Below are 61,559 nucleotides of genomic sequence, written 5' to 3'. Positions count from 1 at the left end.
TACACATTTTCAGCGATACCAGAAAATAAAAGTATGCCATAATTACGCTAGGATACTACTATCTACACATCGTTATCTAAGCAGTTTGGGGTTGGGCAGAAAATTAATTCCCAGATTGACATTGACGGAACAGAGCCACGATCTGCTGACCTTGTTTCAACTGGGAAGGCGGAAAAACATGTTATGGACGGTTCACACCACGATCCGTATCGCCGGCTGAGGAGGTCGGGGAAATTTGCATGTTTCGTCACAAGGGAGGGTGGGGGCAGGTACGTCGCGTGCGCCCAGCACTTCCGGAGGGAAGGCGGCACGACCTCGATTGCCACCGGCATCAGATACCGGCTTGACCAGCTACTGTAATTTTTCATCTACAAACAAGTGCACTGAATGCAGCCGTGAAGTCATCGGCATAAATAGCAGGTGTGTATGTAGATTTGATTTAGTATTTTCTTTTTTTTATGTGATTATAATGGATAATGTTGCGCAAAATTTGGTCGATATTGTAAATGATTTAATTTATAATTTACGCTTAACAATCTTTTTTTAATATTTGGAATATGTAATTATTATATTCCTTTGATTTTTTTTACATGTAACATTTTGTTGATACTATTGTTTCACTAGTGTTTGCTATAAAATTTAGGGTTCGCCATTCATGAACAGAGGGCGCTTATTACAGTAATGGCAAATAGTCGTTGTAAATTAATACCAATTGGTAATAAGGTGTGGATGAGTGATAGTTTTTTGTCAGGTCTGATTGTATTATTGTGTTGTTACTATATTATTAAAGCTGACCCGATAAACTTTGTACCGCCTCAAAATCTATTTATCAATATATAATTCATATAAAATATAGCCTATGTAACTCGTGGATAATGTAACTTTCGAATGACGAAAGAATTTTTAAAATCGGTCCAGTAGTTTTTGAGCCTATTCATTACAATCAAACAAACAAACAAAGTTTTCCTCTTTATAATATTACTGTAGATGTATTTGTATTACTCCCGATAGTACTTATAGATAGTATGAATGATTAAAAAAATATCCAATATCGATATTTTAGAAATCTAAGCTTTGCTACACTAATTTCTAAAACACCTAGCTTTGTATTTGTGTAGCTATTGTATTAGCAAACTTACCAAATTCATTTTTATTCTTATAAATATTAAACAGAATTTAGCTGTATGCAAATTCGCGATTCTTACGTCAACGTTATGTTAATCTCACGCTATAAAGAAAGTCTGAAAAAGGGGTAAAGGGAAACCAATAGGAAATAAATGCGAAAATTTAGTACAGGTATGTTGTTTCAATAAAGAACAAAATGTTACGTATCCCTTGTTCTCGAAAATGTGTAAACGAGACACACTATAAAAGCCGCAATTTGTATAACAATATTTAAAGAAACAAGTTATATTTGTATAAATTATGAATGCATTTTATTATGGCCCATTCTTATCTCATTTCCTTTGTAATAATGGCACTAAAATTTTTATAATTACAAAGATGTAGCAAATAAATGTGCCATATTCTTGCTGGCTAGTCCAATCCTGAATAGACTCGTCTGATTAAGGGGCCTTACTAAAGTTAAACTTGCTCTCATGAGAAGTCATCTACTCCAAGTTACCTTAGCACTATTATCATATTTTCGGTCAATTACGGACGTCCAAATGCGAAAGTGACCACTTATATAGTGGTTTTACCTACTCATTCGATACTACTGTGTTATAAATATAGTAGTCATAGCGTAGTAATAGGTTTGTTACTCAGAAATAGGCATCACTCATAAATGACTTTTTTGGTTAACTAAATTCTTGGAAATAATGTCTCATGTAAGTAACTATTATACTCATAGTACCTAAGTTATACTTTTGTAAGTCTACTACTTTTGTAAGTATACTTTTGTACTACAAGTGCGTGTGCATTTGTGCGTAAAAATATAGCCTATATCACTTCCACAATTAAGACGAATCCGACAACACCACATATATTAAAATTCGTCAAGTCGTTTGTGCTGCAGGGTGTGCCAAAGATTTTTTTTATAATATAAGAGTAGCAGACGAGCATACAGTCCACCTGATATTAAGTGCATACTGCCGCCCATGGACTTGGATAATCAACCCCAGATAGAATTAGATATTCCCACCTAAGGTCAGCCACAGATGCGCCGCCGCAGAACTAAGCTGGAACGCCTCTGATATGTATGTGTCCATTACCACACCCTTCAAACCAGAGCACAGCAGCGCTTACCACTGCTATAACAGCGCTGTTATACCGCAAGGTATAACAGCGCTGGAACTAGAAGTAGGTGTGGCGGTGGTGCCGCTGGAGTCAAACCAAAAAGGGTTCTACCACCGTCAAAGGGTGTCTGGATAATCGTAGATAGTCTTTCTTAAAATAAAAAACATACATATGTTCTTATCTACATAGTTACATACTTACACTAGTCGAGTGTACGTTACCCTCAGCATTGGGTAAGAATAGGCATCCCGTCCTTCATAAATTACCTTTTTGGGTAACAAAGTTCTTCGCATACTTAAATCCGTTAGAAAAGTAGAGCGGTAATAAAAAAGCCATAATTTTTTCTTGTGTCGAATTATGGTAGTGTGATTGACATCATTTTGTGCTGGAACGGGCGCTTGGTTGAATTAATTAACCATTGTTATGTATGTTACTCGGGTTAAATAATGTTACATATCATCTTTATATATATATATTTCTTATGTGCGTGTGTATGTCACTGAACTCCTCCTAAACGACTGGACTGATTTTGATTAAATTTGTTGTGTGTGTTCAAGGGGACTTGAGAATGGTTTAGATTCACAATTTAGTCCGTGGGAAAAGATTTTTTTAATTAATTTTTATTTCGTAAGTAGTTGTTGATTTTGGAATGTTTCACATTGGATTCGACAGACTTCGCTACCATCGCAGTTTCAAATATTCTATCTATTTTTCAAACCCGTAAGTGATAAGGGTTGTTCAACCTTAACATTTTTTTTATTTATATGGCAACACAACGTTTACCGGGTCAGCTAGTTTTCATATAAGTTTGAATTGTTTGAGCAAAAAGGTAAGTGGTTACGGCCGTTCATGAAGGCGATGTCCACTAAGATCCATTGCAAAAATCCATTGATGGATCTTTTCACTTTTTTGTCCACTTTAATCCATGATACAGGATTTTATTCAAAGTGGATCTTTTAGGACTAACGGGTGTCGGAAGATCCATTATGAATAAAAACATACGAAGAAACATAACTTTTTTATGACTCAAAAACACACAAAAGAAAAAATAAATTAAAATACATGAAAAGATCCCTATTTAAGTTTATTTTGTGTGTTATTGAGCCATAAAAAAGTTATGTTTCTTCGTATGTTTTTATTCATAATGGATCTTCCGACACCCGTTAGTCCTAAAAGATCCACTTTGAATAAAATCCTGTATCATGGATTAAAGTGGACAAAAAAGTGCAAAAAGATCCATCAATGGATTTTTGCAATGGATCTTAGTGGACATCGCCTTCATGAACATCATATAGAGCAGGAATACTACCGAATCCGATGATAGATGCGTTGTAACTCCTGAAGACTAAAATGGTCGCCTCATTTGCAAGTCAGCCGGCATTCATAGCCTTCCACGAAAACGTAAGGACTGCTTGAAATAGTAGTGACTTCTATTTTTTTACTTATATATAAAATTCTCGTGTCACAATGTTAGTTACCGTACTCCTCCGAAACGGCTTTACCGATTTTCACCAAATTTTATTCATAATCAGTAGGTCTGAGAATCGGCTACTATCTATTTTTCATACCCCTAAGTGAAGGGCGGTTCACCCTTAACATTTTTTTATTTATATGGCAACACGTTTGCCGTGTCAGCTAGTAATAATATAGAAATCGCAGACGATGGCAGTCCACCTGATGATATTATATATTATTACACCTTGAATAAGATTAGATACCTACCTGAAGTCGGTCACAGATGCGCCGCTACCCCTGAGAATTAAGTTGGAATGCCTGGGAAGCAGTGATAGATAGATAGTGGTTAAGACACTCGGCCTCTCGATCCAGGGGTCCGAGGTTCAAATCCCAGGAATGCGTATAAAGTAGAAATTAATTATCACTTGCTAAACGGTGAAGGAAAATACATTGTGAGGAAACCTGTATACCTGAGAGATTTATAAAAAAAAAAACTCAAAGGTATACGAAGTCTACCAATACGGACTTGGCTAGCGCGGTGGACTATGGCCTATTCCTCTCATTACGAGAGGTGACCCGTGCCCAGCAGTGGGACAGTAATGGGTTGTTGATGATGATGCCTGGGGAAGGTAACAGTATGTCTCCCTTTCTGCAACTTTCAAACCTGAACTTAACGGTGCTGTTATTATGCAGAAATAGGTATAGCGATGGTGCCAACGGAGTCGAACAACAGAGGGTTCTGCCATCTTTACTATCTGGAAATTCTAAAAATTGGCCTCCAATATTGATCGCATAGGAATTCAATATAGTTTAATACGTGAGATAATTATAATCTTTATCTAAACAGGCGAGATAATATACATAGGCATTATCATACAATTATATTATTATGTAATAATCATATACATAAGATGGATTAATGAAGGTAAAAGTGATGATTTAACTGCATTAAATAAACTAAATAATTTTATGAACGTCTCGTACACATAATACTGATAAAACTGTATAAATAGCTTATGGCATTGTAAATTAAGATAAAAATGTCTTTTCGTTTGCATTCAAATCGGATCCGTTGCCATCATCATTTCATGAGGCGCTTTTGTTTACAATACAGAAATTGAACATTAACATGAACATGTGAAGTGGATCTGGCCGATGACCTTAAGAAGGCTGGTGTACCATACTGGTTGGATGAGAGTAGCGGAGGATCGAGTGTTGTGGCACCTTAGAGGAGACCTATGTCCAGCCATGGAATGACAATGGCTATTGTGATGTTGAAATGAGTACGCAGTCCAACTGATGGTTATTGTATACTTCCATGGGTCTCCTCTCAGAATGAGAAGGATTAGGCCATAGTCCACCGCGCTGGTCAAGTGCGTATTGGTAGACTTCACATACCTTTAAGATTTTTTATAAATCTCTCAGGTATGCAGGTTTCCTCACGATGTTTTCCTTCACCGTTTAAGCAAGTGATAATTAATTTCTAATACGCACATAAATTTGAAAATCAGAGGTGCGTGCCTGGGATTTGAACCTCGGACCCCTCGATCGAGAGGCCGCGTTTCTTAACCACTAGGCTATCACTGCTGCACTACTACTTCCATGGATAACTGTAATCAAACCCAAGTAAGATTAGATCCAGATTAATAGATACCTCAGGTCACAGATGAGTTGCTACTCCTCAGAACTAATAGTTCGAGGGATGTGGTAAGCGACATACCACATTCTTCACAATAGAACACAGCAGCACTTAACATTGCTGTTATTACGCAGTATTTTTTGTATCGTCCTAAATTGTATGTTTTTATTTTTGTTTACTATATTGGGTACAATAAAGAATATTATTATTATTATTATTTCGTGTAGGGTGTAGATGGCGATGGTAACTCCAGAGTGTTACCACAAAGGGTCCTGCCACTTTTAAACTTATATAAAGCTGATATTTCCCACCATTCCAATCCCACCGCTGGGATAGAAATGTGTCATTGTTGATGACGAGCATCTCACAATATTTTCATAAAGAGCGTTCATCAACTATAGACTATTTTAATACACTTTTTATAGATGTTTACAAATTAATTAACTTGGCGCACATGGCTCCATTGAACTTCAGTGAAATTAACTATTTATATTAGAATGCCTATAAAATACGAACATTATAATTTATTGCATAGTTACGGAAATACGAATAAATATAGTATCACTATGAAAGTTTTATGACGGGTAAACATCATGTCGCTAATCCGTTGCTGTCCCACTGCTGGGCGCGGGTCTCCTCTCAGAGAGAAAGAGGTTTAAGCCATAGTGGACCACACTGGTCAAATGCGAATTGGTAGAACACACACCGTTAAGTTTTTTTTAAGAAACACTCAGGCGTGAAACATAACAATGCGAGGAAACTTCCTCGCATTGTTTTCCTTCACCGTTAAAACAAGTGATAAGTATCTAACACACATTTTTTTACTGGCTGAGTCTGTAACCACTAAGCTATCACTGCTAATCATCATGAATAAAACATAAATCGCATCATTTAGGAGTTTTTGAAGGTGGTAGAAAGAACCCTTTGTGGCTCGACTCCGGCGGCATCACCGCCACACCTATTTCTACCTAATAACAGCAGTGTTAGGCGCTGCTGTGTTCCGGTTTGAAGGGTGTGGTAAGGGAGACAGACTTTTCCGAGGCGTTCCAGCTTAGTCCTCAGGGGTAGCAGCGCATCTGTGGCTGACCTCAGGTAGGAATATCTAATCCTATCTGGGGTTGATTAAAGATGTCCATGGGCGGCAGTAGCCGCTTACCATCAGGTGGACTGCATGCTCGTCTGCTACTCCTACAAAATTAAAAAAAAAAAAAAAAGTTCCCTTTCCAATTTTTAACTATAAGTAGAGACCAAATAAAGTCAAACCATGTGCACAAAGTCAGAATTCTAGTTAAATTTACATTATAGTTTTATGGGCGCGCCGGTAGATAGTTCTACAATGGTACTTCGATTTAATTAATTTAACCAATATTTATAAAAATCTAGTTAAATGAAATAAATGAATAAGCGTTAATGCCACCATAGTAATAACACCCAAGCAAAATACCAAACAGTTCAGAGCACCACCGTGCCGTGCCCACTATTGGACAACGTCTGATCTGTTGACAGTTGCGCGCCCCTTTTTTTAAAACGTTTTTATTAGCTTGGGTTGTATGTATGTATGTATGTATGTATGTCACTATGTAACGGAATCTTTGAACCTAATTTCTATCCACTTTGAACGTTCAGTTTAATTCTAAATTTTAAAGAATTATCAAAAACCGATGACAATACACGATTTTAATAAATTTGTACCATTGTCTTTATCAACATCCTCAGGATTAACGATTTTCGAGACGAGATTGTTTAAGCGCCTTAGAGAAAGTTCATCGCAAAGTTACTAGATTGCAACAATTATTGCTTTTTAGTTTCAATAACTGTTAGAGCGTGGTTTTTAGTATTGAAAATAATAATGTTATTTCTTATAACTCAAATGTTCTGAAACATATCTATAATGCCCTCTTGTAGAATGATTTTTAGGATTCCGTACTCAAAGTGTAAACCGAAACCCTCCGCTATCTGTTCGTGTGTCACAGGTCTTTATCTCTTAAACCGTAATAGATAGACACTTGATTTTTTTACAGACGATGCATAATGGTGGTCGCTATAACAACAAATACTAAAAATTAATAAAATAAATATAGTTTAAAAAACTAAAAAACAGGCTTTTATTCAAGTTCAAGCGATAGTTACCAATGGACATTGCCTTAATGTTATCAATAATTTTTGGAAAAGTTATTTTTTAAATTATGGTTATTATAATAATCCTAGTTCATATTCATAACATTTACATACATACTATAAACCAGCGCACTCTGTGCTTCTATGCTTTCTACTTGCTCCTTCTTGGTATGACATATAAGCCCTTCAGTTTGCTCAGGTTTAGTTTATAACTTGTTCAACCGGTGCGATAATTACCCATAGCAATTTACCTCCTCGCACATTCATGTAAGAACCAGCGATTAAAACTGATTTTTCTGACGCTTTTAAAAACCTTTAACAACCGTTGTCATACGTAGTTATTATATAACTAGATCTATTTTATATTGGACTAAGAAATAGAGCATGTCGTCCACTTATTCATAAGTGGTCGCTGCCGCCAATGGAGATTTATTAGTGACTCAAGCCAGATAGCTATTCTACTTGTGATCGATCCCAGGTACATAAGGACTAAATTGACGTCTCTTATGCCATACCAGGTGATAGAAATACCATTGCTATTATATTCAACAATCTAATCTTATATATAAAATTCTCGTGTCACAATATTAGTTACCGTACTCCTCCGAGACGGCTTTACCGATTTTCATCAAATTTTATATGTACCTATATTCAGTAGGTCTGAGAATCGGCTACTATCTATTTTTCATACCCCTAAGTGATAAGGGTTGTTCACCCTTAACTTTTTTTATTTATATGGCAACACAACGTTTGCCGGGTCAGCTAGTATTGTATAAATAAATCCTTAAATACCTAATGTCGTTAAGTAATTTTGTTCCAACAAATTAAAAGTGTCACTAGCTTTTAAGTCCGTTCAAATTTTAATAATATAAACGCTGCGTTTAATATCCCTACCACACATTGGTAGTTTAAATGTCCGTGTACACATTACCTTAGTAAATTACTCAAGTGGGATTCGAACTCGCACAAGGAGGTTTTTGTATCTTAAAATTATCATATGTTTTTATTTTTAGAATTTGTTGTCGCAGGAGCTACTCGTATAGAAGTGAATGCATTGTGAAAATGTCTGTCCGTCTGACTGTCTATCTATTGCAGTTCAATAGATAAAGCGAAACACTACGAACTATATTGGTTTCTTGTATAGCGACCCCGATTTATTGTGATTTTTTTTGTTATGTTTAGTATTTGTTGTCATAGGGGCTATCATTGTACATATTCTGTGAAAATTGTTAAGTGTCTATCTATTATGGTCCCAAAGATAGAGCCACGTATCAGAAGGACAGACGGCAAGAGCTTGTAATAATTTTTATCATTTAGTTACGGAACCCTAAAAAGATACCAAAGGTGCAACTATTAAACAGTTTTCTTTAGTTTATATGTTTTGAGAAGTAGAATTAGTAAAAGTAAAAGTGGAAAGAAAAAGTTACCCTCTTTTCATTCCGGGATAACTTCTACTCGTATAGGTACTTACTTATTTTCTTGATACCAAAAACCTTTTCTTAACAGTCCCTACATTGAGTTTTGTTACTTCTTAGCTCTATTCGTCTGTCTTTCAGTCGATGTTTAAAAGGTATTCATGCAAAAATAAAAATCCGTGTTTATGTGTAAAATAATATTATGTAAAGCAGTTTGCGTTCGATTTCGCACGCATGCAATTCTTATGCTAATATATTATTTACAATTTATAAATGTAAACATCTTGCATGCATACATAATATAATTATCATCATAATGTTTAATTCATTACAGCATCGGCAAACGTAAAGACCGAACGACTTTATTCGTCGTCCACTGTTCATAATAAACGCCCGTGTGTTTTTGTGTGTTTGTGTTTAAGTATTAATAGAATATTTTGTTCTATATCGCCTGTTATTAATAAGCAATCTATCCAATGTTTAAAGATTAAGTTTTTGTAAGTGGTAGAACCCTTTGTGGTTCGACTCCGGCGCCACCACCGCCACACCTACTGCTACCTAATAACAGCAGTGTTAAGCGCTGCTGTGTTCCAGTTTGAAGGGTGTGGTAAAGGAGACATACTTTTCCGAAGCGTTCTAGCTTAGTCCTCCGAGGTAGTGGTGCATCTGTGGCCGACCTCAGATAGGAATATCTAATCCTATCTGGGGTTGATTACAGATGTCCATGGGCGGCAGTGGCCACTTACCATCAGGTGGACTGCATGCCCGTCTGCTACTCCTATATTAAAAAAAAAACGACATTTGACAATTTTCGATCTCTGGTAAAACAATGGATAGATCGTTTATTAATAACACGCGTATTTGTATAAAGAGTCGACTGTTTTGTATAATTTATTGGGCTGCTTAATAGTCAATACAAGGATAGATGATAATAATGTTTGTATAACAGCCATTCGCTCAGTTTGACCTTATCTATGGACGCGTGGAGTGTGTGTCGTGTTAAATTTGTTCTTATTTAAAACATGAATAAAAATATAGTGTCAGTGGCCAGAAGGATAGCGGGATGTCCCGGTATTATGTACGTACTTTGTGTTTGATCATTAATAGAAATAATCGAAGCAATTTCGTGTTAAAAACAAGTTATTATGAGCGTAGAATACTTAATTATGAGTGTGAAATATTTAGAATAATGTACTTTATAGGTGATATGGAGCTAAGACTAAAATAATACGTATTAGCAATTTAAAAGTCAATGTTAAATAGTGAATTTATTATTTACTTAAAAGTTTTAGAGAACATTGATTTTTAATAAAAGCAAAAAAAATTGCAATTAAAAATATTCCGTTTTGGAAATATTTCCAACTCGTCATACCTTATCAAAGTCAAATTAATTTCGAAATTAACATCATATTTTAAAAAGTTGTTTAAAAACACATATTTATACAAACACATATATTAACAGCCACGTTTGAAAGAACATTTATGTAATCTTCTAAAGGTGGTAGAACTCTTTGTGGTCACCGACACACCGCTACTCCTGAGGACTGAGCTGGAATGCCTCAAAAGTATTCCTTACCACACTCTTCAAACCAGAGCACAGCAGTGCTTAATACTGCTGTTATTAGACAGAAATAGGTGTGGTTGTGGTGCTGCCATCGAAGTAGAACACAACGGGTTCTAGCACCTTTACCATAAGACATTGTCAATTTTCTATCTTAAGTAGGCAAATCACTCGACGGGTGTAGAAAGAATATAAAATATCTTAGTAACTTCCAAATCCATTATCTTTCTATCATCAGATCTTTATACCTAAGTCAAATTATATCAGAAGAAATAATTTTACAGAGTTTTTTCATTAAAAAGAAAAGTTATAAATATTTTCTAAAGTATTACAATAGAGTAACTAGATGCATGATCCTAAGTCAAATTAAGTATACTAGATTTTGTCACACTAAATGTAAACTGCGCATAATCCACTGACTCGTCAAATGATAATCGCGGTCGATGTGAACCGCGCGACTGCAGCTGAGTGAACATTGTTTTGCATTGCGTCCGTAATACTTTTCGATAATTCGGTTGTTTAACGTAATTTTATAACATGTGTTATACACTATTCTAAACCTTAATGTACGACTATTATTTTAGTGCAAAAATATAAAAAAACTCTAGCCACTGTTAAAGGAACATTAAGAAATTTAATTGCGAATAGTGGTGCAGGTGATTAGAATCCGGTTCGTGACGTCAAATACGAGTATACTCGTCCTGTATCACTATAATGGAAAAGATAACTTGCGTTGGTTGCAAATCATCGATAGCGAACAAGGAATTTATGGTATGTCAAGACTGCAAAAATAAATATGACTTACCTTGTGCTAATCTGTCGCCTAAATGTTTCAAGAAGTTAAACCAGGATGCTAAGTCTAAATGGAAGTGTGTTGAGTGTAAAAGCAGGCTACCTAAAAAAGATAACACCAACACGCCGGTTCGACAAGCAGTTTATTCCAAATTGGATGACGAATTTGAAGTGGAGAATCAGCCTGAAGATGGTAATGTGACGTTTCGAAGAACTCGAACCGACCAAATCACAGAGGACAAATTCAGAGAAATTTGGAAGAGTGAAATGAAGACGGATATACGCACAATATGAGGACCTCAAACAGCTTTTAAATACAACTTCTTTGGAACTGAAGAGCGTTAAGGACGAGAACAAGACTCTCAGAGACAATTTATGTGCCTTAGATGCGAGAGTAAAAATTCTGGAGGATGAAAACGTCAAGCAGCAACAATGGGTTAGACTTCAAAATGTTGAGATTATCGGTGTTCCCGAAAATAAGGACGAAGACACCGTTGCTATTGTTAAAAAAATATCAGAGAAAATTGGAGTCCGTATGGAACCTTCGGACTTGGAATTTGCGCATCGAGTACAACCGCGGCGAGCAGTCAGCGCCGTGCGTGCGCGCCCTATTATCGTTCGCCTGCGACAGCGTGCGCTTAAAGATCAATTCATCGCTGCAGCGCGTAAACATCGTTTTGAAGGTGGTAGAACCCGTTGTGGTTCGACTCCGGCGGCACCACCGCCACACCTATTTCTACCTAATAACAGCAGTGTTAGGCGCTGCTGTGTTCCGGTTTGAAGGGTGTGGTAAAGGAGACTTTTCCGAGGCGTTCCAGCTTAGTCCTCAGGGGTAGCGGCGCATCTGTGGCCGACCTCAGGTAGGAATATTTAATCCTATCTGGGGTTGATTACAGATGTCCATGGGCGGCAGTAGCCACTTACCATCAGGTGGACTGCATGCTCGTCTGCTACTCCTAAATTAAAAAAAAAAAAAAAAAAAAAAAAAACTCAAGTAACCATGATGTGGGTATCGGAGGCGAAAGTAACAAAATATTTATTAATGAGCATTTAACTAAAGATAATAAGATGTTGTTTACTAATTGTAAGCAAAAGGCAAAAGAGTTCCATTATAAGTTTATCTGGACAAAAAGTTGTCGAATTTTTGTGAGAAAAAACGAATCTTCGCCTCCGATTCCTATACTTTCAATGCAAGACATTGCAAAAATTGTATGAAGTGTTACTTTGTGTTATATTCTTCGATTCCATACTCATTTAAATATAAAATGTGTAATAGTGCGTGCAACAATTCTTATAACATACACAATACAATAAAATTGGATACAAAATTAACGTATTTGCATACGTGTATATGTGATAAATTAGAAATAAAATATAGTATGTATCAATATGTATATATGTGTGTAAAATTTTATAAAAAAATAGTATTGTGTAATTGAGTATATGTAAAATTTGATAAAAATCTAATAATATGTCTGTATGTAAAATGTATACGTGTAAAAGTTAATAAAAAATTAATAAAATGCAAGTATTCATTATGTATTTTACCTATTTCTATACGTGCAAAAGTATATTTATATTGTATTTCATTGTATTTTATTTGTATAGTATTACAGCTTAATCGAAACAAGATAATTGCTCACAAACAAACTTTAACACTTTGCATACTTCTCTGTCACATAACTTATAATTCTAGTACACAAACAGATAAACAAAATTCTAGTCTCTGGTTAAATTTATATTATACACTCACAAAAGTAAATATTATTAAATACTTCTTATTATTGTATACAAGTCACGGTAAATGTCTTACTATTAATAATGGATGATGAATTTGATAAATTAAAATTTTATTATTAAAACACTCGTGGATTGAGGACGAAAACCAACGAATTCAGCAATAATTTGTTAGTGTTGGAGGCCGATGTAGTTTTAATAACAGAAACCTGGCTCTGTGATGGTATATTAGATGCTGAAATAAGCGACAACAGGTTTGTTGTGTTCCGTAAAGATCGGCGATCGTTGGGAGGTGGTGTAATGATATTATGTGCTCAGCGCCTGCAGGCTCAATTTAAACCAGAGTGGGAAATTAATGACGTAGAATGCATATCGGTAACAATTCCTGCTCAATCACTTGACTCGGTACATAAGTTGCATATTGCTGTTGTTTACATACCGCCCGATACTCTTCTTCCGTCGCGAATTCAAAGGTTTACAGACTCGATGTGTCAAATACGGGATAAACATCACAACGATCGTTTCATAATTGTTGGCGATTTCAATTTACCCTGTATAGATTGGAGCTCAGATGAGCCGCTGGTAAGGAGAAAAGGATCAGTTGAAATTCAAAACTCGGCATCAACTTTAATTTCTCAGACTTCATTTATTGGTGTTACACAATTTAATACAGTACTTAATAAAACGAATTATATGTTGGATTTAATATTCGCTGATTCCTCGATTGTGATAAATAAATGTTCATTCACATTGGTTGAGGAGGATATGTATCATCCGTCCCTCTTCTTTACGGCTACTGATATATTGATTCCTCATCTTAAGCCTCAAATTCGTCGAAAATATTTATTTAAACGTGCTGATTATGATAATATAATAAAAACATTAAACAACAGGACTGGACATTCATTACGGATATTACTCAGAGTGATGAAGATATAATAAACATATTCTACTCAATCCTTAATTGCTGTATACAAAACTACGTTCCTTTAGTCCTTAGTTCTAACGCTCATAGTTACCCTATTTGGTATAGTAAACCCTTGGTAAAATTAATTAAAGAGAAATTCAAAACACATAAAAACTGGAAAAAGTTCCGCAATCCTATTGATAACGTACAATTTTCTGAACTGCGATTAAGAATAAAGGTAATGCAATCACTATGTTACAATTTGTATGTGGCTTTTACACAACAGACAATTAAATCTAACCCTAAATTCTTTTGGTCCTATATAAAAAATAAAAGGCAAAATAAAAGTAACTACCCGCAACAAATGTCATATGATAACACGATCCTCAAAACACAGTCTAACATATGCACGGCATTTAATAATTTTTTCCAAAAAAATTTTAGCAATCCGGCTGTTTCGTAACTTTTTGATTCCGTTCCTGATGATAGCAATTTATTTAATATACACGATATTAACGTAACTAGTGAATATGTACTCAAAGTAATGCAGAATGCAGACGTATCAAAAGGCCCTGGTAGTGATAATATTCCTCCTGTATTTTTTGTAAAATGCGCAGAAGTGTTGTGTGACCCGATTTCATCTATTTTTAACAGATTATTCAAAAATGGCTATTTCCCCAGTGTCTGGAAGGAAGCACACATAGTACCAATACATAAAAATGGTCTAAAGTCATCGGTAGAAAATTATCGACCAATCTCTATTTTAAATTTTCTTAGCAAGCTTTGTGAAAGGGTAGTGCATTATCATATTTATCCTATTATTGCCAAATCTATCCCGACGGAACAGCATGGATTCATAGAGGGTCGATCATCAGTTACAAACCTGGGTGTTTTTATCGACAACGTATCGAATGGAATGGATGGTGGATCGCAGGTGGATGTGATCTACACGGACTTTGAAAAAGCGTTTGACCGTGTGGATCACATCATACTTTTGCGGAAGCTATACGAACTTGGAATACGTGGCAATCTATTGAGATGGATAGAATCGTATCTCAGCAAACGCTCTCAGGCTGTAGTAGTGGGGGGTTCTTGTTCAGACTTTGTCGATGTTTCTTCTGGAGTTCCCCAGGGCTCCATTTTGGGTCCCCTTCTCTATGCATCTTATTTGTATGACATAACTAATTACATTAATAACGCAAGTCTACTCATGTACGCGGATGATACTAAAATTTTTATGAAGATAAATAGTATCACAGACTGTATGTTACTGCAGGAAGATATTGATAGATTGGGTTGTTATTATGCTAAGAATAGAATTGGTATAAATTTAACTAAATGTTCAATTGTAACTTTTACCCGAAAAAAACTACCTATAAATTATTATTATAAAATTAATAATATCGTATTAAATAAAATTAACACTGTTAAGGATCTTGGAGTGTTGATAGATTCTAAATTAAGTTTTTCCGATCATATTGATGCAATAACAAACAAAGCTTTCAAAAGCCTTGGCTTCATAATGAGAGTGACTCGACCATTTTCGGACTTAAGTTGCTTAAAGATTTTATATTACTCCTACGTTAGAAGTATTCTGGAATACTGTAGCCCTATCTGGAACCCACATTATATTACATACATTCAAAAATTAGAAAACATACAGAGCAGGTTTGTAAAATATCTAAATGACCGATATTCTCGTAATTTTCTAGATTATTCTGACTCTTGTTCTCATTACAAATTCATGTCACTTGAAGACAGACGGAACTTGTCTGATATCTTTTCTTCATGGTTTATGTAATGGGTATATAGATTGTACGGAGCTGGCAGGTAAATTCTTACGACTTTATGTGCCAAAAAAGCGCACTAGGCACGCATCAAAATCGTTGTTCGCAGTTACAAAAGCAAAATGTAATGATGCGCAGAATTCTGTGGTTAGCAGACTACAAATAAGCTATAATAAAAAATTTAATACTTTAGATATTTTTCATACTAGCAAGTACAGTTTTAAAAAATATGTATGCAAAGTCATAAATGACAGTGACCACATAAATAAAAGTTGATTAACTAATACACTTTATAATATTACCGTTTCATATTTACATATATTATAATAACTATATATTTATATGAGATATATATATAATATTTATGGAACTATTTATATTTAAATTATGTATACTACAATACATAAAATAATAAAATAAAATAAAATGATAAAAATTTCCTATATATTTAATTATGTAAATGAAGAGTATCTGCAAAACACACACATTAACACACACACACACACACACACACACACACACACACACACACACACACACATAAACACACAAAGACGCACACACACGCACACGCACGCTTGCAATGTTAATGTTTTATTGTAAACATCAGTGGCAGTTTAACAGTGCTTACTTAAAAATGTTAATCCGTAATTGGCTATAAGTTTTAAACATAAGCTATGTAATCTTTACTACTAAGAGCTGTGGATTTTGTTAAAATAAATAAATAAATAAATAAATAAAATTCGTGTTACATAGTGATACTGTGTTCCTATTCATTTCGGCATTAGACCTTGAACATAAAACAGAAGAATATTTATTACCTATTTATCTTATATATAAAATTCTCGTGTCACAACATTAGTTACCGTACTCCTCCGAAACGGCTGTACCGATTTTCACCAACTTTTATATGCATATTCAGTAGGTCTGAGAATCGGCTACTATTTATTTTTCATACCCCTAAGTGATAAGGGTTGTTCACCCTTAACATTTTTTATCTATATGGCATCACAACGTCTGCCGGGTCAGCTAGTTATAAATAATTACTTTCCTACAATACAGATAAAAATATTGTTCATTTATTTGTACAATAAAATAAAAATCCTGTTTTACGTTATGTAAGCACTTAAGAAGGATTACGTTCTTAGACCAACTTAAGAAAAAAACGCATGTAGCAATCTGTACAATCACTAGATATGAATCTATTACAAAACCACACTTAAAAATTTTTGATTACATTGAAAAATTTAAAAATATACATTGTTATACATCAAACAACAGAACGATACAAGCACTCGCCCATAATTTTGTGGCAGATTTTTTTATCTGTGGTGCGGTGAGGCGCGGTGCGGCGTGGCGGGAGAAATTTAGTTTTTGGCGGGAAACTAATTGTCATAATCGTCATAGTTATAAAGTATTTAAGAAAATATATCATCTTCCTCCAAATGTTTCTTTTATTGTGATACACTCAAGAAATATAGCTTTATAATTTGTTTGCACTTCCGTCGCTCGTTATTACTACGCAATCTATCCAAACTATACTACTTTTTTTACCACCAACGATCGAAATTTGATAGACAAAACATTGGATAGACAGATAGATTAACAATAACGGACGTAATTCTACACGCAGCAACAGTCCCTAATCCATATGATAGATTATCTTTTTATGCATAAAACATTAGCAAATAAACATTTTGGCCCCATTGACGATAATCTCTAATTTTATTAATAATAAAATTTCGCATATCAGATAAGATTAACTCCGTACCGTAAAAATACTTTTAGAAGCCATTTTTTAGAAATCTCCAGAACGTACCAAAGTCATATTTAGTGTGCAAACCAAATTTTTCTAGACAGTATTTTTTTCAAGTGCTTATTCTAGACTTTTTAACGAGGACGCAACTAACGTTATCACTGTGTAGAAAATAAATAGATTTTAAGATTAGTAGCTACGGATGAAAAAAATAAATAAGATATTTTTTTCATGTTTTACTAACATGCAATTATACAAGTGGAATAGCGTCCAATTGCAATAATTAGGCAATTTATTCTCAAGCCTTTATTATTGTTGTTGTAACACATTAATAAATAGAATTAAAACGTTATAATACTTAATTAAAATAATATAAAAAAGGACATCAAATAATATTACCATATTTTAAATTAAATATAAAAAGCTACATCTAAATTGCTGTCCCTGGGGTGAGTTCCCAGAATGCTGGCATCATTCCCTCGTTGGATAGCGAGGCTAATTCGCTGTCCGAGGTATGTGCCAGCTCTCTGGTCATTCGTCGACACTATCAACCTTTTGGACAGATGATTAAAAAATAATCTAGCATTGGAACCCCACGGCCACAATGTTTCAACACCAAATGGTAGAAATATGTAGTCTTTAATAAGATCTGCATATTTCTGCAACTTGCGAATTTCAGCGTCGGTCGCCACGACACTGGCTGCCCTGGAAGATATGTGAATATGAGAAGGTTAGGCATAATAACGTAAGTAACTAGCTTTGTATTTTCTTACTAGCTGACCCGGCAAACTTTGTACCGCCTCAAAATCTATTTATCAAATATATTTCATATAAAATATAGCCTATGTTACTCGTGGATAATGTAGCTTTCGATAGGTGAACAAATTTTTAAAATCGGTCCAGTAGTTTTTGAGCCCATTCATTACAATCAATCAAACAATCAAAGTTTTCCTCTTTATAATATTAGTATAGATATTGAAATAACAGACCGAGCATACAGTGCACCTATTACGTGGCCATGGACATTGTTGCTTATAAACATGTGCGATCAACTCCAGATAAGAGAAGAATTCTAATAAGATCGGGCGCTGATCCGTTGCCACGTTTGAGGAATAGGTTGTAACGCCTCGGATAAGTATGTCTCAGTTACCACACCCTTCAAACTGGAACACAGCAACTCTGAACACTGCTGTTATTAACAGAAATAGGTTTGGTGGCTGTGTCTCCGGAGACGAACCGCAATGGGTACCACCGCTTTATGGCTAGCTTTTTTTATAAATAGGAGTAGCAGACGAACATGCAGTCCATCTACGAACCAAGTGGCTACTGCCGCCCATGGACATCTGTAATCAATCCAGATAGGATTAGATATTCCTACCTGAGGTCGGCTACAGATGCGCCGCTATCCCTGAGGACTAAGCTGGAACGCCTCGGAAAAGTATGTCTCCCTTTTCACACCCTTCAAACCGGAACACAGCAGCGCCTAACACTGCTGTTATTAGGCAGAAATAGGTGTGGCGGCGGTGCCGCCGGAGTCGAACCACAAAAGGTAGGTATGGTACACAAAGGTAGGTTTGGTGGTTGTGTCTCCGGAGACGAACCGCAATGGGTACCACCGCTTTATGGCTAGCTGCTACATGTGTTGGAGATGCCGTACTATGATGAAGATTCCATCCTGTCCGCAAAGCTTAGAGTAACAATGGTGCCAGTTGCTCCTCAACCACAGCTCCATAAATAATAATTTAAGACATATAAACATTCGAAATGTCCTGAGTTTATGTTTAAAATGCTTAATCATACAGATTAAGCTTTCTCTCTGTGGTTTCTCATGTTATTATATTTGTTTCATGAATTAGTTAATATAATTAAACACTATGATTGTTATTATGCCAAAACCTACTCTTTGCTCATATTTGCTCTTATCTACTTCTTATATAATCCCAAAGACTTAGAATTCTTTTGCGAATCCTATCTAAGCTTAATGCACGAATTATATTTGTTCGCCTAAGAATCCCAGACCATTTTGGAAATACCCATATTATGATTTTAAAGTATCTGTAGGTATATAAAATCATTTTATCTTAAGCTACATCAATACCATTACAGATAATTACATATATTCCGACTTTTACTTATAAAAATATCAACAAGAAACAGCATTTTCATTTTTTAATCGTGTAAATTAATCGCATGACAAATTTATGCCTATAATTTGAAGGCCGCAGACAGTCATTTCTATTTTATTTATTTGTATAAATATCGAACAGTAATAAGTTTACCTTTCCTGGTATAAGTAATTTCAATACCATAAATTATACACTCAACTTATTTTTATAAGGAAAAATTGTTTCCTTAAGAAATGGAAAGGAAAAATAAAACATCGGCCAAGTGCGAATCTGACTCGCATACTAAGGGTTCCGTACCATCCTTATACTTACATATTATATGTGTATTGTTATTGTTACAAAACCAGCGAAAGTACATATTTATAACAAAGGGACCACGTTATTTCTTAACTTAGTTTTACTTTTATCATTTGTAGTTACAGCAGCTAAAGTCCGCACTAGCCCAATGCGAAATGGTGAACTTTACACGCCTTATATGTTTTTAAGAAATTGTCAGGTGTAGGTTTCCACACGATACTTCATAATTATAGTGATAACTAATTTCTAGTACGCAAATACCTATGAATAATCATTGTTACGTACCTGGGCAAATCCAGGTTTGGATTGCGATTGTAACCATGAGGCTATCACTTCATATTAGACTTTTAGTAGGGAACCCTAAAACCATTTTTTTTTGTTGACGAGGGGGAAACCTTCAAAAGGTACCCGACGCCATGGGGGTGACGCCGGGTTATGTGGGATTTTTACCGCACTAAAACCCCCCCGGTGGCCGTCCTCAGCGTTTGGTGGAGAAATCCGGGATCTCCAACGGAACACAACCGGAGTCCTCCTAACGCGGTCCCCTTCTATCGGGCTCTGCCCTGGGGGAGCAATTTACGCTCCTCTCACATCCCCTGGTGATTACAGCGATATGCGACCACATAAACCGCTGTCCTTCCTGGGGTCGCTTGCTGGACGGTTTGAGCTCCCACTCTTGCCGCCCGCAACCCCGAAAGCCCCTTTTAGTCGCCTCTTACGACAGGCAGGGGATACCGTAGCCCTATTCTGGTCCCGGTACTACAGGGACAAGGGAACCCTAAAACCAAAGCCATATTTTTTAGTATTTCACACTTTTCGAACATGGCAACTATTGAAGGCTTCGATGACTGATATGCCTGTAACTTCAACACTTCCTGCTTCATGCATCGGAACATGCAACGTCCCTAACTCGCATCGTGATAAAAGTATGATATTTTTAGCTATGGCAATGCTTCGCTCAAGTGCAATTCGCTTCATGTTCTAAATAAAATATTTTATCATGATTTTTTTTTATTTATGGAAAAACTTTGTTCCTATGCTGATAATGTTTGAGGTAACAATTTAGGATGCTCTTCATAATTTATGTTAAATTAAACAAAATAACTATCGACCACATTCATAGAGGCTTGCAAATTGACAGAAATAATGATTTCAATGGTGAATGAAGAGTTCCATCTCCAACGTTTTAGCAAGGTGGTAAAATCTGTATAGTCGAGCCAGTGAGGTACTACCGCCAAACGTATTTACACTGTCCAATCTCAGGAGTAGGTAGTCCTCAGACCGTCCTGAGAAGTCAAAACATCTGTAATCGGCTTTAGATAGTACATTTACTATCAGGTAGACCACACGCTTTGCACGTTTACTCACTCATTTTTTTATTATATAGGAGTCGCAGACGAGCATGCAGTCCACCTGATGGTAAGTGGCTACTGCCGCCCATAGACATCTGTTATCAACCCCAGATAGGATTAGATATTCCTGAGGTTCGACACAGATGCGCCGCTACCCCTAAGGTCCAAGCTGGAACGCCTTGGAAAAGTATGTCTCCCTTACCACACACTTCAAGCCAGAACACAGCAGCGTTTAACACAGCTGATATTAGGCAGAATTAAGTGTGGTGGTGGTGCCGCAGGAGTTGAACCACAAAGGCTTCTACTTTTATGTTATATAATATGTCTGAGTTGAGTTAGTAATAGGAACAGATAAGTAAATATGTCATGAATATACAATTAAAATAAATTATCATTGTAATTAAGATAGCTTATCACTTTACGAGTAGGTATAATAAAATGGATTAGGTAGAATTATAAGTGTCTGATAAAATATTGGCGTTTGGTAATTATCAAATTCATTTATTTAAATGAGTTCTATTTACACTACATGTTGTTTGAGTGACAGATGTGCCGGCTTACCGACTAAGTTAGAATGTCTCGGAAAAGTATGTCTCCCTTACGACACCCTTGAAACCAAGACACAGCAGCACTTAACGCGGCAGTTATTAAACAAAAATCGGTATCAGCTGAAGTAATGAATACAATTTTACAGATCAGCGCGCTCCGTCCACAAGGCGCAAGACGGCTACCTACACAACCCGGGAACCGAACCCCTAACCCATTCAACACTCGGAGATGTCATTAAGGACACGGCCCATAAGTATCCCGGAAGAGTCGCGGTGAAGTCAATCTATGAAAACTCGACACTGACTTACGAAGAGTTACTGACTAAAGTAAGTAAAATATAAATTCTAATTTAAAATTAAATTATCTATGCACATTGGTAATATTTCTTAGATGTCTACTTCTACTTAAATATGAAAATTCTTGTTTAATATTTATTTATATGTATATGCACACATAATATATGTGTGCATATATAAATAAAGCCTTTTCCTATTATGCATGTTTGTATGCATTCGGATACAATTGGCACGCATGGGGACCAAATCCCCCCGCGAACGCGTCCCTGCGTGACAAGAAAAAAGTCCTTAAGCTTAAAGAGGAGGACAGGTTTAAAAAGACAAACGAACGGACGGTAGGCGGTGCCTTTCTCTTTGAATACGCTTATATATTCCTAGTTAAGTATTATAAAATAAACAAACTCGACGGCTAAAAATTATCTGAAAAAGGAAGTAATGACACTATGCTGCTTGCACAATTTAGACGAATTCAAAGACAATTCATATGTTAAAATCAGCCATTTGGGCTATAGGATGTGAAAAGTATGAGACATACGTAGGGTACGCTCGAAAAACATTACCCTCCGCAAGTAAAATACTAATAGAACCGTTTTTATTCTTTCCAGGCTGATTCACTAGGATGTGCTCTACGGGCGAATGGGTTCAACAAGGGTGATACTTTGGGCATCTGGTCACATAACAATGTGGGCTGGTTAGTGGCGGTAGTAGCTGCGGCCAGGGCGGGACTTATATCTGTAAGTACTTACGAAATCTCTAAATGAAACGAGATTTCTATATGAATCAATTTTGAATAAAAGAGATTTGAATTTGAATCTAGAAGTGGCAAAAAAATCCTTAATAATAAAAATCCTAAGTATGTAGTACATACTTAAAAAAATTAAAGTAGCAATGAGCATGCAATCTACCTGATAATAAATGGTCACTTCTATCCATGGACATCTGTGACCGACTCCATATACAACAGACGTTCTGCCTGAGATCGGTCACAGATGCGCCTGATATGAAAATCAGCTGATATCTACAACCTTTCACCGAAACGCCGATCGGCTAAGTTACAGAAGACAGTTTTAGTAATAGTTAGAAATAGAGATAGCAGTGGTACCTCCCCGATCGAATCATGCTGGTTCTAAAATAATTCAAATATAATAAAAAGAAGACGCTTTCTTCACTCACAGCCTAGGATCCCCTGTGTTGTGGGTGACGTGAACACACACAAAGAAGAATACCCAAACTTAGAACAGATATCCAAATTAATCATTCTGATGGACATCAGAATGACAGACTCCTGGCCGGGGATCGAATCCAGAATTTGACCCTTTGACCGTGAGACTGTTATGGTGATCGCTCGTTCGGTCGTTTGATCGTTGCATCTAATATTTCAAAAATAGCATGTCAGCTGACTCCCTTAATCTTTGAATATGTTTTTCAATTTTAATTCTGTTTACTTACAGATATTAATAAACCCCATATATGAAAAGAACGAGCTAAGCTTTTGCATGAAAAAGGCACAATTAAAAGGTTTAGTTATTGGCGAAAGATATAAAACAAGAAATTATTATGGGACTATGAACCAAATTATTCCGGACCTAAATAAGACTAAACCTGGACAAATTAAATCAGAATTATTTCCAAACTTATCAACTATTATTACCTGTGAGAAGGAGAATTTACCGTAAGTAGTATTGAATTACAACATTGCCTGACTTAATACAATATCATCATCATCATCATAAAACCAATACTGTCCCACTGCTGGGACGGGTCTCCTTTCAGAATAAGAAGGATTAGGCCGTAGTCCACCGCGCTGGCCAAGTGCTAATTGTTAGACTTCACATACCTTTGAAATCTTTTTTTAAAGATTTTTCAGGTATGCAGGTTTCCTCGCGATGTTTTCCTTCGTCGTTTAAGCAAGTGATAATTAATTTATAATACGCACGTAACTTTGAAAAATCAGAGGTGCTTGCCTGGGAATCGAACCTTAGACCCCTTCATTAAGAGGCCGAATTTCTTAACCACTAGGCTATCACTGCTTACAATATACTTTTATATCCTTTTAACTTACCACTTGCCGTAAACTCTATATCTACAAAGTACAAACGAATAAACATGTGGACGCGTCGTAATTGTTTGTGGCAAATTCCCTTTGACTTGCTAAAGTTTGATTCGGCTCCAAACGCTTGCCCACACAAGTCTAATAAAACGCTCTATTCAAACGTTTGAATTCGTAACGGTTTGTTGAAGTTTGGCAAGCGTAAGGATGCGACATCACATTTTATAAAATAAATCCATACTTCAAAACTCGAAACAATTTATCATTACTGTAAATAAGTAGAAAGATGCATAATAATATTCCATTCAAGGCAACCATATTTAAACAGGTTTTATTATATTTGCACATCATAATATTTGTCGACACTTACAAAATAAATAATATTTATGTCTTCTTTACGACTTATAATTGAATCCAAAAAAGTGATCACACCTTATTAGAGTTTCATTGAGATGAATCCTTTTACTTTTACGGACTTTTAAAAATAGTTATGTAACTGTAGGTGATATGTTAAATTTTATCGGGCAATTTACTTTATAAGTGCCGATGTTCGCTTATTTTTAAAGTGATAAATATATAATTGTCGGATTCTCACGAACATAATTTTATTTGACTTTTTTTTTTTTTTTTTTTTTTTTATATTTGAACCTGACGATAAAGCAGACGTGCTACCTGATGGAAAGTAGTCAACGTCGCCTATGGACATTTGCAACACCAGAGGAGTCGCCAATGCATCGCCGGCTTTGAAGGAGAGCTCTTTTTGCACCTTTTTTGAAGAGCCCCATGTCATAGCGCTCCGGGAATACCTCAGAAGGAAGTTCATTCCACATCTTGCACGTCCGTGGCAAGAACGTCCGCGCAAATCGAACCGTGGAGGACCGCCACGAGTCCAGTTGGTGTGGATGGAACTTCATCCTTCGGCGAGTGGTGCGATGGAGGAACGGTGATGTAGGCACCAGGTCAAATAGTTCGTGGGAACACTCACCATTGTAAAGCCGGTAGAACACGCAGAGGGAACCTATGTCCCTCCGTAAACTTAAAGGTTCTAGCCGGTCGGAAATCCTCGGATCGTTGACGATTCGTACTGCGCGTTTCTGTACGGAGTCAAGTGGGTTAAGTTGGTATTGGGGTGCTCCTGCCCAGAGATGCGAGCAGTACTCCATGTGGGGTCTCACTTGCGCCTTATAAAGCAGAAGGAGTTGCCCCGCAGTGAAGTACCGCTTCGCTCTGTTCAGGACGCCCAGCTTCCTTGATGCCAATTTCGCCTTAACGTCCAAATGACCCCGGTATTGCACATCACACGATATGTCAACTCCTAGGATCCCTATACTTTTATCAATGGTGAGTGGAATTCCCTGGAACCGTGGCGCTATGACGAATGGGGTTTTTTTAGCGGTGAACGCGCAGACTTGCGTCTTCGTGGGGTTGAACTCAACAAGGTTAAGTCGACCCCATGTCGAGACCTGCTCCAGAGAGTTCTCGATTTCAGACACAAGTCGGATTCTGCTTTCCTCCACGAGAGTCCGAGAGGTGTTTGCACGGCCTGTGTACACAGCATCTCCCGTACTATCATCTGCATAGCAATGAATGCTGCTAGATTTTTGCAACATGTCATTGATATGCAGAATGAATAGCGTGGGAGAGAGGACAGAGCCCTTGCAACTAATATTACATAAGGTTGCGTGGATTATTTTTATGTGATGGTAGCGATAAACGCTTTTGATATTTCGCCACTGGTCGCCGTATGGAAAATACACGCAGATCCAATTTGCGTTTGTCAATCTAGTTCCGGGACCAGAATAGGGTTACGGTATACTCTTCGTAAGAGGCGACTAAAAGGGGGCGTCTGGGGTAGCGAGTGGCAAGAGTGGGAGCTCGAACCGCCCGGCCAGCGGCCCCGGGAAAGACGGCGCTATATGTGGTCGCATGTGTACCTTTTGGAAGTTTTTCCTCATAAAAACTAGTCAGACACTACTCACATAACTAGTGTTAGATGTTTTCAAACTATCCATAAAATTTCTTATAAGATTTAGTGACTGCTATCCAATTATAACAATCGGGATTAGCCGTGCCTTCCAAAGCACAGAAATGCGATTGAAATTTTGCCACTAACGATCACCCATACAACTCTTGACCGCTCCGACATTACTTTGTAGATCATTCACGACCTACTCAAGCGGTGAAGCTATATATTTACTACTATGTTAATGATACACTTTAAAATTTGGTTTTCAGTGGTACATTCTCATTGGACTCCCTGACCAAGGACACTGGAAGTGGTGATGCAGTGTCCAGATATTTGAGCCAGGTAAAGCCTGAAGATGGATGCCTCGTCCACTTCACATCGGGGACCACTGGTGAGGCTTTTTAAGAAATTTAAGTAGCTAATAACCATTTTATTTTATAAAATGAAAGTAGCAGACTAGCATGCAGTCCACCTGATGATTAGTGACTACTAGCCAGATAAAATTACAATCATACCTGAAGTCAGCCTTACACGCGTTGCTAACCTTGAGGAATAAGTTGGAATGCCTCAGATTTTTTTTTTTTTTTTTTTATAATGTAAGAGTAGCAGACGAGCTTGCAGTCCGCCTGATGGTAAGTGGCTACTGCCGCCCATGGACATCTGTAATCAACCCCAGATAAGATAAGATATTCCTACCTGAGGTCGGCCACAGATGCGCCGCTACCCCTGAGGACTAAGCTGGAACGCCTCGGAATAGTCTGTCTCCCTTACCACACCCTTCAAACCGGAACACAGCAGCTCCTAAAACAGCTGTTATTAGGTAGAAATAGGTGTGGCGGTGGTGACGCCGGAGTCGAACCACAAAGGGTTCTACCACCTTCAAATTACTTTATGTTCCATACTATCCCTTTCAAAGATAATCTAGGCAGCGCTGCACTGTTTTCTATTTGAAGAAACAGGTATGGGGATGATATCGTAAAAAAAGTTTATTTCACTTTAAAAATGTTCTACTAGTTCTTTGATGACATCATGCGCAAAGAGTTTATTTAACTAATTTGTATATATTCATAATATTTAACATTATTGCTTATTACAGGGGACCCCAAAGGAGCGCTGGATTCCCACCTCGGAGTCGTAAACAACACTTATTTTATAGGACAAAGGAATATGTTACAAGAACGCCATCAAACTGTTTGTGTACAGGTTTGTATCGTAACAACTTTAACACACCTTTTAAACATGGTTTTTAAATTCAAAAATGCACGACGAAATTACAGATATATTTTAACCGTTTATACGTATTATTTTAATCGTCTTGTCGTTGATAGCGACTCAAATATGACCAAATTTTATAATAAAAATAATGGTTGACCTTGTATTTCAATACTTATGAGTTAGAAGATTATTCCACGTCAAAAATATGTAACACATTAACAATTGTTGCCTAATTTTGCGGAAATGAAGTAAATATGATGGAAATTTCAAATTATTACCAGACGACAGTTATGGGCGTCATGGCGGAACAGTCACTAAATAGGCTGAAACGCCGAGGAATTTCAATTTTCATTATGGATTGTTTATCTAGAGTTTCTAGAGTTTCTGTGCTTATCTCTGTGTTTGTGTCCGTGACACCCATAGGGAACCTAGCAAGGATTAGAAAGAGTTTCAATAGTATCAGAAATGACAATTTGGATCTTTGAGGGACGTTCTTCTAAGTAAAACTAATTTCTTCATGCAGGTGCCACTCTTCCATGCTCTGGGATCAATAGTGACGTCACTGAGCGCGTTACGTCACGGCTCGAGCCTGGTGTTAGCATCACCAACCTACGATGTGACATCAAACCTCAATGCTTTATTGGCAGAAAAGTATGTGTCTTTTCCTTTATACGTGCTTTATTTTATTTATAGTTTAGGTAAAGTAAATAGTGTTAAGATGTCACCAAAAAACGTTTAAAATCACTACACTGTGTATCATAATAATTATTAATTTGTAATCAGTAGAAGACATAGCAAAAATCATAATATACTCTCCAGATCACGACGCAGCAGCAGGATCATGCCTCTGCAACTAAGATTCCTTAAGAGTCCCATCTCCCTCAATCACCATCATTTTCAAATGATGTGTCACAGGGAGTAGATTACACCGCTATACCTATTCTTGTCTTATAATAAGCATAAAACTGTGTTTTTTTTAAGATTTGGTAAGGAAACACAGTTATATAATACGTTACAAGTCCTTAAGGAGTAACAACGCATCCATTGCCTACCTTATGTAAAACCTATAGGGAATGAAATATCATGTCCATGGATACTAACAGCTACTAATTCTCGGGTGCTCTTTTTTTTTCATTTCTCAGATGTACAGTCATCACCGGAACTCCAACAATGTACGTGGATCTCCTCTCTCAAATAAAGACCAAGGGGTCCTTACCGTTTAACGTGGAAGTCGCGCTTGCCGCTGCAGCACCGTGCAGTCCACAGCTCATCCGCAGCATCAATGAACTTCTTAATGCTAAGTCTGTGAAGGTACATACTGAGTTATGACTTTTGATTTCCATCTTATATTTGTAGTTGAAAGGTTATACTTGAATCCCCAAACGCATAGTGTCATTTTTACTTTTTATGCAGAAATATAGATTTTCAGGACAAAAATACCCCCGTTTAATTTTTTTTAATTTTTATCTAACACACCCATAATTCCAAGGTTAAGGGTTAGGAAAATCTCCAAACGCTTAGGGTAATTTTATTTTAATGCAAAAATACAGATTTTTGCCACAAAACAGTAGTCCACTTAATGCCCTAGCCTTGTGTAAAAGGATCTTCAAAATCAGTTTAGTCGTCTCCAAAACATCCATCATGAAAACAACTTTTCATGTTTTGATAGGGCACAATTTACTCCAATCAAATTTGTGTATTGGTCTTAATTCACAGGCTTTATACGGTCTGTCGGAGACAACTGCATCGATTTTCCAATCAGTAGACGGAGACAGTGTAGACCTGGTGGCGGAGACTGTCGGATACATACAAGAACATCAGGAAGCTAAGGTTTGTAGGAATTATCTGGTAAAATGGAGGGAACTGATTCACGAACATTCAAATTCAATTTTTTTTTAAATACAAGAGTAGCAGACGAGCTTGCATTCCACCTGATGATAAGCTACTACCGCCCATAGACATCTGTAATCAACCCCATTCCACCACATGTGGTGGCCACAGATTAGCTGCTACCCCTGAGGAATAAGCTGGAACGCCTCGGAAAAGTTTGTCTCCCTTACGACACCCTTCAAACCGGAACACAGCAGTGTTTAACACTGCTATTATAAGGTAGAGGTAGGTGTGGCGTTGGTGCCACCGGAGTCGAACCACAAAGTGGTCTACCACCTTTAATAGAGTAGAACTAAGAAGCAAGCGTAATGCAACAGTGAATCTTCTGTATTATATCCTGCATGCAAACAAGACACCACCGCTACATCTGTTTCTGTCGAATAGCAGCATTATTACGCGCTGTTGTATTCTGGCTTAAATGATGTGGCAAGGGAAGCATTTACCCGATACGTTCTCACTTAGACATCGGGTAGATATCTAATTTTATCAGGGATTGATTAGATGTCAATAGATGGAGCCATTTACTATCAGGACTGCGTATTTGCATCTACACTCTCATTATCAAAAAGATTGACAAATTTCAATAAACTCTATCACCGTTATATATCTTGATGCAATGTGTTTATTACTTCATAAACCTTTCATGAAAGCTTGTCCTCCTAATAGCAGTGATAGCCTAATGGTTAAGAAACTCGGCCTCTCGATCGAGGTGTCCGAGGTTCAAATCCCAGGCACCTTTGATTTTTAAATTAGTGTGCGTATTAGAAATTATCACTTGCTTAAACGGTGAAGGAAAACATCGTGAGGAAATCTGCATACCTGAGAGATTGATTAAGATTGAAAAAAAAATCTCAAAGGTATGTGAACTCTACCAATACGCACTTGGCCAACGCGGTGGACTATGGCCTGATCCTTCTCATTTCGACAGGAGACCCGTGCCCAGCAGTGGGACAATAATGGGTTGATGATGATGATGATGATTGTCCTCCTAATAGTAGCAAGTTTCCAGGTTGTGGATGAGAATGGTAACACCCTGCCGTTCGGATCTGCCGGCGAGCTGGTGGTGCGAGGGTACAGCAACATGATCTGCTACTGGGACGAACCTGAGAAGACCAAACAGATTATCCAAGAAGACGGCTGGCTTCACACAGGGTGAGTTGAATTATCTATTTATCTGTCGATAATTAATATCCCACTGAGGTCGGCCACAGATGCGCCGCTACCCCTGAGGACTAAGCTGGAACGCTTCGGATGAGTATGTCTCCCTTGCCACACCCTTCAAACTAGAACACTGCTGCGCTTAACACTGTTGTTATAAGGCAGAAATGGGAGTGGCGGTGGTGCCGCCGATCGAACCACAAAGGGTTCTACCACCTTCAGCTTCATAGTTTCATATTTTAGGTCATCGTCCACTGCGCTAACCAAGTGCTAATTGGTAGACTCCATGAAACCCTTAAACACTGTTTGCATTTTGAGAACTTTTGGGCGTATAGGTTTACTCACTAACTTATCCTTGACCATATAAGAACTGATAATTAATTTCAATACACATAACTTTTTAAAAATGAAATGTTTTGAAAAAATACTGGAATCCCTAGACTACTCGCTGTTTTTAACACACTTTTATTAGCTTGGGTTGTATGTGTGTGTGAACCGGTAACGGAATCTTTGAGCTCCATTTTCAGCCGTTTCTAGAAGCTTGATAAATTTTTAACTCTGCACACGTATCAAGGACAGATGACAATGCAAAAATTTGATAACAGTTTCCTATTTTACTTATGGATTTATAACATTTACTGTGCTTCATAACTATTCTCTCATACATAATTGCCAATAGAATTATTGTAACATTTAAAATATCAAGCACCCCACGCTTTTTAGTCTGAATTGAATTTTAAACTTAAATTTTATTATGAGACGATTCATTATGATTGATTGATTTATTTTCCAGTTTTTAGTTCAATTAGCGATAAAAGCCTTTTTTTTAGTTTTTTAAACTATTTTTATGATCAAACGTCTGATCGTCCACAGCTAAGTTAAGATAACCTAACCTACATCTCTTTACCTGGTTGTTTGCACTTCAACCAACAGTTTGTAAATCAAGTGGATATCAGAAAAGTTCTTCAGGTCTTTAGACTATTTAGCTGCCTGTACTAATTTTGTCATAAAGTCACGAATCTTTGTTTTTAAACTGTTCATTATTCAAAAACTTATTTAAACTTTCTGCTACATATTTATAAACAATGAGTTCAGGCAGTGCGAATCCCCGGCACGTTGCACTGATTTTTGAAATTATTAACATTTAATTTATTAAGTCCTCTAAAGATACAAACGAGTATCTTCACATGAAGTCTACAAATTCGAACTTGACCAGTGCGGTGGAATTTGGTCTAATCATTCTCATTTTAAAAGGAGATCCATGCTCAGCAATTTGACTGTAATGGGTTGATTGATGATGATAAATACTATAGTATACTGCAACAGAAAACATATCCCATGTTTTTCGAATCTGTGTGTCTATTTCTTTGGCACAGGCTGTGATCTAAACCGTTAGATATACATATTTTAAGGTGTGACTTGTCGTTGGAGTCGTCTTTAACCCTACGTCATAGTCATAGGATAATATATCTGACTTAACGTACTTAGTGACACTCCATGTCACTAAGTACGTTAAAATTTCATGTAAATCAAAACGGCGTCTTCTTTAATTTGCTTTTTTAATTTTTATATTTATGCGTCTTGCTTTCGTAAAGCGTTTTCTCAATATTCAAATTATAAACACCGCTGCCGCGCCCTGCTCACTTAGTTTTACTTTTTAGTTTATGTTCCAACCTAACCTAACCTATAATATATCATACAGGCTTGGTGTTGGTTAGGTTAGGTTGGAATATAAAACAAATAGAAAACTAAGCGAGTGGGTTCGATTCACGATAATTCGTACCTAAACTATAGTCTGATTCATAATTAGGTGTCCAAAATGTAAACAAAGAAATGTCACTGTCAAAATTAACAAGAAACATAAACTGTAACAAACTCAACAAAAAACGAAAATTTAACAAATATACACAATTTAACAAACGCGTTATGTAAACAAAAAAATATTCGAGTTCGATCACAATCACGAAAATGAATAATATCAGTTACGAAACTCTAAATGACAGCACAAGAAATATCTTGGATTCCGATTGTGTTACCATTATCACATTTTAATTTTCTACCATAAACTTTGTTTTTTATTATTATTACTGTATGGAACGAAATTGAGGTGATATATGTATTAGAAAATGTGAATTAATCTTAATTTATTTAGATTATTATTTTATTATTGTTGTATTACTTTAATATCGACAAAAATAAGAAACTACCATTTCTAACGTATTTTCTTGATAGGACAACACCTTTGTTTACATTTTGGACACCTAATTATGAATCAGACTATATGTTATTTATAGTTACTGTAATACAACAACCAAGATGACGTTGATACAACATTAATCATTAATAATTTCAGTTAATCTTAATATACATATATACATACATACTTCAGGCTTTTACAATAACATATTTATTACTTTGACTATAAAGTGATATATTTATCACATTGTCTTGACAAATTAGTTATTATTCATAATAACCAGTCATTTTGTATAAAAGCTATTTGATCACTTTGACTGTAACATATATACATTTGACAGGTCATGGTCAACGAGATTATGTTGGACATTCGATACTCCGGGACGGTCCATATGTTTATTGTTATGAGTTGAACGAAATTAATTCGTTTCCGTTAAATAATTTCTTAAGGAAAATCCGGTAAATAATTTCTTTACATACATTTTAAGGAGGAAAAGTTCGAAAATAATTTATTGTTGGGGGTTCCCATAACTTTTATTGCGGACCTTTTACGCAGATCTTTCGATGTAAAATAAAGTGATCAGCCGGAGAGTTCCGGGTTTGATTACCGGCTCGGATTAATTTTAATTTAATTCTTGGTCGACCTTTTTAATATACATACCTATTAGGCTTTATATCTGTTCATAGCACCCAATGAGAGTTTGAGTAAGAAAATAAAATAAATAAATTACATAAATCATGAATATAGTAGTTTTTAAATCATTTCAAAAATTCTCACGTGTTTTGTTGATATCTTTAAAATGTAATTAAATGGCCTCCTTATATTTTATTTATTAATTTACTCTTTATTGACCATGTTAAAAACAGTGTGGTACAAAATGCGGACTTAATGCTAAATAGCATTTTCTCCCAGTCAACCTTAGGGATGTGCAGAAAAATTGAAGGCGCTACAACTATACAAAAAAAAAATAACCAACATATATATTATCCAACTTAACCATATATTTAATTACAGAGATAAATTCAAAATCTCGGAGGATGGGTACGGTCGTATCGTGGGTAGACTAAAGGACATCATCATAAAGGGTGGAGAAAACATCGCGCCCAAAGAAATCGAGGATCTACTGAACACTCATCCAGACATCGTTGAGAGTCAAGTAAGTATAAAACGAATCTATATTTTTCCATATAATTTAAAATAAGATTATGGTAAATGCACCAAACTCCTAAGTGTTTTGAAATTGACAACAAATTACAAGATGAGGTAAGGGAGAAATACGTTTCCGAGGCGTTCCAGCTTAGTCCCCAGGGGTAGCGGCGCATCTGTGGCCGACCTCAGGTAGGAATATCTAATCCTATCTGGGGTTGATTACAGATGTCCATGGGCGGCAGTAGCCACTTACTATGTCTTAACATGGACTACTCGGCTGGTACTACCATATTATAAAAAATATATTTTCATAAACGGCTCTTAAAAAAAGCTCATTGTTACTGAAAAATATCTTACTCAATTAATAAGATATATCAAATGAATAATATTGAATTGTGAAAAGTTTAGTCTATTTCAACACTAAGAATAATAAAGCTTCTGATGAAATTATCAAATATTTCATTAACCCGTTGTAAATACCTATTCTACTAAAGTAATCTGACGCTCTTTCTTATTTTAGTTAAAAGACAGAAAAATAGATAGGTAGATAGATTAGATAGAAAAATAGATCTTATTTATTTCTTTTTTAATTGAGGCCGTAAACACGCATGAATGTAAATGTTTACTGCGGTCCATAGATATCTGTCGTCAACCTCAAACAGAATCCAAAATAGAAGTAAATTTATGTGAATCAACGAAACGTAGCTATTCCTGAGGAAATGAGGGAAATACCTTGTGTAAGTTAAGATATCTCTCCTTTCTCACACCCTTTAAACTACTTGACATCACTGTTACAAAGTGAATATGTTGACTTAACAACCTTTGTTAATATAGGTTAGAAATTAGATAATTTAGCAAAACCATATTCTTCAAAAAAGGTAATCGACCAAAAATACGTAAGGACATAAAAGTCAACAACGAACCAAAAATACCAAAGGGCATAAAAAGTCAACAAACACATCGGTAATTGCAGCCATTGGGATAAAACTTTAATTGTTTAAAGATTACGATTATTTCACACTCCAAGACCGATTATAATTGAATGAAATCGGTGTTCTTCTTATATGCCCTTCACCTGCCCTTAAGACCTTTCTCTGAAAGTGAGGCTTTATAGGAAGTCAGGACGAATGTCAAGGTAGGTAAGTAACCTAATGTCAAGGCATAATCACATGATAGGAAGAAATGCATCATTACCTGCTATTGTTTTAAATTCGATGTGTTATAATGTGAATGTATGTGAATGTTTTAAAGCTACTTATACCTTTATATAGTACTGTATACAGTAGTTTATAATCAGTTGATTTCTAAAAATAACAGAAATATATTCGAAGTGCTTAAAATGCCACTAATCCTTTACATAAGTAACATAATTGAGGCTACGATCTTAGCCCTCAGGAGTTACAGAGGAGGTAGAACTCCTGTCTTCTATGGTGTTCGTTACGGATGTCAAGAGGTGCAGGGAATTACCATCAGCTAGACTGCATAATCATTAGATATTTTAATCCTTTAAAAAATATTTTTCATTCCGTCCACTAACTAGAGCATCTTAAAAACGTTGATTTTGGGTACCCTACAATATTTTAATTACATCTGCATACTTGGCTTTCTTTTAAGTTTTTTTATTGTAAATGTACATGATATATGTTAAGGACATTTGTACCGTGATACAGTTCACGATGTAAACAGTATGAGCAAGATGAACATAGATAACCTCTCTTCTGTGGGAAGTCTGTTAAAAATTTACTTTATTTACAGGTAGTAGGAGTACCAGATGAGAGATTAGGAGAAGAACTTTGCGCAGTTCTCCGCATCAAAGATGGCGCCACCGTCACCCTCGATGATATTAAACGCCATTGCACTGGACACTTAGCCAAATTCAAAATTCCTAAAATACTTAAAGTTACCACAGAATTCCCGAAGACTGCGTCCGGAAAGATACAAAAGTTCAAGATAAAAGATATGATTGAGGCCGGAAAGTTATGATATGATGATGATGATGATTTTCTTACTAACAATGGTGTTTGTACATGAAAAAGATATAACAAAATATTTTTTAGGAAAAATTAGCAAACGAGCATGCAGTCCACCTGATGGTAAGTGGTCACTTTGGCCCATGGATATTGATAATCAACTTCAAAATAATAGTAAAGAAATGTCTGAGATAGGTCACAGATGCATTGCTTCTACCAAGACCTGAAGTACCTAGAAGACCTAGAAATATGTTGGAAGGCCTCTTATAAATACGTCTACTATACCCTTCAAACTTGAACACAGCAGCACATTATAAGGAAGGAATAGCTATGGTGGTGGTTCCTCTGGAGATATAGGAGATCTTTGAAATTATTGTTAATTTTAATTATGTTGTAAAATAATGACACGAATGACCAATAAACAACAAAGAACAATAAAGACATTAATAATCAAGCTTGGATTTTATTTCCCATAGTTATTCTAAATACCACAAATTAATTAATTATCTCGCTCACACAAATCTTCAACAACTTTAAGGCTAAAATCCTTTATAAGTCCCACCGTTGGGCATGGACTCCCTTACTAGGGCATCCGGAAACCTGAAATATACTACATCACACTGTCCTATGCGGCTTGCTGGAGGAGGTTCGATCTATCAAAAATTGCTTACGTTTAAATATTACTAACGTAATAGGTGATCAAATGTACTTCGATAAGTACTAAATGCCAAGCGCTAGATGACCTGTAGTCATTCTAGACTAATTGAATTGTCCACTGCACTTGACATTGCATGCAGTGGCGTAAGGGCAGGACTGACAAAATGCCACGACTGACAGCGACTATCCCGAGAGGCTGCGAGCTCAAAGGTCACTAAAAATGTATATAAATCAACAAAAAATAAATTCTCTTTAAATTTTTATAGGCATGTGCATTAAAAAAAAGGGTCGTCAGGACTAAACAATCACTAAAGTACGTATTCGTGAGCGAAAACAGTCTTAGGGCCCCATGCAATGAATTTGCCACGGGTCTCATTCGGTATACGAGTAGTAGTCCGCTCGTAGCTACGCCACTAATTACTTGTAGCTCAATTGGAAGGTGGTAGAACCCTTTGTGGTTCGACTCCGGCGGCACCACCGCCCCACCTATTTCTACCTAATAACAGCAGTGTTAGGCGCTGCTGAGTTCCGGTTTGAAGGGTGTGGTAAGGGAGACAGACTTTTCCGAGGCGTTCCAGCTTAGTCCTCAGGGGTAGCGGCGCATCTGTGGCCGACCTCAGGTAGGAATATCTAATCCTATCAGGGGTTGATTACAGATGTCCATGGGCGGCAGTAGCCACTTACCATCAGGTGGACTGCATGCTCGTCTGCTACTCTTATACTGTAAAAAAATACTCACTTTAATTCATACTTTATTTTTGTGTTTATTTTCATTTAATGTTTGTACCTTTGTATTCAAGCACCCTTGAAACCAGGACATAGATCTTACTTAAAAAGACAAGTTATTATTTTAGTTACTAACATTAAATAGAGTTCTCGCGTTTTTACGTTTTTAGTCAAATTCAAAAAACTTTTGCATTGTATTTTTTATAGTTCACAAGGATTATACAGTCAGAGTTACTGAACCAAAAACTTAATGGGCTATTTGCATCAGTTTACGAAACATACATAAAGATTAGGCGTTACATACAGATAAGATTACATTTTTCGGTTCTTTAGGCTATCCTGTACCTCAATTTTAATGAATTAAATACTTAAAATATGCATATCATATCAATTATTTAAATGAGTGCACGAAAAAAACACAGTTATTCTACGAATAATAGTATAGTTATTATTACACGCATTTTGGTTCTACTATACGTAAATAAAGATTTTAAAACTCGAGGACATATCTCAACACTTGTGTACGTATATGCTTATTACCTTTTCTATTAATAAATGACATATCAGCTGTTAATACACAAGTTTCTAATATAATATCTAAATTTAGCATTCAGATAATTAAGGCCCACTGTCGGGCCTAGCCGGGGGTTGAACACGGAACGCATCCCTGGAACCCGTCATCGGCCATCGAGAATGTAGTCCTTTCTCACTTTGAGACGAGGACAGAAATGTAGTAATGAGATATCATCGCATATCAAGCCTCGCTACGTAGATAGGTACTACGTAACCTAGACGAAATCTAAATTCATCATTTTGATACTTGTCTAGCCGGGAATCGAACCCGGAGCCCACGGCGGTGAGACCCGTAAAACAACCGCTCCAGGTGGAGTTTCGTAGGGATTATAGCTTAAACCCTTCTCATTCTGAGATGAGACTCGCAGACAGCAGTGAGACTGAAATGTATGAGATATCCTCATATCAATGGCGGCGTAAGGCGTGGGCGACGTGGCCCACCGCCTACGGCTTCGCGACCCAGGCGGCCTCGCACCTCTAGCGGTCAACGAAAAAAAAAAGATCGCCAGATTGAACCCATCACTAAAATACCTATTTTTCGGCGAATAAGTCTATGAGAAATTTGGAATTTTGGCAAAAAAAAAACAACTTTTTTAGACTAGGGGCCTCCATTCCACTTTCCGCCCTGGGCCTTCGACCTTAGTCCGTCACTGTATACATTGTGGTGTATTGTGGTAGAGGGCACTGCAAAATGTATTTTAAACCATAAAATTTAGGTCTTACGCCGCCACTACCTCACATCTTCCTGCATAGATATACGCATAGTATTTTTCGCGAGCGAAAGTACTCGACGAATCTCATGTATAATTAAAATTCAAAAAAAATGATAAAAGTGCAAAAAGTTCGCATGCGTACAGATATCAAAGGTGAGGATTTAGTTTAAGGCCATCTAGTTCTGTTGTGACATAACGCTTATCGTAAACTTCAAACGCGAATTTAGTATACTTACAGTTGTTGTTTTAATGATAGAACCAGTATTTAATTTGAAGGTGGTAGAACCCCTCCGGCGGCACCACCGCCACACCTAATTCTGCGCAATAACTATTGTGTCAAGTATTACTGTCTTCTGGTTTACAGGGCGTGGTAAGGGAGACATGCTTTTCCGAGGCTTGAGCCTAATCCTCAGAGGTAGCGGCCGATTTGTGGTCGACCTCGGTAGAAATCTAATATTATCTGGGGTTGATTAAAGATACGCATAAACGGCAGCAGCCACTTACTATCAGGTAAAGTGCATGCTCCTTTGCTACTTCCATATTATAAAAAGAATCGTGAACAATCGCGTACGCCGTAAAAATAAATTACTAATTGCTTATTTCATCTATCATTTTTTATCTATATTTTCATTTTTTTACGCGTACGGCTCCGCTCTGCGCGCAGCAAGGAATTAACATTCCGAGAATTCTACATTAGAAGTAATTGAGTTTTGTAAAAGACTCTTCAAATTCCTTCGCCATAAGAAATAGTTGCCTTAGTAGTAAATTTCGATCTTTTTTTTGTTAACGAGGGGGATGCCTTCAAAACGTACGTAGCGACACAAGGCTATGTGGGATTCTTACCGAACTAAAACCCCCTCCCGGTGGCCGTCCTCTGCGTTGCTAAAAGGACTCTGGGATCTCAACGGACAACGGAACGCACCCGGAGTCCTCTGAACGCGTTGTCTCTTCGGGCTCCGCCAGCTTCAGGGCTCGCCACACCGTCTGGTGTGCACGACGGCATGCGACTACACACGCGGCCGTGCTTCCCGGAGTAGCTTGCTGGACGGTTCCAGCTCCCACTCTTGCCGCCTGCAACTCCGGAAGCCCCCTTTTAGTCGCCTCTTGTGACAGGCAGGGGATACCGTAGCCCTTTTTTAGTCCCGGGACTACAGGGACATCTAAATATTGTCCTAATCCAAAATCAAACACAAAGTTAAACCAGATCCAAAAAAAAAATCTGTTTGAACTTACTTTTCAGGTGGAAACTAGCGAATAAGTATTAAAATATTGTACCTTTTTTTTTTTTTTTTATAATATAAGAGTAGCAGACGAGCATGCAGTCCACCTGATGGTAAGTGGCTACTGCCGCCCATGGACATCTGTAATAAACCCCAGATAGGATTAGATATTCCTACCTGAGGTCGGCCACAGATGCGCCGCTACCCCTGAGGACTAAGCTGGAATGCCTCAGAAAAGTCTTTCTCCCTTACCACACCCTTCAAACCGGAACACAGCAGCACCTAACACTGCAGTTATTAGGTAGAAATAGGTGTGGCGGTGGTGCCGCCGGAGTCGAACCACAAAGGGTTCTACCACCTTCAATTGTTAATTAAATTGATTTGCTACGCGAATAGTTTCAGGTTCCGTCCCAAGACCAGCCATTAGGCCAGGGATTCTAAACCAATGTTGTATGGTGGCACTACCTACAAGACCTACGCACAAACTTGAATGATTTTTTTGCACTAAAAACTATTTTTTTGTTCTATTTTTAGGTTACTAGCAAATATCTTCAACATTACCAAATTAAAATGTTAATTGTAAATTGGATTTTTATTTTTTCCAAGCAATGCTGTATTTACTAGACATAACCGCTAAGTTAAAGAAAAAAATTGCGATCTACACGCCTCAGAGAGCTTATAAAAGTTGTCAAGGATGTCTAAAGTCTACTACCCCGCACTTAGCCAACGCGATGGACTATGGCCTATGGCCTTAACCCCTGTCGCTGTAAGAGGAGATGTTTACCCAGAAATAAAGGACAATAAAGGCTCGACGAAAAACTTATAGATACCTTTATTGTAATTGTATTTATAACATTCCAAGGATAGCCTAATATCTAAGAGTCCTACATTGTTACCAAAAATTACTTCAATGGTAATCTGGTCTTGGTCATCACGAAGGACTTTAGGAATTATGCAATTTGGCATAACATTTGTGATAAACTTACACGCGCAGCTTGTTTTTTTATGATAAGGAATTGCACCTCCTTGAAAGAACCGATTTAATTCCTTTAATACATGATATCATTGCTCATATTATCACAGAATGGCTATAAAATGAAGCCGCCACCAGGGTTCGGTGAGTCAGTGTGACCACGGCACGCGCGACAGCCACTATGGCGTATTGGTTGGCGGTTATTCTTGCAGTGTTTGTGATGTGGTGTCTCTACTCGCGGTACAGTCGCGCGGGACGGCTGATCGCCAAAATTCCCGGCCCCAAAGATGTGCCGTTTTTCGGAAATGCCTTCAGTGCGCTGTTGCCCACAGGTATGATTATTATAAATATGTTATAAAAAAATTTCAAAATTTTAGTTATAAAAAAAATACTTTAGTAAAATGGGGTAGGCGTGATGTTTAAAAAGTTTCATAGATTCGAACCTACATAAAGCCACAAGTTTTCACATATTATTATTTAAGGTTAGTGAAATAAGAAAATCGGTGCAATTTTTTTTATATGCGAATACTCGAATATTCTGAGAAAGTATTGGTGAAAAGGCTCATCATAACGTAATAGGTGTGCTAAATTAGTAATCAGTGAACATAATTTTATATTGCAAAAAAAAGTCTTACAGAAAAAGTATATAGCGCTTTTAAAAAAGTTTACTGTAATTGTAAGTACTTCCTACGATTTATCGTAACTTTGTAGTGACATTACTGAATTTCTGAAATGAAAAGCTCCTCAGCGCGTGAACTTAACAGCTTTAAGCTTAGCTTCAAAGTTGTTATTTTACAATAAATTGACAGCACATTTTGCTTTTCTGTAATTGCAAACTCCGACAACATTAAACATAATAATAAAAAAAAAATATATTTGTTGTCATTTTTATAATATGTCCTTAAAAGAAAAATAAAACATAAGTATACTCCAATTTTTGTATTCACAAAAAAAAGGCATTCACTCGATGCTTTTTTTTTGTTTTCGTTGTTTTTAATTTTTCAAGTAACTCGATAAGTAGAAAGTGATTTCGTTCATAGGTAATATAACAAAGATGTGGCCAGTTTAATAAAATATATTTTTATTTTTATCCTTTTTGCATATATTAACTTATTATTTTTATTCTATTCTATGTGGTTATTTCTACTCTTTCTTTATTTTCATACTATTTTATGTGCATCTACATACACGCTTTTCTAAATTGAATACAAAAACCAGAAACCAGCATAGACTAGGTACATAATGAAAATAATGGCGAATAAATATACAGGTAGTACGACGAAAAAGGTACATCATTTTTATGTATTTGTAATTGCACATTACTGTTAGTTACAACAGTTAAGAGTAAACAATTTAATGGTTTTTCATTATTTCCTGAAAGTCATTGATATTTTTTTAAATATATTATTAAATAATTAGCAAAGAGATATTTCAAATTCGTTTAATTTCAATATACATTATATATAACTACTAGATGACCCAGTGAACTTCGGACCACCTAAGTGACTATCTGTACCCCGTGGTTTCACTCGTGTAATTTATGTATTATGTCCATAAACTACTGGTAAATGTAAGGAAATGGCCACAGGAGAACAGAAAATAAAAATACAATTAAATAAAATTCACTCTACCTCTCTGCACTCTGTTATGTTGATAATTATTTTGATAATTTAATTAATAGCTACGCGAAGAGTTTTAGGTTCCGTCCCAAGCCAAGCCAATAGGCCACGGTTTTTAAACCAATATTATATGGTGGCACTAGAAGAACTTTGCACAGGCTTGAATGAATTGTTTGCACTAAAAAAACGTTTTTTTTTTTCTATTTTTGGGTTAACAACAAATACCTTCAACATTACCAAATTACAATGTTACTTGGTAATCAAATCACATTATTTTTTCCAAGCTATATTTACTAGCCATAAGCGCTAAGTTAAGGAAATAATCGCGATCTACACGGCTCAGAGGACTTAAAAAGTTGTCAAGGATGTCTAAAGTCTACTTACTAATCTAAACTTAGCCAGCGCGGTGGACTATGACCTTAATCCCTCTCGTTATATGTGGAGACGCGTGCTAAGCAAAATGGTCAAAAATGGGTTAACGATATTTTTAAAGTCACTTAAATATATTCCTATTATAAAAATATCGTCAACCCAATCAATCGGTAATTTTAATTGTAAAGAATAACATGACATATCCTAATATCTAAGAGTCCTCCATTGTTACCAAAAATTACTTCAATGCCAATCTGTTCTTAGTGATCATGAAGGACTTTAGGAATTATGCAATTTGCCATAACATTTTTGGTAAACTTCCACGCGCTTGTCTTTGTATGATAAGGAATTGAACCTACTTGAAGGAGCCGATTAAATTCCTTTAATGCGTGTTATCATTGCTCATATTATCACAGAATGGCTATAAAATGAAGCGGCCACCAGGGTTCGGTGAGTCAGTGTGAGCACGGTGCGCGCGACAGCCACTATGGCATATTGGTTGGCGGTTATTCTTGCAGTGTTTGTGATGTGGTGTCTCTACTCGCGGTACAGTCGCGCGGGACGGCTGATCGCCAAAATTCCCGGCCCCAAAGATGTGCCGTTTTTCGGGAATGCCTTCAATGTGGTGTTGCCCACCGGTATGATTATTATGAATGTGTTATAGGAAATATTAAATTTTAGATATAAAAGTTTCAGTAAGTAAATATAGTAGGGTAGGTGCTGTGTTTAAGTATTTTCGAAGTTTCGAACAGAGAAAAAATTAAGCTTACTAGCTGCAAATAATATCATATATAGAAAGCCTGCTAGCTTACCTACATTCCAAAATAAACGAATCTGATTTGATTTGATTTACTCCATTTTTTGTTTTCACTGCCTGAGTGAATGTTTTTTTTTGTTTTCGTTGTTTTTAATTTTTCAAGTAACTCGATAAGTAGAAAATGATTTAGGTCATAGATAATAAAACAAAGATATGGCCAGTTGGGTAAAATATATTTTTATCTTTATCCTTTTTTGATATTTTAACTCATTATTTTTATTCTGATCTATGTGGTTATATCAACTTTTTCTTTATTTTTATGCGCACCTACGTACACGCTTTTCTAAATTGAATATAGAAACCAGAGACCAAAATAGACTAGGTACATAATGAAAATAATGGCGAATAAATATAAAGTAGGTACGACGAAAAAGGTACATCGTCTTTGTTATATTCCAAAAATAAACCCTTGCGTAAAGATAACAAAGCAAAAACATAAAATACGTGTACACAGTACACAGTACACAGAACAGAAATTAAATTTCGGAATAAGAACATAATTTGATACAGATTACTCATGTCAATAAGTTGGACCATTCACCATCAGATGATCTGCTTCCACGATGCTCCTTCGATTTCTAAACAAAACGTAGCGTTTTGAAGTCGCGCGGGTTTATATTCACATGCGTACTTACACACATGTATGATTAGAAGTTGCAGTCCCTCTGCATCTCTTATATAACCTGATACGTATCTATGGGATAGGAATCGAGGGGCACCGCTCAGATTTGCACGCGGTCCCATAGAAAGTTGAAAAACGGCAAAACCGGATGTACAATCGCCACACCCTGTATGTGGCGAGCAATTCTTAAGGAAGGTGTGACTTCTAGCTGACTAACACATGAAGCAACCAACTTAGTTTTCAGGAGTGTCAACGCAACTTAAATCAGTTTTCGTGAAAGCCCAGTTCTATATGAAACTAGTGACATATGTTTATGTGCGTCACACTTACCATCAAGTGTACTGCTTTATCGTTTACTACGTAAATATTATAAAAAAACGCGTGATAGAAAAACGGTCCTTAGGGTACGTGCACACTGTACTGATATTACTTACAATAAGCTCTTTCTTACTTAACAAATATACGAGTCAGAAAAAATAAAGCTCATTATAATAAAGCCTTTAACTAACAGGGCCTCAGGAAACAAAGAATTAATGTTTATGTGACCTCAAACAGGATTCCAATGTAGTCAAAATTTTTGAACTTGTTCTGTTACTATTTACTAATAAATAAATAATAATGAATGCAGCCTGCACCAAACCTCGCAACGTCACTTGATACTTTAAAATTAATTCGAAAAATTTACATAAAACAACACTATATTGATATTTGTTATCTGGCATTGATTAGTAATGCATTATTGAAAAAAGAATTACCTCAAGGTAATGGTGATTTTATGTTAAATGCCAAAAAGTACAATATATAGGTCCTTTACAGTAAATACTGCAATCTCTTAATGTTCCACTAGTAAGCATGGGTCTCTGTCAGTTAAGGGCTGAAGAAAAACCCTTTCTATACTCACAAATCCACACACACAAAGACGAATACATAAGCATTTAAACCCGAAACAGAAAACTAAATCCAACATTGAGATGTCTGGCCGGGGATCGAATCTAGAAGCCTCTGCGCGTCAGATCGGTATGCTGATCTCTCCGTCACGGGGTCCTCAAATGTCATAGAAAAGTTGCTCGCCGTAGCAACCGAAAAAGCAAACAATATCTCTTGCCGCAAAAATAAACAGAGTAGTTAAAATTCTAAAGACCGCTCCACATCCTCGCGAGAATCTCTTAAGAATCTCGCGAGAACGCGTGAAAAACCCATTTCGTATAGGCTCCACATTCCCGATTCCCGTTCTTTTCTCTCTCCACAATCTCTCGAGAATGTGAAGCGAGTTTTTCGCAAGTATTCTACGCGTGTAGGAGTTCTGTAAAAAACGCTCCATTAGTTCTACGCCTTAGTAACCAATCTGAGTTGAACCGCACCCAAAATTACTTAACTTTGTTAATCGGTTACAAGTACAATCAATATGCATATCTACACATATTGATTGATTATATTTATCTAAATATAGCACCATAGATCAAAAAAGTAGACTACGTCTCAAATGACCTTGAACACTTTAATTAATATTGCGAATCTTATGTAACCTAAATATTTTACCACATACGCGATGACACTATACTATTTTCCAATTTTACCTAATATCATTGAATACCGATTATGTATAAAATTAAAGTAGAAAACGAGCATGCAGTCCATCTGATGGTAAGTGGTTACTGCCACTATATATATTTCTGTTACCAACTTCATACAGGACAAAGATTTTGACCTAAAGCCGACTCTAGTTCTAAAATGGGCACGTTATACCGTTCCACTGAAACGCATAAACTTTTTCATGCTAAAAATAGCTACTACCACCTCTTAATTCGTTCTATCATCGTAACAAATTCATCATTCATCATTTCATCCTAGATTTGTATAAAAACAGACGTCATAATTTGTATCCTATCGAAATCCTCAACACTACTTTCTCACACATACACACTACTCAACACAATTCGAGAGGCTAAGTCTATTATTTTTAGGCTGGGGAAAGCACATTTTTTGTGCGTGTTACGCTGATATTATCATTTTCTTATCATAAGATTAATTATGCAGCTGTTAATACGGGTACCTGTAATCGTAATCTAATCAAAATTTAGCGAATTTACATATTTTTAAATTGTTTGTTATAACCATTTATGGAAACATTCACAAAAAATATATTTTTATACGAAATTATTAGAATTAAGAAGAGAATTCTTCCTAAAATATTTCCCTAAAGCATTTTCTTCGTTCACTTCTGACCACTCTACACCCCAATTAACATGACACATAATTGATTTGCCACCCTCCCTTAAACAGACCATATTTTTTACATAACAAACCCATTAGAACGCATTATGCATAATATCATAAAGGAATCTTTGGTTACAGATGAGTTATTTATCTTTCTACGAGACATGTACAAGACTTTCGGCGGGATGACGAAGCTATATGCTTTCCACTTGAGGTGTGTAAGCGTCTACGAACCAGATGATGTAGAGGTAATTACTTTAGTATATTTTCACGTATTTTGTCTGTTATTAATTTACTAAATAAATAAATTGACTAAATAAATAAATCATTATTTAGCATTTAATACTAAGGATCGCCCATGGCTCGTTGCGTCGGCTATAATGCTATCTTGTTGCTTAAATTGAGTAATCGCTCAACCCGCTGCCGTTCGGGCGTTCAATTTGTTGATTCAATGACCGACGAGCGGTAAATATAGATACGATTTAAACTTAAAAATCTGTCAACAGTAGATTGTCTACTCATCTGTATAGATGCATAAGCTACTTAATAGTGTCTAAGCAAGCTTAGACAATCGCAAATTGGCAAATTTCGAATTTTAGTAGACAAAAATGATTTAAGAATAATTCTTATCATATATACTAAAAGACGTTCAGCTAGGTGCACAAGTGATAGTCATAAGCGGTCAGCCTTACTCTTGCCTACGTGGATTAAGTACGTACTCATTGCATTTTTTGCTACATAATATAAGAGTAGCAGACGAGCATGCAGTCCACTTGATGGTAGGTGGCTACTGCCGCTCATAGACATCTGTACTTATCTGTACTATCGTAGGATTAGATATTCCTACCTGAGGTTAACCACAGATGCGCCCTACCCCTGAGGACTAAGCTGTATCGCCTCGGAAAAGTATGTCTCCCTTACCACACAAAATATTGCATATTATTTCAAATACATCAATATCATATTAGAATTAATATCCGCTGATATGATGTCCAATCTTATAAAAGACAGTTTTTACCTATCTGTCTAGTTCCTTTCACTCTTCTTTGTTCCCAATCTCGATTTTATTATATGCACGACCTAAAAGTAAAAAAATTTCAACACACTAGTACCTTAATCCGAATAATCCGCTCCATAGGCAAAAACACGGCAATAAGCTAGTCTATCAAAAACTAAAAATAAGTCAACAATGCATTAAGGATCTATGCAAGAGACTAAAATAAACATTTGTATTTTTAGTCAAACAGGTATAGCAAGGCTGTTTGATTACTTATTCATTTAAATGACCGCCAATAAGGGTTCTCACACACTAGCGTTTCTCAAATGTATTCGACTAATAGTATAATAACCGCAGTGTTAAGAGATACTGTTCCGATGCATTCCAGCTTAGTTCTCAGGGGTAGCGGCGCATTTGTGGGCGACCTCAGTTAGGAATCTAATCTTATCGGGGGTTGACTACTGATGGGCGGCAGTAGCCAGTAACCACTAAACCAAGTGGACTGCATGCTCTTATATTATAAAGCAATGAAGCAAAAGCGTTTGATAGACGCATTTATCTCGTCCTGTTATTTATTAATTATAATAATAAATCGATAAGAGAACAATGCGATGTATGCGTGTATTGTACATGATGCATGCGCCTACGCTGTTGATATGATAGTGTGTAGGAGCACTAAAACAAATTTTGGGGTTTCCCTTCTTCAACAGTTTTATTTAAATTTCACGGTCAACTCAATACATAAGATGTGTGGTGGGGAGGTGATATTTATTTTTAAATCTTTTAATATAATTTCGCACCTACTTATTTTGTTTTGTTTATTTTTTTAATTTTGAAGAAGGTAAATCAAATGAATATTTTGTTTTTATTTATGAACAAATGGCCATACAGTTCGTCTGATTATAATTGGGTCATTGCCACCCATGGCCATTTGTAATCAATTCCCAATAGGACTAAAGTTTCAACAAAGGCCGTCTACAGATACTTTGCTACCCGTAAGGAGTAGTGCAGTCGTGAATCCCATTACTGTTCCACTGCTGGATATGTATCCTCTCAAAATGAGGGGTAGGCCATTGTCCACCACGCTAGTCAAGTGCAACTTAATAATCTGCATACACCTTTGAGAACTTTATTTATTTCTAAACTTGGTTTCCGTCACCGCTGTAGAGAGTTTGTCATCTAGCCACACGGTTGTATTTTCGCCAAATTCCGGGACTATTCCGGGAATATTACCCTGAAAAATCAGAGGTAAAGGTTAGGTTAGGTTAGGTTAGGTTAGAGTTGTCTAAATTTCGAACCTCGGAACCCCCGATTTTCGAGTCGAGTTGAGTTTCGACGAATTGATGCCTTTTATAAATCACTGCCACCACATCCTTCATACCAGAGCACGGTTAAATTGGACTTTAAGAAAATTTAAATTTTTAATTAATTTATTTCAATTTATTCAAGTAATTGACATCTTTGCATTTTTTCACTATCTGTCTTCACGACGTGTCTGTTTGTTTGTACCAGCTAATCTTTGGAACAGCTGGACTGATTTCGATGAGCTTACTTTTAGAAAAAAAAACATTGGCAAAAAAGAAAAGCCCATGAGACTTCCTGAGTATATTCACTTTTAAATAGGGCTGAAACCTCTGGACAAAGCTCATATTCGTATAAATTTTATTTAAAATTGTTTGTTCTAGTTAATCCTGTCCACGACGCGATTCAACGATAAGGATAAACCCTACACATTCCTCAAGCCGTGGCTTAGTGATGGATTGTTAATAAGCAATGGTGAGTAATTCATTTTTATGTAGTTAGTGCCTGCAACCCATTTATGGCCCACTACTGAGCACGGGTCTCTCCTCACAAGTGGAGAAGGCCTGGAGCATACTCCACCACGCTGCTCCAATGCGGATTGGTGGAGACAGGTTAGTGGCCAACCCGTTTGTCGGATGTTTTCAAACCGCCCGAAAGGCCTCCGACAAGGTTTAACGACTGCCATCTATCGACAACAACCGGGACCGACGGCTTAACGTGCCCTCCGAAGCACGGAAACGCGCATGAAATTTTTGCCACTAGCGGTCACCCATCCAACTCCCGACCGCGCCCGACGCTGCTTAACTTTATTGATTGTTTTCAATCAACACAGCTAGCGGGGCTATGCGCGCTTCATGTGCATGTAGTTAGTAATGAGAGCAAATAGAACACGTGATTTGCCGCTTATTACACGTTTAATATTTATTGTTATTGAAAGTATTCAACCCTGGGTTTTTAGATTCCGGCAACACCACCGCCTCACCTATTTCTGCCTAATAACAGCAGTATTGCTGCTGTTTTCTGTTCTGAAGGATGTGGTAAGGGAGACGTACTTTTCCGAGGCGTTCCAACATAGTCCTCAGGAGTAACAACTCATTTCTGGAAGACATTAGATAGGAATCTCATTTAATCTTATTATTTATAGAGGAATTTCCAAAAACGTAACGAAAATAAAGGTACATGAATTCTCGGCCTGAGATAGTAGTTAACAACCACGCAAGATACCTTACCTTACATTAAAATACATGATGTAAGATAAACTTTAAAAAACTAGTTTGAAAACATTAACATAAGTATTTTAATATTAATTAAGTGCCCTATTATCATTGCAAACGGATATAGAATCGATTGAAAAACAAATCTTTAAACGAAAGGCCCCACTCATTCGCCGACTGACTAATTATCGTAAAGCCTAAACTATTGAAGCTTGAACCATGAAATTTGGACAACGGACTTAATAAACCCGTTGTCCAAATTCATCATAAATAATGAAGAAAAAAAAAATTGCTATAGGGCTTAAATATTTGCGTTGCGTTGGGCGTTGAAAATTTGTATGAAGATAGCAAGTACCTACTTTAAAAATTTGTATTTGACTTTCTATTTACAAATAACCTGTTTCAACGTTTTTGAAATATCAACCCTTAAAGCGTGTAAGTAGGGGTATTGTATAGTGCGTGTAGGTGAATTCTCGATTAAGTTATTTATATTACTTCATTATAATCGACACGTATGAAGTCACGGGTAATATCCAGTAATAAATAAAAATGCATTTGCATTCCAGCATAAACGCTACAATTACGTTTTTTATTAAATTAAAGTTTGTATGTAATAGCGTTATTATTTAATACCATATAAGTAGCGAACGAGCTATATGCTAGCCCACCTGATGGTAAGTAGCAATTGCCGCCCATGGACATTTCTGATCAACCACAAATAAGATATAGAGGTCAATCACAGATGCATTACTGCCATTGAAGTCTAAGGGAGTTTTGCACGAACGACATTTCATGTTGACTATTGTCACCGATTTTCGCTTGTCGTCAATGGCTAAAGACTGGTCATAATACAATAATAGTACAGGTTGTTTTATTTTTCAAAAATCTCGTTCGATTCACAACTAAAGAAAATTATTTTTAACACGCTTTTATTAGCTTGGGTTGTATGTATGTATGTATTAAGGGTCGCAATACCGGACCATCTAAGCAAAACCGGTATTTTCGGCACTGACCCCAGACAAATCCCGGTATTCCGGTTTTTTCGATATTTCCGAGATTAAGATAAAGTTACTAATTTTTATTAAGCATTTTACTATGTAATGTCAATTTAGTGGTATTCCGAAGAAAAATAGGTCCTATTACTCAATACCAAGTTAATAACAGAAGTTTATGAAGGGTGGGGTGCTTTTCGAAAACTGATATGTGGAGCACCTCACGGTTTTTTTCACAATTATACTATTTACTGTTCCTTAATTGATTCCTAGATTGAAAATTATTTTCTACTTTTTAGTTAGATTTTATCATAAAAGAGTGTTTTTTAGTTTTTTGAACTATATTTATTAAAAAATTGAACGCCTTCTTTGAGCATATTTCGCTATTCCTTATACTCGAATTTGGCCCTCCGGCCTTCACGCATACTTGAGAGATTTACTCTGTATCTAAAGTAAAATGTTTATATGTTAATTATTGACATTAAATTTTGCATAGGATTTCCTTAAATAGCATTTATGAGCCGTAAAAAAGTTTATAATGTTGAAATTTCGTCCTCATTGATAATTCAGTATAATTATGAGATACTGTATTGGGTCAAGTATCAATGTTTATTATGTTTTAATAACTACTTTTAAATCATAATACTAAAAAAAAAATTTACAATGAACTAGTTAAAGGTAATGTAAGATATAAATAAGAATAAAATTAAACTTATAAAATAAAGACTCAAAAAGTCAAGTCGTTTACACAAGCTGTTACAAATTCGTTAAAACATTATTACAAGGGGAAAATTTTATTTCAAATACAGAATTACTATAAGAATAGAAACTGTCACTCTCATAAATTAAACCAATCCAACGACAACTCATAGTAATATGCTAAACAGTGTCAAGCAAGTTGAGCTACAGAGCTAATAAATACTCTGGTAATCGAGTAAATCGGGTAAAAGGTTAATTAGGCAAAACTTGCAATAGTAGAATACAATAATATACTGTTGGACACAATGTCCATTTTAACAAGCTTTTATTTTGTAAATGTTTCTTTCTTTCTTTTTTATCATTGAAACATTTTACTTTTTTCAATATGATTACAACCTCCCAGTATATATTTGTTATTTGTTAAACATTTGTTTACAGGGAGCAAATGGCAACATCGTCGAAAGATGCTCACACCGGCTTTCCACTTCAATATCTTGAAGAAGTACACACAGACCTTCACGGAGCAGACCGAAGAGTTCCTGCAGACGGTGAAGGGCGAGGTCGGCAAAGAAAAGACTGATTTGATACCCTTGATCTCTAGGACCACTCTGCATATTATTACTGGTAGTTGAATTTTGCATAATAGTCGAATGTTACTTTGCGGTTTTAATATAGGGGCCTTCTTGTTATGCGGGTTTATGTCCGCTTGCATTAATTAACCCACAGTAGTCTCTCCACACAAATTACGGCTTAGTAGTTAGTAACTCGAATCGGCCTCTCAATCGGGGTTTGAGCTTTGAATCTTAGACAGGCACCTCCTGAGCCGAACCATACTAGCTCTACCACCTTTCAAAATTCCTTTTAAATTAATGATGACTAATGATAAATGATACATAATACGCTTATATACAGAGTGTTCCGTAAATGGCGGATAACCTTGTAACTTCGTGTATAGAATATCTGAATATCAACTTCCGATTTAGTCGAAACTCTCTCAGTTTTCGGGTTATTTGCATTTTTTTTTAACAAAGAATGCCCACCTTCTGTTATCTTGAAAATAGAAAGATTTCCGGTTTATTTTTTTAACTACTTGAATCAATGTTATATCAGAAGCAATTTTTTTATTAATAATAGAAAACAACTTTTTATTTACCCTCATTTTCTTTAAACCACATTCCACTGTGACCATTTAATTCTTGTGGTCTAAAAATGAATAGACACTGAAGGGTACATTATTTTAAGTGCACATTTTGTTATTTATTATAAAAATACTGTGATTTAATTGTTATGAAATTAATGTTTGTTCTAAAATTTATTTTATCAATAAGTCGCACAGCAAAAAATTATTAGCAGAAATAGACACTCTGCAACTCCGAGTTGTTTAAGACTACAAACATTTTACATTATTATTGCTTCAGCAATCCAAGTGTCACCCAATTGTAAGGCAGGCTGGGCTAGAAGACGGTGTACATTTTAGCAAATTACAAAAAATGGAAATAACTCATAAACCAAGTTTACCACATCCAAAATTTACGGGACACCCTGTATAATAGCACCGAGAAGGGACGAATCAATAACCTCCTAAATAACCACGTGTTATCAATAAACTTACATATGTATCGGTATTTGTACCTAGGTCATTTCAAAAAAATGTTAAACATTATGTGCATAAATTTTAAATAAGGAAGTTACTAACAAAATTATGTAGAATTTAAAAGTAGTGAATTCATTACTCTTTTAGAAACGGCCATGGGAATATCAATTGATGAAGGTAATGATTCCATAATGAAGAGTTATTTCGACGCGGTGTACATTGTTGGAGAGTGCGTGGTAAAGAGGCTGTGTAGAGTATTGTATTTCATCGACGCAGTGTTCAACATGAGCGCGCTAGGAAGAGCTCAGAAACAAGCGCTCAAAAACCTTCACGGCTTCACAGATAAGGTTATTCGGGAGAGAAAAGAGTTCATAGCAAGGAATAGCCTCACAGAATTTACCGATGATAACGAAGTGTATGGAAAGAAGGGACGACTAGCGATGCTCGACTTGTTGATTCAGAATGAGAAGGACGAGAAAATCGATGTGAAAGGCATACGAGAGGAAGTTGACACGTTCATGTTTGAAGTGAGTATAAAGCTTGGAACTCACGGGAAAAAAACGGAACTATAACGCTATCAAAATTAAAAGACTTTTCCGAGGCATTCCAGCTTAGTCCTCAGGGGTAGCGGCGCATCTGTGGCCGACCTCAGGTAGGAATATCTAATCCTATCTGGGGTTTATTACAGATGTCCATGGGCGGCAGTAGCCACTTACCATCAGGTGGACTGCATGCTCGTCTGCTACTCTTATATTATAAAAAAAAAATTAAAAATGTAAAAATAAATGCATCATATTTATATTTTTAGAATTAAATGTCGTTACAATTGACTATTCAGTTTTTTAAAACTCATAACGCGAAATTTTAGTTGCGATAAGGTCCACTGGGGCGCTGTGTGAGCGAATTCGTTATCGTTAAACGTTTTCGAGCAAACGTAAAAACTCATAGTATGGGTACAGAACAGCTATTCCGTGCGCCGATAGACGTTGTCAAATAACGCTCCGTGAGTTTTCACTCTAAATCATACTTATTATTTTTTTATGAAAGACGAGCTTTTGCCCGCGGCTTCGCTCGCGTTACGAAGTAATATTTTCATCCCCTATTTTATCCCCTTGGGGGTAGAATTGATCAAAATCCTTTCTTAGCGGATGCCTACGTCATAACATCTACCTGCCTGCCAAATTTCAGCCCGATCCGTCCAGTGGTTTGGGCTATGTCAGTCAGTCACCTTTGAGTTATATATATTTAGAAGATTCGTGCATGCTCATAACTCCGGAACGGAATGTATTCTGCTAACAAATTATGATGGAATGTTTAAGATTTAATTAACGTGATATTATTTCGAATATTATTATACTTGTATAAAATATTTTGCAAACATTGCTAAGAATTCCGGACTTGAAATAAAAAAGTAGAGGAAAATTATGGCCCACGTGTTTTTAATAAAAACATAGTCATTAAAAATGTATGTACAAACATCAAGTGAATCTATTATTTATAATTACTTATTTTATTACAATTCATATGAGATTTATGCAGTTATTATATTAATATACTATTTTTTACAACTAATATGACTGAATCGCACAAGAACACTGAAGCAGCAGGTTCTTTTTAACCGAAATTAGTGTGATATCACTTCATAAAGTAAATTATATTTCTTTCAGGGACATGACACAACTGCCATGGCGCTCAGTTTCATGATAATGAGGATTGCCAACGAACCTGAGGTTCAGGTACACTTGCACCCATTTTTCGGAAAATAAGAACGTTTGTTTTAAAGAAAATATTTGCAACAAGGCAAAATCATTTTTAGACTTGATGTGGCTGCCTTTTAGCTACTATTGTATGAACAACTGTGTAGGCTACTATCTTGTCGCTTAAACAACTAAAACCATTGTTACGCGGTTAAGTTGAGCAGTTGCGTAGTTTATAAGCAACTTTCAAGATGCTAGCTCTTTGCTTAAACCACTGCCTTATCAATAACGCCCGTTATCAATACTCAAAATTATACTCAATCCATCCAAATTTTCCCCAGCCAAGAGCGAAATTAGACAATTTGTAACGCATCAAACCGTATCAAACCGGTCGGCAAAGTATTAGATGGATTGATTATTAATAACGAGCAATAATCTATCTAATCAGTTGCTCAACCGATAGTAACCCGTGGGTGGTCGGCCTTGGAAACGGGTTTTGCTGAAGCTGAATATTTGTTGATTTTAGGAAAATATTTATGACGAGATGCGGAAAATATTTGGTACTTCCCAGCGCCTGCCTACAATGACGGACTTTAATGACATGAAGTATCTTGAGTGTTGCATCAAGGAGTCTTTGCGTATCTACCCCAGCGTGCCCTTCATAGCCAGAGAAATTACTGAAGAAACGGTTTTAAGTATGAACACAATTTCTTTTTTTTAGAATATAGGAGTAGCAGACGAGCATGCAGTCCACCTAACGGTAAGTGGCTACTGCCACCTCTGGGCATCTGTAATCAACCCCAGATAAAATTAGACTCCTACCCAAAGTCGATCACAGATAAGCTACACCTACGATTAAGTTGGAATGCCTAGAAAAATAATATCTCCCTTACCACACCCTGCAAACCATAACACCAATGTTTAACACTGCTGTTATTAGGCAGAAATAGGTGTCACTTTATATCAGCTGGACTGCACGCGTGTTTTCCAATTGTATTACCCATGAAACAGAAAAAACAAGGTATTACCTAATTAAAACTGTAGAGAATTAATAATAAACAGGTTCATGTGCAAATTATTTTCATAACACAGGTGGATACACTATTCCTCCAAACACAGAAGTCCATATTCACATTTACGACATTCACCATCGAGCTGACATCTACCCAAATCCAGAGAAGTTCATTCCGGAGAGGTTCCTTCCTGAAAACAACCTGAAGCGCCACCCCTACGCCTACATACCCTTTAGTGCTGGACCCAGGAACTGCATAGGTCAGTACTTATATGATACTAGTTTTTGCCCGCGGCTTCGCCCGCGTTAAAAGAAAATAATATAACATACTAACATACATAAAACTGAAAATTCGTACCTTCAACTTTGCTAAAGATCATCACTTGATTAAATGCATAGTTTACGATCCAATCCTTACTAATATCGATTAAAATAATAGATGTTTTGGGTCCAAAAGATCGATTCTCCGATTAATCGATCTTAGATCGCCATCCCTAGTTCCCGTGGGATTTCCGGGATAAAAATTAGTCTTTGTCCTTTCTCGGATCTCAGACTATCTTTGTACAAAATTACATTAAAATCGGTTCGGTGGTTTAGGCGTGAAGAAGAGACAACCAGACAGACAGACAGACAGACAGACAGACAGACAGACAGAGTTACTTTCGGATTTATAATATTAGTAAGGATAAGGATTTTTATTATTCATCATCATCATCATCTCCCATTACCGTCTCACTGCTGGGCACGAGTATGAAAACAAAAAAATATAAGGTACGACTCTGGTGGCACCCTCGTCGTGCCTATTTCTGTGTTATCCGTGCCTTTCCTAATTAGTCTTCAGGGTAGCAACGTATCTATGGCCGACCTCAACTACGATTCTAATCCTATCTGAGTTTGGTAGTACTGAGGTGATTACCGTAAAGTAGATTGCACGTTCTTTCGTTACTTTTAACATCAGTTAAACTTCATGCTCACTTACTATTTCCATTATACAATGAAGTAACATATATTTATTATATTCCCAGGTCAAAAGTTCGCCATGTTGGAGATGAAGACGGTGTTATCCGGCTTGCTGAGAAGGTTCAGAGTGGAACCAATCACCAAACCAGAAGACATCACTTTTGCCTCAGACCTTGTATTGCGATCCAATCGTCCTTTATACGTACGATTCTGTGATAGACAATGAATGTATGGAAAATAAGTTATATCACCCCCACCTATTTATAAAAGATGCTACACATATCCCCAAGTTTAGATTATTTGCGCTGTGGGTGCTATAGGTACACAAAAAGATATTTAGTACTTAGACCCAGTACAGAAATTTATATACCAGTTAGATATTATTTATATACTCGTATATATCTGACCGAGGGCTGAACCCTTTGTCTGTCAGGCTAGTACTATGGCTGCCCCGCCATGATTAAAACGGCTGATATTGTATGCTCTACTTATTGCGAACAATCCCCGCATAATTTGGCAAATACCACCGACACTTTTAAAGAGAGACACGAATAGTCACGTTTAGTGCTTGAGTTCATGACATTAAATTAAAATGACGGATATTAAGCTACATTTGAAGGCCCTGTGTGGTTCTATTCCGGCGACACCACGGTCACATGCATTTCTACCCAATAACAAAATTGTTAAACGCTTCTGTGTTTTGGCTAAGGCCACAGGTGTAGCAGGGCAGCTGTAGCCAACTTCAGGTAGAGATTTAACCTTATCTGGGTCGGATTACAGATGTCCATAGGCGACAGTAGCCACTTACCATCAGGTGGACTGCATGCTCGGCGGCTCCTTCTTCTTCTATATTATGAAGCTGTTACGTACGGGAGGAACTATCCTCCCAGGTTGACGATACAGTAGTGTGATGCAGTATGTTCTCCGACTCTCCCTTTTATGGGGAAAGATTCGTGCCGAGCAGTGGCACAATAAGGGTTGCAACGAAATACACTTCAAGGCCAGATTAAAATAAAATACATAACTATTTTAATTAATTACTTTCTGTTTAAGTTATACCTATTTTTATTTAAAATTTAGAGTTAAATGATAATATTGTTATTATTAATAATAAGTTTTATAAATAAACAATTAAATATAATGTATTTTTGTGATTTTATGCCTTTTCGTTTTTCTACCTTTTATTTCTCACCAAAATTATTGTCCAGTTTATTGCCACAATAATACCTATACCTACACAAATATAAGAAGCATCATCATCAACCCATTATTGTCCCACTGCTGGGCACGGGTCTCCTCTCAGAATGAGAAGGATTAGGCCATAGTCCACCGCGCTGGCCAAGTGCGTATTGGTAGACTTCACATACCTTTAAGATTTTTTTTTTATTTATAAATCTCTCAGGTATGCAGGTTTCCTCACGATGTTTTCCTTCACCGTTTAAGCAAGTGATAATTAATTTCTAATACGCATAAGAAACATAAATCTATAAAATTTTAAATTAATTTAGGTATATTTACGAAAAGCAGTAGACATGCAAAGCAGTAGGTACTACCTACTAACAACACTAATTAAGATTTAAATCTGTATATTCTAGATATGTTTTTATAGTAAAATTATATTCAGGTACTACCTACTAACAACATTAATTAAGATTTAAATCTGTATATTCTAGATATGTTTTTATAGTAAAATTATATTCCAACTTGGGTTTTCTAATAAAATTAAATTTAATTAAACTTTGGCGTCCGAAAGAAAACACACCACGCGTTCCATTCTCTAGAAATGTTAAAATTAAAACCTACGTCAAGTGTCTTCCCTGAGTCGTCGAGTGGTGAGTGGTGACAGACCACCAACGCACGAAGGATACTTATAAATAAGATTTTGAAATATGTACATAGCTACTCGTATTTCATACACCGTAGTACATTCTTGTAACTTAAAGTGGTAAAACCTTTTGTGGTTCGACTCCGGCGGCACCACCGCCACACCTATTTCTGCCTAATTACAGCAGTGTTAGGCGTTGCTGTGTTCCGTTTTTAAGGGTATGGCAAGGGAGACATACTTTTCCGAATCGTTCCAGCTTAGTCCTCAGGGGTAGCGGTGCATCTGTGGCCGACCTCAGGGAGGAATATCTAATCCTATCTGGGGTTTATTACAGATGTCCATGGGCGGCAGTAGCCGCTTACCATCAGGTGGACTGCATGCTCGTCTGCTATTTCAATATTATAAAAAAGCTGCTTCATACACCCTAGTACTTCAGACTCATACAAAGCGTTCTTGTAACTTAGAATTTAAGGTATTGTAGATAAGGTACTTAAGATAAGATACCTAGAAGTAAAGGTGTTGTGGAACTACTTCTTGTACTTAGGACGTAAGCTTTGTGAAGAGATAAAAATAAAGATACTTAATCGTCATTGCAGATGCCGTTTTAGCAGACCTGTGACCTCGATGAAATATATTATTAAGACTTCGCTGTCTGTCTGTCTGTGTTCAGGGCTGTATCTGGAAGTGTAATAGATATACACATGAATTACAAAGGATGCATAACGGTTGCCGATATAACAACGCCGATATATTAAAGGGTGTCTCCATACAGCAAACCGGATTTTAGACATTTTTTGATCTACCTCTTAAACCGTACTAAGACGATTGAAATTTTTACAATCCGTTTACTACTATAACTGGTATTATATTAAATACAAATAAGAACCATAAAAAAATAGATGGCGTTGGTGCAAATAATACTTAGGTATTATTGAAAATTTACGTATCACCCCAACGCCATCTATTGTTGTGTCATATAACTAAGTATTGTTGAAAATAATAAAAGGAATAAAAATAAGTAAAAAATAATGAACATTTCGTGGTACGGAAGCCTCCATGTGCGAGTTCGACTCGTACTTGGCGAATTATTATACTTATTGTTTTATTATTATATAAATTAAGTGGGATTAGAGGACACGGCGCAGTTAAGTGTAAACAAAATACACCGTACAACGTTTAATTACCACAATATTAAAAATCATAAGAATAGTAAGTTCGCGGATAGCTGTGAGTATTTTAGTTTAGTTTTAGTTAGAATAGTTTTCACCACCACCACAACTATTTTTGCTTTTTAAGTAGAACTATTTGTGGTTCGACTCCGGCAACACCACCACACTATTTCTGCCTAATAACGGCAGTGTTAACCCTAGAGTGCTCGCGCTATGAGCATTTTGCCGTCCGCGGTGAAAAAATCCTAATATTATAAATACGGTGCATTTGTCAAGATCAAGTTTCCTAGTAGCTGCCCCCTCGTGCCTAACCTACTTATTTTAGAAATTAGAAGAAGTTTAGGGCGCGGGCCACCGCAGGAGGAAGCGATTATTGGTGGTGTGTCGCGTTTGGCGGCAAAATGCTAACTGCGCGACTACTCATGTCGGTAAAATTAATGTGCCTGGTTTTTAGTGCAGTTCAAATATTATTAGTTTTAATTATATTTATTTTTATTTATAACGTTATTTCGTGTAAATATCGTAACACCATTGATATTTATTATGTTTTTGTGAATTATGGGCGATTTTTTATATTTTATTTTTATCTACTAAATAATATTTTTTTGGTAAGTGACACCGGTAAACTACAAGAAAATGAACAAGTGACACTTACAAATATAAACCATCGGTTAAAGAAGGTATATGCGCAGTATGTCCATCAAAAACAAAAACAGAAGAACCAAAAAAAGGGTGCAATAGATGTGGAAAGTTACTGTGCAACGAACATTGTATGTTTATCTTTCAGGATTGTTTTGCTACAGTACATATCGAAGATACTGAAAACGTTTAATTTTGTTATCTAGTTTAATTTTTTTATGTGTAAGGTAAAGATATTGCAAAAAGGTAAAAAAGTACCCAAGATATCCTAAAATATATTTTTTTAAATAATTACTAAGTACAAAAATTTTGTAAATGATAATTTATGAAAGCTTATGTTTTATTCTATTCCTTTAAAAATATTATTAATTTATTTAACTAAAATTAGCAAAAATAAACATGTGCGGCAAAATGCTCACCACGCGAGCACTCACGATACATGGAAAGGCGCGACTACTCTAGGGTTAAGCGCTGCTGTTCCAGTTTGAAGCTCGTGGTAATAGAATAACTTATCCGAGGCATTCCAACTGAATCCTCAGTCAGAAAGTTGTAACTGTAGCCTATGGTCATTGTCAACACCAGAGGAGTGCCAATTAGCCCCTATTGCACCTAATTTGCAGACTTCTATGCCACAGAACTCCAGAAATACGTCTAGAGAACACATCCTACTCATTCGAGGCAAAAATCTATTTAATTTTTGCTGGCCCTTTAGCAGGTCAATAGTAAACTTATAATTAGTACCGAAACTGCATCGCTGTCTCCTGGAGAGCCCTGTCCTCGGAGGAATCGCGACGACATAACACCAACGCCATGCTATAAGAATATAGTTACTAATTAATACTCTATTAATATATTTATATTAGACTAACAGAACCCGCGGCTTCGCCCGCGTAAAAAAATATGATATGACATACAAATAATTGTAATTGTAATTGTAATTGTAAATTTGTATCTTTAAAAATTTTATCTATAAAGTATCATTAATATTTCATTAATAAAAGTTTTTTTACATATTTTTTTTCGTCACGTGTACCTAAATTGGTCAAGCTTTCTTCGGACACTACAATTCTAATTAGTGGACTGTAATAAAACTTCTTTAAAATATAAGTTTGATGTAGGAGACAATAATAATTACTTACACTATTCCATAGGAACCGTCCATGTTATTCTCTGACCCATATCCCTTGATATGTAAAAAGCAAACGTATACATGGGAATCGTATCGTACTCTCACAACTTTTGGTTAAGGTTTAGCTTAAGGTATGCGGCCTCACATACAGTGGTTCTTTCCAGGATTGCTGGCTGGGCGGTTAAAGCTCCCATTCTTGCC

The 61,559-nt window shown here is 36.3% G+C and overlaps 2 protein-coding genes across 3 annotated transcripts; both read left to right on the top strand.

The window, feature by feature from the left end:
• The first annotated feature begins 9,744 nt into the window (after positions 1–9,744).
• On the top strand, positions 9,745–35,849 carry Acsf2 (Acyl-CoA synthetase family member 2). 2 transcript variants are annotated; one of them, XR_012103117.1, is made up of 13 exons: positions 9,745–9,943; positions 21,875–22,055; positions 22,631–22,759; positions 23,477–23,697; positions 26,311–26,432; positions 27,138–27,244; positions 27,780–27,907; positions 28,399–28,567; positions 28,973–29,086; positions 30,156–30,298; positions 33,516–33,657; positions 34,529–34,789; positions 35,406–35,545. XR_012103117.1 is itself a non-coding variant. In XM_073082881.1 (12 exons), exons 1-12 carry the CDS (start codon positions 9,888–9,890, stop codon positions 35,631–35,633), a joined length of 1,740 nt encoding a protein of 579 aa, XP_072938982.1. In that variant the 5' UTR covers positions 9,749–9,887; the 3' UTR covers positions 35,634–35,849. The 2 variants fall into 2 exon arrangements, 1 of the variants encoding a protein (XP_072938982.1); XM_073082881.1 differs by lacking the exon at positions 34,529–34,789 and having other exon boundaries at positions 9,749–9,943; positions 35,406–35,849.
• Positions 35,850–42,920: 7,071 nt separating this feature from the next.
• LOC140749563 (cytochrome P450 4C1-like) lies at positions 42,921–57,737 on the top strand. Its single transcript, XM_073082657.1, has 9 exons — positions 42,921–43,111; positions 46,268–46,377; positions 48,812–48,902; positions 51,772–51,957; positions 53,075–53,454; positions 54,595–54,663; positions 55,151–55,319; positions 55,717–55,896; positions 56,662–57,737. Exons 1-9 carry the CDS (start codon positions 42,961–42,963, stop codon positions 56,820–56,822), a joined length of 1,497 nt encoding a protein of 498 aa, XP_072938758.1. The 5' UTR covers positions 42,921–42,960; the 3' UTR covers positions 56,823–57,737.
• Positions 57,738–61,559: the final 3,822 nt, after the last annotated feature.

The sequence above is a fragment of the Epargyreus clarus genome, unplaced genomic scaffold (genome assembly GCF_041222505.1).
Source record: "Epargyreus clarus isolate Ecla_fem2 unplaced genomic scaffold, WU_Ecla_fem_2.2 ptg000018l, whole genome shotgun sequence".
Taxonomy (NCBI): domain Eukaryota; kingdom Metazoa; phylum Arthropoda; class Insecta; order Lepidoptera; family Hesperiidae; genus Epargyreus; species Epargyreus clarus.
Note: the sequence above shows the minus strand (reverse complement) of the source record. Positions and strands in the feature narration are given on the sequence as shown.

What these genes read in the sequence shown, in the direction of transcription:
- Acsf2 (XM_073082881.1), top strand. Translation starts at nt 9,888, where the DNA reads ATGAATAAAAATATAGTGTCAGTGGCCAGAAGGATAGCGGGATGTCCC. An exon ending in CTTCACATCGGGGACCACTG is followed by an intron (nt 26,433 to 27,137) that starts GTGAGGCTTTTT and finishes TGCTTATTACAG; the next exon opens with GGGACCCCAAAGGAGCGCTG. An exon ending in AAGAACATCAGGAAGCTAAG is followed by an intron (nt 29,087 to 30,155) that starts GTTTGTAGGAAT and finishes GCAAGTTTCCAG; the next exon opens with GTTGTGGATGAGAATGGTAA.
- LOC140749563 (XM_073082657.1), top strand. Translation starts at nt 42,961, where the DNA reads ATGGCATATTGGTTGGCGGTTATTCTTGCAGTGTTTGTGATGTGGTGT. An exon ending in ACGAACCAGATGATGTAGAG is followed by an intron (nt 46,378 to 48,811) that starts GTAATTACTTTA and finishes TGTTTGTTCTAG; the next exon opens with TTAATCCTGTCCACGACGCG. An exon ending in TACTGAAGAAACGGTTTTAA is followed by an intron (nt 55,320 to 55,716) that starts GTATGAACACAA and finishes TTCATAACACAG; the next exon opens with GTGGATACACTATTCCTCCA.